This window comes from Gymnoscopelus braueri, assembly GCF_963280865.1.
Source record: "Gymnoscopelus braueri genome assembly, chromosome: 20".
Lineage (NCBI taxonomy): Eukaryota > Metazoa > Chordata > Actinopteri > Myctophiformes > Myctophidae > Gymnoscopelus > Gymnoscopelus braueri.
The window spans coordinates 11395841-11467929 of NC_137622.1; the positions used below are offsets into that span (position 1 = coordinate 11395841).

The window sequence follows — 72089 nt, forward strand, 5'->3', positions numbered from 1 at the left end:
TTTTTCACATTGCCATCTCTCACATAAACATAAACGTTCAGATTTCAAATATAAAGTGCTTACCACCGATCCACGGATGTTACAAGGCGATGCGGACCGCGATGAGTACCCGTATCTCCCGTATTGTTCAATAAAAAGCATTTTAATCCCATCGCCGGCCATTTTCTTTTTTTGTTTTTTTTTGTTTTGTAATGTATCAGAGTGCAATACACCTCCCAACCATTAGTGTCGCATGGTTGAAAGTATCGGAGACAATTTGGAGAAAATGGCCGGCGATGGGATTAAAATGCTTTTTATTGAACAATACGGGAGATACGGGTACTCATCGCGGTCCGCATCGCCTTGTAACATCCGTGGCTCGGTGGTAAGCACTTTATATTTGAAATCTGAACGTTTATGTTTATGTGAGAGATGGCAATGTGAAAAAATCGAACACAACTTTAGACCAGGGGGACTCGGCACCATGACGCTTGTATACAAGCGTCATGTGAACCATGGCTAGTTCCAGATATGTGGTGCATAAAAACTAAATGCTGCTTCCCCACATTCGTTTTGGTTTTAGGGACAGAAAGCAGACCTTTACCAGATTTTGATGCCTTTACTCAAGTACATTTTTAATCCGCACTTTTACTTGTAACAGAGTATTTCTACATTGCAGTATTGATACTTTTACATAAGTAAACAATGTGAGTACTTTTCCACCACTGCATGCTTCAGGGTAAAGTTTGATTGATTGAAATTTGTATTAGGCAAAAGAATGTAAAACAACACAGTTACATTTATAATGCTTTTGTCTAAAAGGTCCGGCCAAAAAAGTCCTTGCGGACTTGTTTCTGTTGGGGTCCTTGAATTAATTTCATAGACATATATAGTAGCAACCAAACAGTTCAAAAATCAATATGAAAATACAGATAATACAGAAAAAATACAACTATGTACCAAAAAAAAGGAGCATGAAAAAAATTAAAATAAAAAATAAATGTACAAAAAAAGGGGGGGGGGGGGTGAAGCATGGAAAAATAACGATTATATACAAAAAAATGCATGAGGAAATACAAAATATGTCCAAAAAAGAGGAGGGGGGGGGGGTCGTCTGTCTACAGGGAAACTGGTACTATCTCCTCTTTCGGCCTCCAGAAAGATGAGTTTTTAGGGCTGTTTTGAATGAGCCCAGCGAACTGCATTTTTTGAGGGATGGGGTTAGACTATTCCATTCCTTGGTGGCTGTGCTATAGAAGGAGAATTTGCCCATGTTTGTTTTATGGGTGGGTGGTACCAGATTGTTGTTTACGCTCCCTCTAGTTTCGTGGCTGTGGGTGTCACTAACTTTTTCGAGGTATTTATACAGATATGCGGGTATAGGGGGCATTTCGGGCAAATCTGCATTTACAATTTTGAAGACCAGACCCATTTTTAGTTGTTTAACCCTGTCTTCCACCCTGAGCCAGCCTAGGCTGGCAAAGTGAGTGGGAGAGAGGTGGGTCATGGGCCCCAGTCCGAGAAGTAGTCGGATCAGTTTGTTACACTTGTGTTTGTCTTAACACTATGAGCCACCATGCTCCTTGTTTTATTGCAGTTTTCCTTGTGCTTTAACTGTCGTTATGGATGTTAGTCTTCAAAACATGCTTTGCAGTTATAGAGCAGAACAACATTGGCTGGATTTAAATCCAGGACCATGGGAACCTGGAGAGAGTGTCTTAAGACAGTAAGCCACCATTCTCTCTCTTTCATCACATTTTCATTAGTGGTTTATTATTATTAAGTGTTGGTATGGATGTTAGCCTTCAAAACATGCCTAGGAGTAAAGAGAAAAACAACCATGACGTGCAGGGTTTGTAACCATGATCTTGGGAACAACTATAGAACATCTTAACACAGTGGACTTGCCATTACGTCATAGTTTTCCTAGTGCTTTAATAAGTAAGTGTTGTTCTGGATGTTTGACTTCAAAACAGCTTTTGGAGTCAAAAGAAACACAATCTTGGTGAGGTTTGAATCACTGATCTTGGGAACATCTACAGAACATCTTAAGTTAACACAGCCAAAGAGCATGCTATTCCATTGTGGTTTTATTAGTGCATCAAGCGTTGCTATGGATGTCTTCAAAACATGACGCATAGCATTGTGAGCTTGTAGATCTGCTATTTTCGGCAAAGAGGTTTGGTGTAGAGGGAAAAAAGAGCAGACCAAGTACAGAGCCAAAGATCATGTTTACAAAGTATTAAGGGTTTGGTTAAATGTCTGAAAATACACATGAATCCAACATAGATTAACAGAAAAGATAATGTGTAAACAAACAAGCAAAAACATTAAATTACACAACACTGATGATGTTGCTGTCAAACAAGTCTATAATGATGCTATCTATGAAATCTATGAACAAGTTTAATCTGCAACACAATTTTATACCATAAAATACAGCTCTCTCAGCTAAGGGGTCCTTGGCCTGAAAAAGACCCCTGAATTAATACATTGTCTTATTGATTTATGTGCTATTTCATTCACGTCAGCTCCCGCAGACAGACTATTCCACAGGTCTGCATGAAATCGTCCCCTCTCTTTCTTTCATGTCATCTCCTTTTTTCTTTCTCACATTGCCTACTCAGCTGAACAGAGTTGTATTATATTAAATCATTGCTTTTATGGCACTCCGGCTGCCTGCATCTTCATCTGTCTCCAATTCCACCACACCATTCTGTGTTCTGTGACACCCACTGGCATCAAATCATCTGCATGTGACCCCCATCAGTGACTGAATTTTTCTCCATTTAAATACGGATGAATATAATTCTCATTATCACTTAAATTATACTACTAGCATGTTTTGTGTTTTTGGTATAAGCTTTACTGCATTTATTGTTCTGGATAAGCTTTTCAAAAATGTATTTTTTAAATGCTTCATTTTACTTTGCAATAAGTTAACAATGTCCATATGCTTGTACGGTTTTGATATACAGTAGCCTAACACAGCATGCATATTATTGAAGACACGTGTCCATGTTGCAGTTAGGCAATCTCAAAGTAGCATTATTGCCTCTGAGCACTGAAGCGATACAGTTTAAAGAATATATCACTCTTTCTGCTGCCTGGCATTTACAGCACAGCCCAACATTCAAGATTCAAGAAGATATGTTTGTCACGCTCATAAGTATGTGCAGTGATATTGCTGGTATGGCATGTATCAATAACAAAAAAACATATAAAAAATATATATAATAAAAGCCAGGTATAATATGAGTAAAATCTTGGCCACAATAAGCAATATACAGTGTAAAGTGTGTGTGTCAGTGTGTAAAGTGTTTAAAATTCTGAATAATGCGCAAAAACAAATCTATACTGACAATTATACAAAGAATTGCACCTTCCCCTACTGAGATAGGGTTAGTCACATTGAAATGTGATTCTAATTTGGGGTACATCAGTGTGTTACGATGCTCTAGATGTTCCCAGGATCATTGGTTCAAACCCCACTCTTACACTTCTCTATAAGGAGAGAATGAAAAACATTCAGTGTGAGCCAAAGGGCTGGAGTCATAGTCACACAAAAGCATCAAAAGTAGCAGATCTGCAAGCTCGAAACAGTGCCAAAGATGGTCGATCTATAGTATAAGCCCACAATTGTGTATGCATTGTGATCATGATCGCTGTGCCAAGCTTTGTGAGCTTGTAGATCACCCGACAGAGACGATTGAATGGTGAAAATTGCCGATCTACAAGCTCACAGCGGCATTGTGAAATTGTTTGAAGAAATTTGCCTACACGCCCAAAATTGGGACATCAGCCTGAAAGTGACCCAAAATCCAGGCAATGCTAAGACAGAGCAATTGTTATTCAGATTTTGTCATGTGAATTGAAATAACTGTATATTATCAACCCCTATTCACAATAACAAAAGGGATGTTCATATGCAATATAATTTGAACCTTACTTTTAACGACATCAAGCTCTCTCTGGCCTGTGCTCTCACACACAGTGGCCATGAAAAATGCTTGTATGATCAATTTACTCTTAGAAAATCTGAATTTGGTCATTTAGAAAACAGAATAGGGACAATAGTCTGAAAACATACATATTTCCCCATGCTTTGTTTTAATTTTTCCATACTTTCCATAGGCTACTTGTGTAGGAACCCTGAACAACCCAAACCTCTACCATACCAACCAACACAAACACACATGTTCACAATAAACAAACGCATGCACACACACACACACACACACACACACACACACACACACACACACACACACCACACACACACCCACACACACGCACACACGCACACGCACACGCACACACGCACACACACACTTCCCCTCCCATTGCCACTGAGGTGGCTCAGAGGATCACTCAGCTGACATGCAGACAGTTTTGAAAGCAAACAGGGATTATTAACAGGATCACAGGGGTTTCCCCTGTACTCTTTAATCCTATAATTGGCTCCAGATTCAAGCCAGTGATCTCTGGGCCTCACAACACATAGAACAAATCTTTCATAACAATAGCTAGGGCTCTTGACCCTCCTTGCCATCTTGTCACTCAGTAACCCCTGGATCCCCTGCAGAATCCGTAGACTCTGAAGTCATTCTTTACAGCGAGGAGCCCGAGAACACAAAGAATGTCCCCGTTCTACTCTCCTGCCAGCACAACGCTACTTTATGTCTCCTTTTTTATCGTCTAGTTATATTTATTACTCCTCTGCTCCATGCCCTCCCTTCTAATCTGTCTGCTTCTTTCACTCCCTCATTCTCTCAGAATCCCTCTTATCATCAGGAAGTTCTTCTAAGCCGTTTTCAAGTTGTCGAATCCGTATGTTGAGACTTTATTAGTGTTGTTAAAATCAAAGTTTACTACTGTACCTCACCTGTGCCTACACTGCATTGAACTTTTCCCAAGATGTAACAGTTTCTCCCGAAACCACTCTCCGTAAAGAGAACAAGGAGAGGTGTTCATTGCGAGGTGGGGTTCGTGTCCAAGAGAGTAGTGTTTAAACTACTGAAAAAGTCCAAAGCACTCAATCTCCAGCATTCCATGTTTTTTAAAAGCCTTTATTCCTTTGGCTGGACCAGATCTTGGGAGAGTTGGCCAAGATAGGTACAGCTAAAAGAATAAAAGGTTTTTCAAAACGTGGAACCTCTCTGTGTTCACCCTGCCACTGAGGAACATCCCCCCCCCCCTGCCAACCCTCACCCTTCCTGCCGTGGGTCCCTGGATCTCCTGCAAGGCCGTGGGTAACGCACACAGGGCCTATACCGCCGCTCTGCATGATGTCATCATCTCTTTGGCAGTGTGAACTGCAGGAAGAAAGGAGGGAGGGAAAAAAGTGAAAACATAGTTAGCAGAGACGGCAACGAAGAATGCAAACTGGCTGCCTCCGATCTGAGCCATGAAGGGAGCGGACAGGAGGGAAAGGTTGTCCTGATAAACCCGGCCCCGGCACATGGCGGCAGCGCTAGAGGGTGTGTGAGGGATTACGCTATAGGATGACAGGAACCTGTCAAAATCTGTCCAAGGATCTGTAGTCTTCCATGACACCTTTAAAACATCCTGCCTTGGGGGCGCGCCGGTAGATGACCTGATATAGTACATCAACAAAGTATTCATGCTGGAGACCTGTGTTGCAATGTCTCTCTGCTCTCCAATCAAAAAGGTGGGAAAAAAGAAAACAAAGTATGACAAAATAATTCTGCGAAGTTTGTGCACAAAGCGGCACAAATCACAATGTGGTGTTCAGTGGTGAAGTTGCATTATACAGGCTGATTGCTTGTGTGCATTCCCTAGTGTGGTGATGGTACACCTCATTCCCCCCCCCCACCCCAAGCCGAGAATATGTTTTCGCCCCTGTGTGTATGTGTTCGTGTGCAGCTAAACTCACAAACTGATGTACCAATATGCGGCGCTTTTCATGCATACTGCCAGCAGGGCAGGCCAAGGAATACACTCCCTGAATACTTTTCCAATCCGTACACGACAAATATTTTCTTTGATATTTTCTGTACAAGCATCAACACTGCCCACTGTCCCTCCAGACTATGGGATGTACCCTCAAACCCACTTGAGGCATCCTGGTGGCTCAGTCAGTTAATGTACTGATATAACACAACACCACATGAACTCCTCCCTGTTTTCACCTTCCTGTCTCCCTTTCACTGTGTTTTCTACCCAAAGACGGAAGGCTTCAAAATAATCTTTCGAAAACAGAAATGAAAAGAAAACTTCCCGTTTGGCCTGGTGGAAACATAAAGATGATTGGTCAGCCAAGTCAAGTGATGAAAGTTCGCACATGATGGCAGCCTCCCTGCAAACCCAGTCCCGTTTTCCATATTAAGTCACAGAGTTATTATTATGACATTCATGAGCTTATAAATCACGCCGGGACGTTGCTACTAACATTCACAAATGTGTTTATGCTGTTAATAACTTTATTTTTTTAGTACTACTGTCTATTAGTTCTTCTTATTTAACTTATTTTATATGGTTTTAAATACCATATCCGTGCAGTGCAGTGAAGTGTGTGAAGAGGTCAGATGTCATGTCTGTATCAAACAATATCTATGGGGGAACTGTCAATTTAAACAAAATTGATCCAGAGTGGTCTTTCCTGCTCTGATAAACAGTAATACTACTACTACTAATAATAATAATACATTCGATTTGTAAAGCACTTTTTTAAAACAGAGTTACGAAGTGCTTCACAAAGCATCAAAGATTTTATTTAAAAAAGTTAACATTTGTGCAAGAAACATAATAAAAGAGCATAAACGGATAAAGAGTGTGCAGAAACTTAATGAAAGAGCATAAAAAGATAAGAACACAAAAACAGACTATAATGAGGTAGTAAAAGCAAGTCTATAAAAGAGTGTTTTGAGAAGTGATTTAAAAGAGACCAGCAGCTCTCAGCAGCTGAGAGGACACACATCAGTTATTCATCTCCCTGCCAGCAAACACCAGAGTCCCCCCGTGAGACAGAAGGACTAGAAGTACAATTTCTAACCCTTCCCGCAGTGATGGAAAATAACTAAGTGCACTTACTCAAGTACAATTTTGAGGTAATTTTACTTTACTTGAGTATTTTCCCCCCGGTAATTTATACTTCTATTCTACTTAATCTCAGAGGCAAATATGGTACTTTTTACTCCATTACAATTATTTGTCAATTTTCGTTACTATATACAGTTACTTTGCCGATTTAGATTATTACAAAACACACCAAAACCAATTGAGCCCTATTTTATACTTCATGGTTCTACAAGCTCAAAACGTGCTGCGATGTGACACTTTGTGAGCTTTTTGTGAAATGGGACATTCTGCATTATGAGTACTTTTACATTTGTATATTTTGATGCTGATACTTTTGTACTTTTAACTCAAGTAAAATGTTGAGCACTCCAGCACTCCTACATTGTGGTATTGATACTCTGAAAAATGCGTGAGTACATTTTCCACCACTGTCAATATGGGGTCCATACTGAGAAGTCATCACATGAAAAAGTCATGATTGAAATACAGAGCATGGAGGGAACAAGCTGTTTTCCATGGGAGAGACAGAGAAACGTGCCTAATTTTATAGTCCATCATGACAGTGTAGCGCACCAACAAAACAGCAGACGCTGTAGTATGAATGACATATTTTTGAATGCCATTAATTTACGGGAAAAAAACACAAATGGTTAGAGCATGGAGATAAGAGGTTTCTGCCCGACAGCAACGACACGACAAAGTATAAGTCAGACTTCAGTGGGCAGAGCAGAGGAAGTGCTCTGCTGTAAAAGACCTCAGTAAACAGTCCCTGATATTTACAGCAGACCTCCGGCTCCACATTCCTGCGTGGCTCTGACCTCACTGGAGAGATTTAATAGCGACAGGTGAGTCGTAGTCAACAACAGAGTGCTGCTGATGAGGGTTATTTAAACTCCCTCCTGTTTGAGATCCCCAGTATGTGGTGATAAGCACGTGCGTTTGAGTCCCGGTCTGAGTCATGATGTGTCCAGGCTGAACTAGTCATGCGTAGCCAGACAACTATTCCACAATCTCAGAATGCTACAGTATATACTATATAGAGTCTGGAACTACACCTCCCGAAAGCCGAGAAAGGAAGCTGTCATCATTTCCGTTGACGAAAATATATATTTAAAATATCTTTAAAACACATTTTTGAATTCCCATTTCTGATTCGTAGCAAGCTAAATATGCTTTGACTCATTTTATTTAAAGACGATATGGAAGCTGGGAGGAGGTGGGACATCTGCTGTACCCGCGGGTCATTTTCAGCACTTCCTTCGCTGTATGACGGAAGCATCTGAAAACTGTGTGAGTCAACAGTCTGGACAGAGAGACATAGGCTGAACTGGATGGGTGGGTGTGGTTGTTTTATTACTTCTCCTCCCTCAATGAACTTCAGACAGAATTCACCTGTTCTTTGCGTGCGCGTGCGTGTGCATGTGCAAGCACACACACACACACACACACACACACACACACACACACACACACACACACACACACACACACACACACACACACACACACACACACACACACACACACACACACACACACATACATTACAGGTCTCTGAGAGGCTGAGGGGACACCTGAGTCCTGACTGGAATGCTCTGGAATTTTATCGCCACGGTTTCCCAAAGGCACTCCCACGGGAACAATGACGTTGCCAGGCAACCAAGCAGCCTTGATAACAGCGACTCTGGTTGGGTCAAGTGACCAAACACTGGTGTGTGTGTTTGAGTGTATCTGTGACCCTTAGGGGTCCATTTGGTTACATTTGTGTTAAACTAACACAAATAAAATCAGACATAACCTCAGAATGGTTTCGCAGAAAAAGTGACAGCTTGAGGGCGGTAACAACATGTCCATACTTCAGAGAAACAAATTGATTTGATCAACTTGATATAACTTCAGATTTTTTTATTAATGCATTAATGTTTTAATAGTTTTTATGTACCACATATCTGGAACAAACTTCCAGAAAACTGCGCATTTGCTACAACCATTTATTTTAAATCAAAACTGAAGACCTTTCTGTATGCCACTTCCTTTTATTGAGGTTTTTGATTAATTTCTTGTGCTGCACTGTAACTTTATTCTCTTATTTGTGTCTTATTGTTAGTGTTTTATTTTAACGTTTTATTTTATTTTATATTCTCATAACTCTGTAATAACTTTTTCATCGTATTCAAGAGTCCTTTTATAAAGTCTCTCTTTCATACTTTGTCTTCATAATAATGTTTTGTGCAAAGCACTATGACTTGTCCTATTGTTGAAATGTGTTAAACAAATAGCCTTGCCTTGCCTTGAGAGCTCATCAAGAAGCTGGTGGAGCAGCGCCAGGCCAAAGTAGCCTTCACAAGCAGGCCTCCAGATGCCAGAACTCTATGATATGGTATGTTTTGATCTTCACTGTTGCATATTAAGATAATTAATGGACATCAATCACTGAGTCTCTCTTGTTAACATGACATTTCCTATGCAACTACTGCTGGCCCGGGAATAAAGAACAACTAAGCCTCTCATTTCCCGGTCAATCCAGATCTATTGACCCTCGCTTGACACGCCCTGCGATCCACAAGAAACCGATAAAACGTTCCACAGTAACAATAGATATATTATCAGTGGAGGAATGCATCTGTTGAGCTATTATTGCATTCTCGTATTGAAGCAGAGACGTTTCCAGAGCCGCTCTCCATCTGCCAGATATTCTTCACTATAGGGATTTTATGACTGTGCCGCTGCCAGGAGGACTGTTCAACTGAATGACGAGCAGTGGGAGCCAACATGGTGCATGATGGGAGGTTTTAGTGGGTTTGAAAAAGAGAAAGAGAAAACAAGTAGAAAGGAAGGGAACGTGGCTTCTTGCTGCATTCTTTCCTTCATCAGGAATTCACTGAGGTTTGGAGCGAGGTTTCTAACCGGCCCCTTCTCCTCTTCTCTTGGGAGCCGGACCGGTCGGCCAATTCCCGTCCCTGCAGGCATCAGAACAGAGGAAATGTAGAGTGTGCGCAGTTCAAAGTGAGACCCCACTCAGTGTCTAATCACAAACACCACATTATCAAACACAAACAAATAGCCCCTCACTCCTGCTGGAAGGGAACAGACCGCTTTAATGTCACTTTCCAACAAGTGCTGAAAGCATTGAGCTAGTTTTACTGAGAATAATATTCTCAATGCAGATCCAACACAGTCCAGGCTTCAGGGTATTTCATTTCTCTCTTGTGAAACCCCTGGCAGACATACTGACACAAGGATGAGGCAATGCCACTCACTAATTGGATTCCAACTGGCTGATTCCTGTTTTAAACTAATCTGTGGCTGATTGTTTCCTATAAATCCAACCAACAGGGAGATGTCTGGGAGATTTACAACTCGCAACACATTGCCACGCATACTTCTAGTGACAAAACATTCCATGTGGCAACTGTTTAATTGCAAACTGATCTATGACGGGCATGCAGCCTGAAACAAACCCGGCAGTATACCAGTGAATACCACTGGATACCAGTGCCCTGTCAGACTGGCCTGAAGTACGCGTTGCTCATACAGTATGTCTGTTTATAATATTCACCAGAATCCCAAATAGCACATAGACAGCCTAATGCTTAATTAAGAGTTCATCAAATATAGTATAAATCAGGCTTAACCCATTGAGACCTGTTGCTACCTATACGTTGTTATACCTTTCAATCCGGGAGCCACCTCTGTGTCTCATCAGTTGTTGCTATACATATAGTAACATCATTTTCTATTTTTATTTTTAGTAAGAATTTAAACGTTTTCAGAAAACTATGGTTAGGTTTCAGAAGGCGTTTTTAGAATCGGCCTCAGGTCTAAATGGGTTAAGAAAGCCTAGAGAAAACACCAGCCTCGTCTCTGACACCAGGAATCCATTTGGAGGAAGCTTAGGAAAACACAGCCAGTCATTATAGAGAGAGTTTGGGGGAGAGAGGCAGTCTCTACCAACAACAGGAGAAAACTCACAGCTTCCATGTCTCAATGAGCTCCATGCCAAATTGACCCTTATAGGTACTTCCAGAGTCAACTGAACACCCCGGATTTTGCTACTGTATGTATGTGTGTGTGTGTGTGTGTGTGTGTGTGTGTGTGTGTGTGTGTGTGTGTGTGTGTGTGTGTGTGTGTGTGTGTGTGTGTGTGTGTGTGTGTGTGTGTGTGTGTGTGTAGCCTATGTGCCAGTGCACAGTGCATTTTGGCATAATGCACAATATTATAACACCACAGCACTCCCAAATGTTAATTCTCCATCCTCTTTCTCCTCTGGTCCCCTTTTTTCCAGACAGAACGTCTTTCAGTTGGAGGAGAAAGCGGGAGGGGCGCGGGGGCTTTTTCAGTCACACAGAATTTCTTGGCGCTGCATTTTGGCCGAGCACATTCACCTCTGTTTTTCACTTTCTCCAACACCTCCTCTCCCCTTCTCCCCAACTCATACATCAGAGAGCCTGACCGCTTCAGAACTGATTCTCTAATCCTAATGAAAGAATAACGGCCCTCTGCCGCTGTGGCAAAACAACAGGTGTATGTTCAAACTGTCATCACGTTGGATCTCTCTCTCTAACATGCGGCTTCAACGTGGCAGGGGCAGATGCAATACATTACACAGATGCCTAGTTTCGCTCCCCATTTTGGTTCCCGGCCTCGTTTCCCTTCGTACAGCACATCCTAAATCTGGTGGGTTCAGTTGACGGGCGTGCAGATGGTGAGATCGGTGGCACCGCTTTGCGGCTACTACTACCACAAGGACAGGCAAGCCACCGATGGTGGAGGTCCATGGCTGAGCAGAGTTGAACTGCAGCCCAACCACAGGCTGGGCTGCAGCTGTCTAGCCCTGTGCTCAACTCCTACAAGCCCTTGGCTGATCTATGTTAACAATGCTATTATTCAACAGAGACCTGCTCCAACTGTCTCCAGGAAAGGAATACACTTGACTTGGATGTACTCAAAAGAACTCACTCTCTCTCTCTCTCTCTCTCTCTCTCTGCCTCTATTTATCTTGTCTTCTCTCTCTTCTTCTGCTCTTTAGACGGAAAGAAGGTGTCTGTGTGTTATAATATAGAAGGGAGAAACTGCATTTGTTCTTTGTGGTGTGTGACATGACATGGTCATTCCACAAAAGGTCTCTATTATCACGTTGTGGCTCTGCAGCGTAGAGTTCTCCTCCACTGTTATTAAAGCTCTTTACTCCCAAAACACTATTTGCGTGATTTTCCCTGACCTGCTGAGAACGATCAAATCACAACCAGCTGCCTTCATGCAAAACGTACTGCTTTACGTTTCAGAACAATCAATTTAGTCTCACTCATCTGTCAAACTGTTTAAGTCTTAAGCATTAAATCCTCTCACCAGCACTGGTAGATATTTCTTGGCTAACATTTTAATTTTTCTCTCTGGAACTACAGTATGTGGGCTTTTAGCCCTGCTCGCAACACGGTTCTAACGCCAAATCAGAACGCAGAAGCAGAATACCGCTGCTGTTGTGAATTCCGCGTAAGGATGGTGACGTTGATCAGTCAGACAGTCCATCCATGATTTGATACAGACCATACAACGTGTCTTGAAAACTACTGGCTGGATTGCCATGGAATTTGCTGTGCTCCTTCATGCTCTCCGAAGAATAAACTCTACTGATTTTGGTGACCCCATGGCCCTAACTCTAGCGCCACCCTATCACTTGTTTTCTGTTTTAAAATGCACTTTGTAGCGTTTTAATTATAGAACTTTATTTTATTTCACTTTCAAGATTTGGGGCTCTAAGGGTGGTAATGTCAGTGGGTTCAAACAACTCTGGGGGAGCGGAACTTTTTAGACTCTTATGTTGTATATCATTATGAGGTCATTTTCTTTCTGCCTAGCTTCTGTGCCACGTATGAATGTGTTGCTTTCTTCCTCTCTGTGCATTTCTTCATAACACTCTGGGGCCATGGAGCCACGAGGTGCTGCTGAGTTACGATTGTGCGACTTGGCAGGGTGTTGACAGACAGTCAGCTTTGAGCCCTGATTTATACTTAGTTGTACGACAGCATCGCACATCGACAATAGCCAATCGACAAGTATTTTGTGCACCCCATTTAGCCGAAAAATAATGAGTAAAATTGCCAAACTACAGTACAGAGCTTGGATTGGCCATTTTTGGTGTGACACCATCATACAGTGGAGAATAAATGAGGCATTAGAGAGCACTGGTTCACCCATACAACCACAGCAGACAGTTGAACTTCACTCTAACAGCTGGTGTCTGATGCCCCTTCATCCCCACAACAAACAGAAAACCACAAGGGACTGAACTCAAGCCACACTGTATTTTTTCTTTTTTCTTTTTTACTTGGCACAAATTGAGAGCAGAAAAAGCAGAGGTGAAGGCTTGGCTTGAGGAAATCAAAGCAATGTAGCAAGATATGTTCTGACCCAAAAATATTATGCATGCATTTTTTGTGCATTATTGTGCAAATGCGTGATATAGAAAAAACTGAAGAGTAACGTGGACTAATGTCAATGCAGGACATGATCAGAACAGTCTGCAAACTACAGAGATGAAGGCACATTTGAGAGTTCAGTGGTGTAAAAACCATAGGCACTGATCACAGACAGTAAAAAGTATGGACAACGTTGCGCCCATAGACTCTACAGACCGTAAATGAAGCCTATTTTTCAACGATTTCAAATCCACCATCTTTCTATATCCTGTGCACTCGGAAATGAATGCTATTGGTTGGGATCAGGGCGGGGGTGGGGACTGAATGCAATAAAATCAAGTGTAAAGTTCGGCAAAAACCCATCCGCTTGAATGGAGCTTATTTACTTCCGACACCAGCAGGTGTGAAACAGCGACGGGCCATTCATATGAACTGTCTCTTCCTATATAGCCTCAATTTACAACTCGGAAGCTGGCCCCTGGGCACTTATCTACAGAGATGTAGAAATAAAAGTCATATGGTCAGATGAGTCATCCTTTACCATATACATTTACACCACAAAGAGGTGTACCGGCCTGATAGCTTGACCAATTCAGTGAGGGTTTGGTGGCTGTTACGCTGTGGGGGGCATTTTGTGGATCAACTTGTCCACTTGAAGGGATTGAGAGATTAGGAAAGGGATCAACTGCAAATCAAGTCCAAAGTTATTCTCAGTGATCACCTTTATCCTGTGATGAAACATTTCCATCCTGATGGCAGTGGTCTCTTCCAGGATGACAATGACCCCCATTCAAAGGGCACAAGAGGTCACAGATGTTAAGTGAATGATGTGAATCATATCGTTGCTGTCAGGCAGAAACCTTGTATCTCCATACTTCGTAAATGAACGCCCCACTTCGTCGTAGAACAGTTTTGGACAAAAGTAGCAAAAATAGCCGATTTACAAGATCTGCCATTTCTGAAAATCTTTGAAGATGAAAGTGGTTACGTGTGTTTGTACTTTTTATAAATATTTAACCAAAGAAAAGTATTAGCAAGAGCTTGGGACTACATTGGATCCATTGGAACACATTTTCTGAACATGTACAGATTTGGACATACAAGGTGATATGCTACGGCCTTCACAGTCACCAATTGAACAACTGTGTGAGATTTTGGACTGATGTGTTAAGAGAGCACTCACCACAACCATCACTACCATCACAGACAAAAACAATCAATTATTAGCCTACTGTTTCCATTTAAAGAGTAGTTTGTATAGAACAGCCACCTCACATTGTCTGGTTTATCTCATGCGACTGTTGTTAAAGTTGTAAATAGATGAGATGAGATGGAAGCAGACATTAAACAACTGCTTTTGATGACAGGGGGACAAAACCATGATTAATAACTTAAGAAGTAAACAGGATGTGAAGTGAACAAAATGGATGTGAAGGCCTGCAGTACTGATTTCTTCTGGTCTCTTTCTAGATTGTGTCATATCTTTTTATCGTCACCATGTGAAAGACAGATGGGGCTCACACTGAGCCATGGAATAATACGTCTTGATTTACACCGACGCACACACACACACACACACACACACACACACACACACACACACACACACACACACACACACACACACACACACACACACACACACACACACACACACACATTCTTATCTTACTCAAGATTCAAGATTTATTCATCATGCCGCACATGCTCATACAAGTATGTGCGGTGAAATGTTGCTGTGGCACACTGTAACTAACACAAAAACAAGGTATTATATGAGTAAAATGTAGCAGCAATAAGTAATAAAGTGTAAAGTGTATTCAAGTGTGTGTGTGTGTGTGTGTGTGTGTGTGTGTGTGTGTGTGTGTGTGTGTGTGTGTGTGTGTGTGTGTGCGTGTGCGTGTGCGTGTGTGCGTGTGCGTGTAGAAAAAGTATCAATACACACACAATTTTTAAGTGGAAATGCATATTCCCTTGGCTACTGAGATAGGATATATAACTATTTGTTGCAACCAGAGAACAATATACAGGAAAACATATATTACAGAATATAAATGGGGGAATCGCTTAGCAGCCGGTTTATGCAGAATATATATGCAGCAGAAGAATGGCCAAAGTTTCTGCATAGTGTAAAAGCCGTAAATATTATGTGCTGAACTGTAGCAACTCTGAGCTAAATTCAGTCCTTACTTACTTACTACCTAATCCTAACCTTGACCTCAAAATATGTAACCCTAACCCTACTGTAACTCCTAAATGCCTGATCTCTAACCCCAATCTGAATTTTTAAATAACTGTAGTCCCAACACTAAAACGCACGTACGCACACACAGAGCATACTCAGTATAACAAAATAACACAAGACCATAGAACGGCACAGAGCTGAGAGGCTGTGAGTCCCTCCACTGTGTCTGTCTGTTACATCCAAATAAAAGGCAACTTTTCCTCACCACAGCCCCAAATCAGTTCTTCTCCCTTTCCTCCACTTTGGTTGTAACGCTGGGAAACCCCGGACCGGATCCAACAATGCAGTTCAGGATCTCAGTGAAGCGTGGACAATGTCAGGAACATTCAGCATAGTCCCTTTACCGTATGCTGCATCACCTGACCCTCTCACATTGACTAGTAGGGGTGTCATATTCAACTAGGTCCATGGGTGGTAGCTGTGACCTCTCTGTCTTAACACAGTAAAATCCTCTGTGTTAATTTAACTCAGAGTGTACAAATGGAACCAGATGGACGGATGGCGTAACTGTGCATTGAGAAAGAGGGTTAAAATGGAAGACCGATCAGTGGAGACACAGCTATGAGGACAGACAACCCCACTTCCATCCGTGCCTATATTTCATGGACCCCCTTCCTTTACACGGCAGCTGGGGATGTACGTACATGGCTCCTTCCACAAGTTCAGCATTTAGTCTTGGCATGCACAGTGTGTTTTGCTGTTGCCCAGATGGTACACAGCGCATGGGAGTGGGGCCAGGTATCTAAAGCCTCCATCACCCCTGGGATCCCCGCACCAAGTCATCCCATTAGAGGGGATAAAAGCTGTAACGGAGTCAGAAGGGGCAGAGCATTCTTCTGCCTACACACCCCCAGCTGCCACAAATGACCCCCATCTGATCTCTCACTTACTGGAATTTAAGCCCGGTCTCCAACAGGCGGAGAAAAGAGCACTGGACTGTGAAGTGTTTGATGTCTTAATGAACAACATGCACTCGAGCAACAACTAATCCAATAAAGGACACCAATAAATTTAAATGAAGCGCCAATATTTTAGGGTAGCGTAGGAACTCTTTCTAAACATGCTATGACATCCATGTTGGAGAGATGCTCTGTCTGCTCTACAAAACAGCCTGTTATACCGCAAAATTAACTTGTAACAGACAGGGTTTAGCTAGTTGGAAGTATGCTGCAAGATTCTATTATGGTACGTTTTGTGTTAGTGTGCGTGTGTGCGTGTGTGTGCGCACGCGCGCGTGTGTGTGTGTGTGTGTGTCGGCATGTGTGTTTCCGAGAGGGTGAGATTGAGTCTCACATGCTGATGCTTGTTTAAACCAGTGCTTATCAAACTTTTTCATGGAAAGGACCCCCAAAGTTATATTTACGTATGTGGCCACGGACCCCCATCAGAAACTATTTTGTGCCAGGGACCTCCATAAAAGATATTTAGATATAGATTCTTTACTAGTGCTTGAGGAAATTCCTTTTGCGTTAAACCTTTTACAAGATATTTTGAAAATAGCAGATCTTCAAGCTCACAATGCGTTGACACATTGCAAGCTTATAGATTGGCTATTTTCAAACAGTCAAAGTAATATACAGTTAAAGTGGTTCAACTGATTTTGTATGCCATATTAACACATTTTGCTGTGGGCCCCCTGGAAAAAAATTTGAGATGCATCTTTAGGTCAGTATCCTGTGTCAGTGAGCAATAATCACATGAGAACATGTGCAATATTTAATGTCTGGATCAGGAAACGAGCCCTAAATGAAGTCAGTCTGAATCAAATAACATGTTCAGATCATGTTCATAATGCCGAGGCAGTAATCTGAATCCCTGTGTGATGATGTAGATGAAGACATTAGATCCACAGAAACATACAGTAATTCTTCATCATGACAGCGAATACAATAATGAGAAGCACTGGCCGCACGCTCATAAACATGAACTGAATGGAGTCCATTAAAAGTCCATGATCAGAGCTGTACTGAAAATAGTAAACAACTGTGTTGATATGAGCAAAACTTCAGTGTAGCTCTTGAGTAATTACGACATATAATACATAGTATATGAACTCTGATAACATGCATGAATCAATTTGTACATGCAAGCTGTTGTGTGTTTAGTGGCGTGCAAACAAAATAGGCCATTTAATAACAACAACAACTTGTATAATGTTTCTGTTGAAGTCAATACATGGGACTGAATTATTCTGATATACTTTTTCTGAATTTTTTTTTTTTCATCATATTCTGTCAAACTTTCCAGTCCAATTTCTTTTATATGGTTTTTGTTTTGTTTCCTTTCAAGACAAACTGAAGGGAAACTTTGGATTCAAACCAGTCCCCTGAATCAAGATTCAAGAGCTTTTATGACCACACGTCCACTCAAACAATGAGGATACAGTTTGGCGAGCCAAAATTATTTGAAAGAAAAACAAACAAAAAACAATCTCTGGCAATAGAACTATATAAAACCCTGGACTGGTCATCGGTTTACACATCATCTGTGACTTATTTGCATTTAAATTGTCCATCGCATCCAGAGAAATAGAAAAACTCATGCCCAATTACTGTCCTCATGTCAATAAAACATTTCATGACACTCAAGACAGTCCCCTGGTGTGGTTGGGATACTAGAACGTAGAAAGAAAAAAAGTTTAAAAAACAGTTTTACAAAAAGGGATACTAGAACGTTCACTTATTCTAAGTGTGTGTTGACTCATAAACTCATATCATGATACCGTTAAAGTTGGGATCTGCTGGTGTCTATCCATATGAACTTTGTATAGTGTGTGTGTGTGTGTGTGTGTGTGTGTGTGTGTGTGTGTGTGTGTGTGTGTGTGTGTGTGTGTGTGTGTGTGTGTGTGTGTGTGTGTGTGTGTGTGTGTGTATTCCCTCACGGAGAGTGGTAGAAGTGTGGTGTCCCACGCGAAGACCCAGACTCAAATCCTGGGTAAGACAAGAAACATACGGATTGCAGCTTTAACTCAAGTGTATGAATGAAACCAAATGGACCCATTGGGTGCCATTTGTACACTCTTGGAGTTAAAATTGTACATTGAGGATTGTACTGTTTTGTGGGTAGAGTGGATTGTGGAGCCAGTCCCCCCTGAAGCCGACACCCTCTGATCCTGCTGCTGCTAACCTTGGAAACCCCTGAAGCAATAATTACTCACCCAACACCTCCTCTTCACCTCCTTCTTCACACACGCCTTGGTCAAAAGTCCACCTCTCCGGCCTCCCTTGATCATCCTCCTCCTTCTCTGGAGAACAGAAGCCAGATGAGCCAGTGTCATTTTTCCAATTAAGAGCAGAAAGGCTGAGTGGAGATGAGGTGATGAGGGAAGACAGAAACACTTTCTAGAGCCTGCATGAAAGCCACTCATTTGCTGGCGCCCGCTGTGTTAATTCAACCCCAACATGTGTGTATGTGTGTGCGTATGTTTTCACACTGGCCCACTGGACTCCTTTGGTGGAGGAAAAATACACATAAAGAATACAGCACTGCAGAGACATAATCAAACCCCCACACACACAGAAAGTCTCTCACACGAGGAGCGGAGGAAGAATAAGAGGAAATATAGCTGCAAGCAGCGATAAGCGGGGCCAGGGAATGCAGAAAGAAAACAGAAAGAAGCAATGATAAGTAATATGCACAATAAGCCATAGAAAACATAGAATAATGAACTTGAGAGAAAGAAGACCATGCAATTAACAAATGAGCATTTTAAACCCTCACTAACCCTAACCTCAGTAAAACAACGCCTAAGCCTATCCTCAAGAAACACTATGTGTAAACCAAGAATGCCAAATCATGATCACCTCAATACATTGTCGTGGACAGGGATCGAACCAGCGATCTACGGACTCCGAGGTTACCTCTCTTCTCAATGAGCTAGATATATGGCCTCCCTGGTAGTGTCTGTTGATATTTATAAGTATTTCCGTCCATTATGAACCAAGCCTCTGTGTCCCGAACTACTCTAGATCACTGGTTCACATACCATTTACCAATAAAGGCATTTTTGTGTCTCCTCGGAACGAAAACTAGTGAAAGTAGCCGATCTACAAGCTCACAAAACGTTGCTATCTGAAAAGTTGTGAGATTGTAGATCGGAGAGAGAGAGAGAGAGAGAGAGAGAGAGAGAGAGAGAGAGAGAGAGAGAGACATGGAAATGGAATAGATTGAAGAGATAAGGATAATTCCTTTAACAGGTCCGTTCATGAAAGTCCTTGCAGTCTTGTTTCCAATGAGGGCCTGTGAGCAATTAGGGGTTAAGAGTCTTGCTCAGGGCAAATTTCATTTGCTGGCCTGGCCTGGAATCGTACTTGGGGCAACTAGGGCCTCTGGCTCCCTAGGCTGGCTCACTAACCACTCAGCTATGGCCACCCCTCAAGAGAGAGAGAGAGAGAGAGAGAGACATGGAAACGGAATAGATTGAAGAGAGAGACATGGAAACGGAATAGATTGAAGAGAGAGAGAGAGAGAGAGAGAGAGAGAGAGAGAGAGAGAGAGAGAGAGAGAGACATGGAAACAGAATAGATTGAAGAGAGAGAGAGACATGGAAACAGAATAGATTGAAGAGAGAGAGAGAGATGGAAGCAGAATGGATTGATTGGACATCTCAACCTATTGCCATTAACAGGAATCGAACTCTCAACCTTCGGATTAACAGGCTGCAACACTACCTATAGTGCTATAGCTTTGTCCAGGCTAAGGTTGTCTGTTGAAGATAAAAGTGAACCAGTGAAAGCAGCCGATCTACAAGCTCAGAAACACGTTGCTATCTGAAAAGTTTTGAGATTGTAGATCGGCTATTTTAAGAATGAAGTATGTCATACATTGAAAAGACATACTCTCAAATAAGCATTTCAGGTTATCTTTAACAATTGCACTTGCATTAATTGACACAATCATGTTGTGTGCAATGCAACTTAAATGAAGTCTGCATCAAGTGAGACTTGAACTGGCAACCTTGAGGTTCTAAGGCACACACTTAAGCGAGAAGCCATTGGACCAACAGACCTGCCCGGGCGAATATGAGAGAGAGAGAGAGAGAGAGAGAGAGGAGAGAGAGAGAGAGAGAGAGAGAGAGAGAGAGAGATGAGAGAGAGAGAGAGAGAGAGAGATGAGAGAGAGAGAGAGAGAGATGAGATGAGAGAGAGAGAGAGAGAGAGAGAGAGAGAGAGAGAGAGAGAGACTAATGAGGAGTGAGTGAGGGCAGGTGTGATTATGGATTGAGAGGGAATTACAGCAGGTGAGGTGGGTAGATCCAATCCATGGCAAAGTTTCAAAGAAATGTGAGTCTGCATGTATGTGATAGGGGCAGATGAATAATTGTCATAAAACTGCAATATTCATTGGCTCATTAAAGCTTCATTTTTGAAAATCCGCTTGCACCGTTGAGTCGGCATAGGTCCAAAGTTCATGTGTAAAAGGTTTCGTGCAGATTGCTCCAAAATCCCAGGAGGAGATAGGTTGTAGCTGCTTTTCATATAATTCAAAATGGTGGGAGATCTAAAGGTCGGAGGTCAAAAGTCAGAGGGTAAAAGTTGTTCATCATGAGAAGACGCATGTGTGTATTGAAGTTTTATGGATGTAGGTCAAACAGGGCATGAGTTGTACCTGTTCAAAGTTGGCATTTTCAATTGAGTGCTATAGCGCCACCTTTTGACGAAAGATTGTGAGAATTATTTCTTGATCGTTTTTCATGACCATCTACCATATGGCCGAGTTTCGTAAAAAGCGACAGCACGGTTCACCCAGAACTGCGAAAAGTGGCAGAAACAGAAGAATACAGGCAACATTAAAACAGGTCCAGAGCTGAGCTCTGGCCCGTAATAATGATAATAATAATAAAGAAGAAGAAGAATCTTGAGCAAAAGCTGAGTCTAACCCATAATAGTTTTGTTCTTCTCATAGCTGGACTTTAATACAAAGAGTGAGTGAGTGAGTAAAGGCAGGTACACACTGCAGGATATTTGGTCCGATTATGCTGTCGGCGACCTTTTTTGGCACTCGCCGACAAAACCCCCCGATCTGACGCAGATCGGCCTTTGATCAGCGAGATAATGCTCGCTGTGTGTGAAAGGCTCTGCGAGACGATCTGGCCGCGATCATCCGCTCTGATGGCTTTCCGACCGTTTTCAAATAACTACCAGGTTAGTTATTCGGCTATGTCGCCGACTAGACATCTCACAATATCATACAGTATGAAAGGGATCTGCGAGGAGATCAGCGCCACAGCCAATGAGAGCACATTACAGCAGCCACCGTGGCTAGTTGGACCTGACCAAACAGCAACAAGCAGACCCTCCCCCGCAATATTACCGTCCAGTCCTGTTTTAAGTTAAACTTGATAAAACTGAATGAGAGAGAGAGAGAGAGAGAGAGAGAGAGCGTGAGCTGTGTGTATTGTGTGTATGTGTGTATGTATGTGTGTGTGTGTGTGTGTGTGTGTCTGAGTGAGTGAGTGAGTAAGAGTGTGAAAGAGAGTGAGTGTGAGTGTGTGTGTGTGTGTGTGTGTGTGTGTGTGTGTGTGTGTGTGTGTGTGTGTGTGTGTGTGTGTGTGTGTGTGTGTGTGTGTGTGTGTTTGTCTACTATCCATGTGGAGTACCCGCAAGGATAATAAGATCTGTCAAAATGTTGTTTATGGGGACATTGTTCTGGTCTCCTGTGCCTGGGGTACCAAGGGCATTTTCATGTAAATATTCAGGTCAGGGTTAGAATTAGCACACAAAAAAGGTGCAATTTTTAACTAAATGGCTTTTGAGGTTCCCACTGGGATATACAAACGTGTGTGTGCACACGCATGCATCGTGCATGCCTGCGTGTTCACAGATGGTTTTAATATAAGTGTAACTGACAGGTCAAAATAGCCAGAATCAGGAAGGGGGAAATTGATCTAGCGCAACAAAAATAATAGTGGAAAGAAAATACACATCACAAGCCCTAAAGACCAGTCCACACCAATGCAACTCCTTGCAACCATTACCTCCAAATGGCACCAGTCTGCAACTGGTCAGTCCACACTGCTCAAACGGTCTCTAAAATGGTTTTGTTGAAAAGAGTTGCATTGGTGTGAACTGGCCTTTATTCACTGCATCCATCCATCCATCTTATCAATTATTGACTATCATCTGTAATATGATATGGGTCTTTCCTGCATAGAGGTATTGTTGGTGCAAATGCATAGCCTAGATTTATTTCAAATAAGGTAACACAGGCTCGTTGACTTTACTGTTGCGCAGTCATGATGCGGTCTGATCATACTTACTGTGATGCGTAGTCACCCCCCAAAGGCCCATTCTGAGCCAGGAAAAACTCACCTATAAGGATGAGATGGTTTATTGACACAAGAGAAAGAGGATGATGTCAACTCCTCCATCATAACAGTAACCTATAGTTTTCAGTATGTTAAGAATGTTTTAAAACAAATTGCCCAAAATATATTTTATGTTCTTTTAGACAGATCTTGGCTGCTCAAAATCTAGTTTAATTAAAAATATTGAATACAACACTTTTTGAAGTGCTTTATAGTAATAAAATGATTAAAATGTATGTAACCCCAATTTTTTCTACACCTAGTCAAATTCCTCATATGTCAACATATCTGACAAATAAACAAGATGTCGATGTATATTTTGAAACACAAGAGAAGACTAGATTAAATCAGACTAGACAAGAGACACTATGGGAGTTCTTAGCTGCCAACGGAGTAGTAGGCTGAAAAGCTCACACAGCTGTGGAATTACAGCTGTGGTCTGGACCGCACGCCTGACAGGTCCATCCCCTGGTAGAGACCGGCTTAACAGCCTGCATGGGACGGACCGCGGCTCTCTGCCACACTCTCAACAAACCGTCCGCACGTGTGCCTCGAATCATGTTGACCGCAGGGAAGTAATTCATCCAGGAATGACCGAGGAGTCTGGAACAGTGGCGTGTTGCTGGAGTGAGGTAGCAATGATTTCAACAGATGTTTCCCCAGGCCCTTGTTTAAAAGTCGTTGATCATCTCCTGGGTCAGGTTAGAGGGCACCGTTTAACCATTCACCTCATTCACAGCACGGTCACGTCCCAAGCATGCCCCAACACAACGAAAAAGACACAGAGATTAGAGAGACAAGTACTTTTAACAAACACCAGACGTTTTTTTTTTGAAGGACATGAAGGGAAGCTTGACAGATATTTTCCTAGTGCACAAGGCCAGTGTCAAATGGAAACCTGGAACTGAGTGGGTACACGTCAGGACCATATCTCTCTGAGACAGATGGGAAGAGAAACACAGAGACGAGTTCAACCAAATGTTATGAGCATGCTGCACATTTCATCTGATGCTGGATAACACAGAATCTTCAGAAAATGTGTTATACTTTAGTACCACATAGCATTTCCAGAATAAACACACACATAAATACATATATATATATATATATATTTACACACACACACACACACACACACACATTAAAATAACATTAATTCAACTTTTTTCGGGGTTTTATGTGGCTCCCATTTGTCAGGTTTTTAAATCTCTGATGATTATCATTATGGATGAATTCACATTGCCAAGTTTTAATTACAGGAAAAAAGCTGGACCAGAAGTGCTAGTGTTTCAGACCCAGGGCCAGTAGATTTAATTTCACATGAAAAACAGTCAGTGGATGTTAAACCTTTAGAGCACACTGCCACCTAGAGGTGAACAAATAGTACTGAAATGTACCCTACATACAGCTGACACTTACTGTATCTTCATGTGTTATGTTTTAGACACAACAAATCAAAAACTGAACAAAGTACAAACAATTTGGCTTATTTAAAGATTTATTAATTTATAATACAAGCTTTTAGGTAGACCACATTGCATTTTAGTTTTTACATGTACGGTATTCATATTGAGCTAAAATCAGAGCAGTGACATTGGTTGACATGAACACAAACCTTAACACACTCAATGGAAGGAATAAAATATTTTCCAACTGTTTCCCAAAGAAACCGCAGCCAGTCCACACTCCCAGTGCACTGCCTCTACAAGACCTACTCCTTAGTCCCATAAAACGACGTGCACCCACACACACATTAACACACACCCATCCATACGTGCACTAGAATCAAACAAATATCTATACACAAGATAAAAATTGATATTTTTTTTTACATTTCATTATTAATGATATTACTGGATTCCACAATAAAAAGGCAAATGAAATAAACACAGCATCCGAATGATAAGGATATTTTCCTCTTGCTCTCCATGGGGAGGGGCCAATCCCTGCCTCTCCTCTCAGTGTCCAGTAGGGGGCCCTGTTCCCTCAGCATGCAACCCTGCAATCTAAATCTGCCTTCTTTAGTCTCCGTTTTAACTGGCTCATGGTGTTGAGACCCCCCCCCCCCCTCGGCCATCAGATGAGGAGTGGCAGAGGGGGAGCGCCCCCTGTGGACGGGGGGTGGGTATAAAGTCTAGTCTGTGGGCACGGTCGGAGGTTCACACCGCAGATCCCGATGGCACTCTAAGCGTGGCCACTCGGACGTGATCCACAGGCTCCTTTTACACTCTGTCCTCACAAGCAGAAGATACCTGCAAGAGTGTTTCTGTTCCTTTTCATTTCCAATCATCCTTCATCTTGGAGCTGAACACACCATAGGACAACGCCACACACACACACACACACGCATGCGTGCAAAAAGCAGGTGTACTGTATACACAGCTGCACTCATAAAATCTTTGCAGTCTTTCTCCATTGGTCCGATGCCAGAGACATCACCAGGCGGTGGACTACCATGAGTGTTCAGTTGGTCTGAGGCATGACAGGATGGCACCAGTTCTAAAAAGTCCCCCTCGGTCAAATATAACATTAAAACGAAAACGCCATTGGGGCAAGGTGACAGGAGGGCAACACACACAAAATAATCACGCCTCCTAAATAAACGATCCAAGTTAATTGCAGCAAAAGGACTATATCACTATCCTGTAAGACCCATGGAGACATTGATATGACTGGTAGCCATTGTTAGCCCATCCATCCTTGACAGAAATGGTAATATGTCCATGAAAAGAGGGGGTGGGGGTGGGAGAGCAGTCCCAGGTATGCGTTTTTATCTCAGTGTTGAATGGAGCTTTAAAACCTGTCCATTCAGTAATCCATGTTTGCTGGGGAGCGAAGGTAGGAATTCACAATCTCCAAGCAAAACAAACGACAAAAACAAGAAGGCAGAATTTGTTAAATGAAAACAAAGAGGGAAAAACATAAAAACAACATAAAAGGCCAGTCGGGAGGGGGCGGGGGGGGGGGGGGGGGTGATTAGAATATATTGGCACAAAGAATTTCAAATAACGAAAGCCTCCGAATGAACGAAAGTGCAACCAACATGGCTGGCAACCTTCGAGAGCCCTCCGTTAGACTTCCTGGGATTCCCTCCAAAATCACAGCTGACAAGCGGGAGGAAGGGGGAGAATGTGGTGAAGATGATGATATTGGGGGGGGGCAGCCTTCTCTCTCAGTTGTTTTACAGCAGCAGACAACAGTTGCTCTCTGTGGTTTTCTCTCTGTTCCTCTGACCTGTAGACAGAAACAAACATCATACCACAGTCCTAGTCACCGATTACACGAGCCTGACCAATGCCCGATCTTAGGATCCGATTCTAATCCCGATTTTGGAGAGTCCTAGACCACCGATTGCTGAAGTTTTTACCGATCTTTTGTCAAAAAGTGCAAAATCAATTTGAAAAACTAACATTTAACTTATAAGCACTACATAGAAATAAACACAAATAATATTTATATTTAAATTTAAAAAATATATCAAATATGAAAATAACTTTTGACTTTAATTATACAATGAACAAGAAAACAAGTAAATAGAAAAGAATACACACAAAATGAACTTTATTTTAATTAGCCACTAAAGCCCTATTCAAAAATGTTTAAAAAAAAGTATCTACAGGCAATCTAAAACGCGTTGCGAGCTTGTAGATCTGCAATTTGTGAAAATGTTTGAAAACCTTTGGAAATGTTATCTATATAACTATCTATATAGCTTACAGCCAGGTTGAAAGTGGTTAAAATTGGCAATATGTGAGACAGTTGCATCTTGACCAGCAGCAGTTGACCTATTCTTCAACTCCAAAAAGAGTTGGGTGAAAAAAGATGGGGGAAATGGTTAGACCATTTAGATAGCGACGCAGATCGCTTGTGAATATTGGTTACATCATCTCTACTGTATCTCAATTCCTGTGAACAAGTTTCTGTTAATGGTACTGAATGTCCCATGACCTCTTTTGTTTGATTGTCTGTTTGTTTTTATTTTTTGCCTTTTTCTTTATTTTATTTTTTGTCCTTTTTTAGTTTTCCTGTACTATTTGTTTGTATGTCTTACACAATTTTGAAATTCAAAAATAAAGAGTTAAGCAAAAGAAAAAAGTGGTTAAAATTGGGACATGCATAATAAAATTAAAATAATGTCCGATATATCGTTTGGGCTGAAATGGTGACAGCAAATAAAATACCCAAACACGTGAGAGTCCAGAGTAGAAGGGAACTGAACAGAAGAAGGAAAGGTTCTCACCATGAGAGTTGGGCTCGGGAAGTGTCTCTCTGGCCACCAAGTGCATGACAGTGGTCCGGCCTGGAGGCAGCTTTAGAGCTTTAAAAAGCAATAAAAACAAAATCATTCATACATTGCATCCATCATATAGGGTGAATTGAACCAACTTTTCTTGTTGGTAAAATATTGTTGCACCAAAACTCAAGCGCGGTTCAAAACTAAGCAGGATGCGGTTGCAATGCGTTGTGAGCCTGTAGATCTGCTATTTTCGGCTAACGTTTGCTAACGTTTGCCCCCAGAATAGGGATGCTACATTTCATCCTATACTGAAATTGCCTTGACAGTGGACGGTGGGTGTCACAGACATAACATGCTCATATATAGAGAGGTGGTCATCACAAACCTCACGGATCGACTTCAAATTCTGGTTACGTACTACGTATCACCGAGGTGATCCGAGGGAGTGCGGTGATGGGTTTGAAGCTGGTCGGATCGGCAGGCATGTATGGAAAGACTTGGCTTTTTCCTTTATGGAGGTGCTTTATTTATTTATCTTCTAAGGCAGAACTAAACAATAACCAAGCTCAAGTTACAGACTTTTCTCTAGAGTACAGAAATTGCTGCCTCTGTGTGTGTGGGACAAGCTGGATTTCAATATGGTGGCACAGCTGGGCCAAGTAGTGGTTATGGGTTTCAATAACGTTAAATTAAATTCTTACCCAAAACATGCCATGCTCTATGGCGTCATATGGTCTATGGTGTTAATCTGTGTTTAAGTGGTGCACTGTAAATCCAGATTTACTAGTTTTAAACCTAGATTTAATAGAAAATGTATTATCGCTAAACCTAGAGTAGATTAATTTGGTGCAACCCATTCTCAATCTATTATAATACTGCTAAATAAGAATCACCTGTTATGGGAAAATCATAACCTTTGAGTGTAAACATAACTCGACACAACCTTAATTATACGGCACATTTAATAGATGTAATATAAGTCTTGAATCCAAAACAGAAACACAGCAGTGACATGAAGTCGTATAAAAAGTGTATACATGGGTGGGTGAATTTAAATTAATTAAGTCTTCCCAGTGTCTGTCCAGAGTCTCTCTCAATATCTCTGGGCAGCATGCTCTATATTTTAGGAGCATAAAATGCGAAGGCACTCATGAATTCTTTGATGAATAATTCACATTGCTGGGCGTAGGCTAAGATTTCAGATGAGACGCCATAATTAAATCTGGGTGGGCTTCACATGTGGTGTGTGAGTGAGACAGAAGTAGTCGTACTGTGGTATCATGTTTGTTCATTTAAAGCCTTGAACACATGGTCACAACAGCCTGGGTTTGTTTCAGGTACACAAAATGTGTGTATCATGTCTTATATTTTTATTACAGTATGTCCACTGTCAAATCTCATTAAAGCAGACATTTCCTTAAATAATATCCAGCTAATTTCCAAGATGGATATTGTATTAAAAATGTATGTTTTGGGGAGATGTATGCTCATCCACAGATGCAAGTATGCTATGAGATGAATGTCTACCTGACATCCTAGTTACTTAGTACTAGCACTTATTTGTTTTCTTGGCACTAGATTTACTTGAATGACTTGACTATCCTGTTGTTGACACGATGCCACACTGTTTACTCTGATCATCTCTCTCGATAAGAGTCTGCTAAATGTCAAAATTGCAATTGTAAACAGATATCCTACACATTCAAGAAACCACTTGTTTTCTTTGCGATTTCATCAAATGAAGGAACCCAACTACGATCGATGCTATTCTTCCCAATATAATGTGACAGTCCTAAGCTGCCAAATAGGAAGCTTCCTTGGAAAGGTGACAAAGCCCACTTAGAAAAACTGTTTGTTTTGTCTTCTTACCACCCAGGGTGACGTTGCCGTGAAGGAAGCGTCCCTGAAAGATGAGGCGCAGGATGCTGGCTGAGCTCACCTGCTCCTCTTCCCACCCTAGGAGAAACAAGAGACACTGTGACTGACAACTTTACCCTAATAGATACACACACTGCCCCCTCTGAGTCTGCACACAACTACACACTTAATGTGAACATTGAGTGTATGGAAATTCAATCAATACTTGTCATTAATTTATCACTTGTTCTTGTAGAATACTGGCTTGGTAACAATAAATATCCACCGACAAGCTCATTTTGGGAGGCAGATAAAATGGACAGGTAATTTGCAATAGCTTTTCCACCATACAGTACATTTAAAGAAGTATTTTGGCCTGGCAGCTGTCATGTTTTTTAAGATGGAGTCTTTCCAGGGTTGAACTCTTGTTGTATTGGGTCACACTGAGTGCTGTGTCTGTGTGTGATTCATGTGTGTGTATTCTATTGTGACTATTGTCACAAAAGTATGTGTTTTATGGTGTTGTTGCTGTGCATTGGCTAATTAAGTTTCCCTCTCAGGGGATTAATCAAGTAATACATCAATAAAATCAATACATTTTTCTTCTGACTTAATTAAAGCATAGTCCATCCTGTTTTCCTTAATTAAATCAGTTTTAGTGGGCAACATGAAAAAGATTGGTGGAAAATTGCAAAACATTACATTTCCCCCAATAAAGACAAGAATGAAGCAAATGTTTAATGATTGAACTGTTACAAGTTTCACTACAACTGAATGATCCTCTACATCTACTTTAAAACAGGTGATCAAGAAATACATTTGTAAAAAGCTCGAACAACATTTTATATAAGCTGTGATCGTTACTAGACTCACCCGTGGGCCAGTTGTCAAAAACATGTTTGGCGATGTCAGTGGCCGAGTCATTTGGGGAGAATATGAAGTCTTGTGTTTTCCCACTGACCAGGATAAGACGGAGGTTCACCTAAAATAGAACAAGAAAACCAAATACTCATGAACTCAAGAGAGCAAAGAAATACCACAGAAAAACAGCATCAAGCTCCATTCACATTCTGGTCAATTAGTGGAGATCGAACCCTTCCATTTCCCCTAACCTCAGCAGACATGAGATGACCTTCAGATGGTTGTGGCGAGATGGGCATTCCAGTCTAATTAGATTTATCCACAGCAGATCTCAGCCCTTTGACTGGTGCTGCTTCATTCACTGAGGGCTTCCTACACTGAAGTGAGCCCCTGTACCAGAGAGCAGCAGATAAGGGTGGGGCCGGGAGAGAGAACACTAGCCCTTCAGTTCCAGAGGTCTGGGGAGCTCCTCTCCAGGCTGTTGGTCTAATGCGATAACCCCAGGTGTCCCAGACACCATGCTATTAAAATTACATGGCCAATCATGTGTGTGAGTGAGAGACATGCTCTTTAATGGAAGGGGCTTCCTTCCTATTCCCCAAAGCGGCTTTACAAACCCGTCTCTTTAAAGGGACACTATCACAATTAATTTTTTACATTATCTCTATATATGTATAGAGCTAATGATACATTAGCAGCCAGAAGAACACCTGAGTGTCTAAAACGCCACTGAAGTTGTGCTGGGACGCTTACTCCTTGATGTAAAAATTTGCCTTGGTGGCTTTGACATTATCCTTTTTTGCTGTGTTTAAAAAAAATAGCACAGAAAATATTTATCAGATTGACCATAGCCCTTATGGACATGCCAAGATGCATCATGGGAATTGTAGGAACAAATAGAAGGGCTGAAACAGACAGGAGGAAGAATTTTCTGTCAATATGGATTGTATTGTAAATATTGTTCATTCTGTAGTCTTTGATAACCACTGACAATGAATTGAAATGCAGAACAAAAACACCCCTTTAAGATATGAAACATAAATCGCTAAAGACATCTTATACACTGTGTATGTTTGCATAATTCTTAAAAGCAACACCTGAAACTCATCAGGGTCACTGCTCACTTGTTCTGCTCCTCAAAGCAAACATTAAGGACTTAAAAGTCAACTCAATTTCTTTCCCAAAAAAAAACAAACTGTGTTGCACTTCACTTTTCCCTTTCTTGGATTTCAGTTGTTCCTTGATACAGAGATGACATCATCACCCATTTGCAGTGTGCAGGATTTGGCCGCAAATAAATGCATTCATTGAAAACGGAATGGAGGGAAGAGAAAGAAAAAGTGAAGGAGGTACAGTATGTCCGGGAACAACAGATGGAAATCCAAAGTACAATCACACACACACACAATGCCCTTATACAGTGTTTAAAAATGACAAAACGTTACCACCCACAAAATGATGAAGTTAAAATGAGGTAGTGAAAGTAGTAGGTCAGCAACAAACTGTGCTTAGTTTGCAGGGTGTCACTGAGCTAATTTAATCAGAATCTGACAGGAAGCCATCATGGAATCTTGCTTCAGAACAGCCAGTCCCAAACGTGAACCATTACTATAGTTGGAATATTGTCAATCATTTTCATATGTTATGTTTGCTAATTTATGAGGAATTTAGAGGAACAACTGCTCCTTATTAACCCATCATCTCTAATAAATCAATATTTATATTGATATTTGTTTGGTATTTCAAACACCAGCCCTACTAGACGGATACATGTAACTGTTGGCTCAATGTTTGTATGGGCAGAATTCTCCTAAAGCTTTGTTTCCATTTCACAGGTGGAACGTGGACTTTGCGGTTGATAAACGGCAGCGAGGAGAACAAAAGGTCTGATGATGAGCGATGAGGTGACGTCACATCAGGACACACTCTGATCTGTTTACAAACACACGCGCAGCCCGCCCCCACCCCCAACACACATGCAGACACACCACCCCCCAAACTCCCCTCCCCCAAACTCAACTGAATAACCTCCATGAGGGGGTTACATACCCATGTCATCATTAAAACAAGGACACACACACGCGCACACTTCCCTTTCATCCTCACCAAAACAAAGTCAGATTTGCTCTGCAGCCTTGGAAACATCCTGCATCAGAACATCCTCTTCTCTTCTCCAATGAGAAGAAAGGCAACAAACCCGTCCAACTCTCTGCTGTGAATTACTGGCTTTGTTTTCATACCAGTGCCAAACCGGCCAAACAGAGGCTTATTTATTATTCACAACATTGATGAAAATGTACTCAAGCTGAATTTTCTCCCTCTCTAGCTGACAGCTGAACAAAGAATTGTTTTACTTGTATGCACCTGTACACAAGATGCCACAATAAAGACTACCTTTAACCATCCAGCTGACAGTGGTAATAATCTGATTATCTGACTGAATATGTTCATATAACATTAATTCTAGGCGACATATTGAATCCTACACTATCGAAGATAGATTTGAATGAATATAACATTTTCACTATTGAGAAATCCTTCTTTCATAGTTTCACTTTCAACAGTACAGGACATAACAATTCAACAAAATGGTCTCCTCTTTTTGTCGTTGTTGCTTCTCGTTTAACTTGCGTTACCCAGAAGTCTGATTTCAGTCACAAACACAAAACATGGTGCTACATTGTTGAAAGGTGGTATAAAAGGATATTTCGAGAAATGTGCCAATATATCGAGACATAAACTTACATTATCACTTAAGTCAGATGATCCAAGAATCCCTAGCCGTGATAATATATTGCAGAGGAACACCAGTGAATGTGTGCATTGTACCTCACATCATCATAGTTTTCCTAACCCTATTACCAAAAATCTAACAGGGATGTTAAGGTGCTATAGATGTAGACCATTTATATGATCTCCACCACAACGAGGGTTCTAAGATCTACATATCATGATATTTAACAGCTGTCCAAAAAAGATTGAAATGATGTTATTCAGTAGTTTATAAAAAAAAACACCCACACCCTTAATGGCCCCTCCCACTGGTCCTGTAGGAATGGTAAGCAATAGGGTGCAAATCAATTTGTATGGAAAGTAGGGCAATGTTATAAACTCAGATTAGACAGATGGCGTTCAAGTGTGTATGTATGTTAGCTAATCCACCACCGTCCACCCCCCTGCCCCAAATTCAATCCGACAAAGAAACCGTCACATCCCCATGTAATGATATCACATTGCTTTGTGACATTAAATGTTGGCACCATAATGTAGTCTCCCGCGGTGACAGAGAAGCCATGCCAGGTGAGACAGACCTCTCTGCAGGTACACAGGAAGCACACAAATCAACCTCATCACTTTACAGCTCCATTTACTGGCAGTCGCACAGGAAACACACAAATCGACCACTTTACAGCCCCATTACAGTTGAGACTTAATGACATTTAATGACTAAACATCAATATATCTTAGTTAATGTTATCACAACCCCATTTGTCAAGTGTTCTCTAACCGTGTTCATGTCTTTAAATGTATTTTATTAGCCCATCGAAGTAACAGGTTAATGGAACATGTTAAGGGGGATTTCCCTTACACTGTTGAAAGATACAATGAAAGTAATAGATCAATCTTTTCCCCCAAGAAAATGGTCTTCTTGTCGTTTTTGCCCTGATTTTGTTATTTTTGTGCCTTTTGATTTAACCCTGTAGCCACTTTGTGATTTCCAAAAATGTAAAATGCGTTATAAATAAAATGTGTTATTATTAATACTTTGGAAATGTCCACGTTGACATTGAAACAAATCTACCATAGTGACTGCCCAGCCTTAACATTGCACTGTGCAATCTATTCAGGTCACAGGAGGACGTAGAGTGGACGCTGCGGTCAGAACTTACCACATCTTGATCCCTTTGGGTGGTCATGGTCATGGACGAGTAGCTGGTCAACGCTGAGCAGACGACAGTGGTGAATTTCAGCGAATAGGGATTGGGCCAGAGCCCTGGGGACGACACAACAACAACAACAACAATACACTGTGAGACTGCTGCCCACAGACCTGCCACCATGTACATAACTGCAGGACATTTAAGACCAGGAAAGCATCTGTGTCCTTTTAGATTTTTAGCGTTGGCTATTCAAAAATGGCAGATATACAAGATCACAGCACATCACTGCAAGCTTGTACATCTGCTATTTTTTTTATACTTAATTTTTTTTTAAAATATTTTTTAATTAGGAAAAAGTTTTAGTACCGATTTAGAAGGCATTTGTAGAACGGGCCTCAGGTCTTAATGGGTTAAGACATTTAAGAGGTGGGGGAACCCTCTTTGTAAAATATTGGGGCATTTTTCATAAAATGTAGGGGCTCTTTAATAAAGTGTGGTACTTATGTATTATGTTCCATAAGGAATGTAATACATGTTTTCCTCAATGACCATATTAATCTGTACTAGTTATTAGCTTTTGAAGAAAAATATAGCCGTTTCCAGACAAGGGAACCTTTTTCCTTTTGCACCTTCCAAATATATTAGGGTTTTTAAGTATTAACTATAACGTGTAGTTCAACAACTAGCAGCTGGCTAGCCAGGAGACTAATATCAGGTTAGGGTTGGATTCTTGGGAGAAAAGAAAAAATAAGTATAATTCAAAACAATAAAAACGAAGCCAGTTCAGTTCAGAGCAAACTTAAACTGAAAATAAACAGATTTGATGTTAATTTTTTAGTTTGGGTTAAGACTAGTCCCAAAACCAGATGTGTAAAACTGCATCTTAAATGCAATCAGACAGAGAATATGCCATTACCATCCGGTCCAACTGGTAAATTAAATACCCCTCAGGTCACTGGAGGATTCAGTCTCTGGGGGTTTAACTGCATCAATGCATTGATGATGCATCAGTGCATTATCAACAGGAATGAATGCATTAACTGAAGCCTGATAGTAGTAATGCCTTTATGACACATGCATTTAGTCCCAAACAGAGGGTACAATATAAAAGCTATTACTAAAAAAAATCTGTCTCCTGTTCGTGTTTTTTCCTTTCTCTTTCGTTGTCGTCTTTTAGGGCGAAGAAAACAAAACAAGGAAACGTTTTTTAAGATGGAGATTTAAAAATCAAAACACCATCCAGTATATATATAACAGTAGAAGTCTCCCCCAGTGAGCTTCTACCATTCCTTTTGGTTAAGTTAGATCGGATGGTAAACATTAATGGCAGTGGTGTAAAGTGTCTAAGTACATTTACTCAAGTGCAGTACTTATAAGTACAATTTTGAGGCATTTTTACTTTACTGTAGTATTTCCAATTTTCAGCATTTTTACCTCTACTCCACTACATCTCAAAGACAAATATTTTTTTTGTATTTGTACTTTTACTACACTACAATTATTTTAAAACTTTAGTTACTAGTTACTTCGTAGATTTTGATTATTACTACAAAACATACATTACCCACTTCAGCCCTATATTCATTTCAGCCATTTGAAAATAGCAGCTCTACAAGCTCACAACGCGTCGCGAGCTTGTAGATCTGCTATTTTCAAAAGATTTGTATACATTTGAAAGCTTGTGAAATGGGACATTCTGCATAACGAGTAGTACTTTCTACTTTTGGTATTTTGATACCAATAATTTTGTACTTTTTCTAAGACAAATGTTCTACATCACAGTACTGATCCTTTTCCCTAAGTAAAAAAATGTCAGTACTTTTTCCACCCCTGGTTAAATGGACATCTGGTATCAGTGCCACTCACACACATCATATCATAATAATACAATACCAGCCAACTGGATCATTTACTCGAACTGTAACACAAATATAAGGAGAGAAACAACAAACCGTGTGGTTTTCAGGTCATTAATTATATCTGACTAACATTGATCATTTGGAAACAGAGACTCGTGAAAGAGGAGAAGGCTCTGTGTGTAACGTTAGCCAGATGCTAACGACGAACCAGCTAACGTTATACATCTGCGAAAAATGTAATTGTGGTTTTATAAATACGTGTATCTTACCGGTGTCTGATACATATGAATGTATGTAGCATTCAGTGCTGGCGGCTGGTCGGCGAACGATGGTTCCTTCGTTGAGAAAAGATCGAATCTTTTTAGGTGTATAAATCTATCTGACTGAACGAGATGGACGAGAAAGACGACGGAAGTCAGCTGGCTGTAAACACGGAAAAATGACCGCAGCGCTGCTTGTGGGAGTTGTAGTCCAAAACAAGTCATACAAATTGAGCTGTAGTCCAAAACAAGTAATACAAATTTAGTTGTAGCCTATAGACCCCTTAACAGACGACGTCACACTGATAAGAATCAGTATGCGTTTAACCAGTATGCGCGCAATGAAACCCATTCTGTCAGGTCTCGCTAGGACGCGCCTCACTAGCCAACACACAAGAGGGGGTTGGGGTGTGCTGAAACCAGCGCACCCCGAAACAACAGGTTGAGAATTGATTGCATGAAACAATCACCTGTGCATCCAGTCTCAATGTTGGTAAACAAATAATTGGTCTATAAGAAGTCATACAAATTGAGTTGTAGTCTATAACAAGTAATACAAATTGAGTTGTAGTCTATAACAAGTCATACAAATTGAGTTGTAGTCTATAACAAGTAATACAAATTGAGTTGTAGTCTATAACAAGTCATACAAATTGAGTTGTAGTCCAAAACAAGTAATACAAATTGAGTTGTAGTCCAAAACAAGTAATACAAATTGAGTTGGTCAAAAACAAGTAATACAGATTTAACCAAAAGTTCAGATAAGTCACCTTTCGTGGGAAACAAACAATGGTGTAAACTGTAAAGTAACTAAGTACATGTACTTAAGTACAATTTTGAGGTATTTTTTTACTTTACTGGAGTATTTCCAATTTTCAATACTTTTACTTCAACTCCACTACATTTCAGAGGCAAATATTGTACTTTTACTCCACTACAATAGTTTGAAAACTTTAGTTACTAGTTATGTAGATTTTGATTATTAATACAAAACATACATTACCCACTTCAGCCCTATATACATTTCGGCCATTTGAAAATAGCCGATCTACAAGCTTATGAACTTGTGAATTGCTATTTTCAAAAGATTTTAATACATTTTATACATTTCAAAACTTGGGAAATGGGACATTTTGCCTAATGAGCACTTTCAACTTTTGGTACTTTAAGTACATTTTGATACCAATACTTTTGTACTTTCACTCAAGTAAATTCTGAATTCCAGACTTTTACTTGTAACAGAGTATTTCTACATTGCAGTACTGATACTTTTACTTAAGTAAAAAAAAAAAAATCTTTTTCCACCACTGGAAATAAATATAAATAAGTCACATTTAATGCAATGCAGAGGGAAAACAAAGGGGAAGCAATGCCTCCCTTACACCAAGGAACTTCTCATGGATGACCCCCAAAAAAAATGGCAAAATTATGACAAAACAAATGTAGAAATATTGAGATTCATACAAACATAAACAAGAATACGGTCTAAAGTATTTACAATGAGATCATGAGATATGCAATATACAATACAATTTATCTCCAAATATTTAGGCTACACATTTTGGAATATGACAAGACATAATAAATAGTACAAATTAAATTAAATACGCAGGACCCCAATGGAAACAAGCCATAGTGCTTTCTTGGGTTATCCTTTTAGCATCCTTTTGTATGAATCTGTACCTCTGAACTTATTTTGAAACGGCTAATTAAGTAGGGTTACAGAAGAGTACAGAAAAGCATAAATATTAGAGGAGAACAATTAAACTAGTTAAATTCATGAATGAACAGCTCTTCTTTATGGATTCCTCATCTCTTCTTTGGGGTCTCCAGTTGAAAGGGATGCGAGGTTCTGTGACTGAGAGATGGACCCAGCGGTTCCACAATTAATAGAGCTGTTCCTGATTCCATAGCTGAAATAGATAATAAAACCTTGCAGACACCAAGGAATTCAAGAATAAGAAAGAGAAGAAAAGTATTAAATGTAAACACTTGTTAAACTGTCATTGATATATTGTAGATTAATATAGAAAAACACAAGAGCACTTTATTCATAACCCTTAGGCCTTTACTGCGTTATCGTTTTTATTGATAGATTCACATGGACAACATTCTCTGCCAGCGACGAGGCCGGACCTGAAATGACTGCTGGACTGAACATGTGAAAACTTCCTATGGGAACAGTCGATGTTTGGGAAGCACAAACGTATGGGGCACACAATTGACAGGTGTGTTGCGATTGGTGCAGGGTAATTAATCACACCACCTGGCAAATGTGTGCCCCATACATGTGTGCTTCCCAAAGGAAGTTTTGATATGTTCAGTCCTGCTCTCATTTCGGGGGCCCTTGCCCGGACGGAAAGTCGTACGTGTTAAGCTCGCGGAAAAGTGGAGATATTTCACTAAACACACATTTTCTTGCAGAACTTTCAAATGGATTTGAAACTAGAGGACAATATCTGACTCCAAGTCTTAGGAATTAGGCTAACCGGGCGAGGATACAACCGATCTATGGCTGTGTATTTGGAATACATGAAATGTATGTAAGATCACAGACATTCTAGGGCTAAGTTTTCCCCACACTCACGTTACTGCTAACTCCTACAGTTGGTCATGTGGGAAGGTGTAAACAAGTACATCTCCTTTCCTGCAATACCCGTGACATCGCCAGCTGCTTCTTTTGACCTGATCTGGTGTTTCACCGGGAGGGCATAGCGAGTGCAGAGGAAACATGCAATCCAACACAATTCCAAAAGGCCAAACAGGCCCGGACCAACCTGTAGAAGTCATTAGCGCAGTGACACCGTTCACCCTTGCTGCCCCGCTTCCCACCCTTGAACACGGCCAATTGTGTGTGTTGGAGCACCCAGCTGAGCCGGAGGCACCCCTGCTCTAGGGTGGACGCAGGAACTTTAGCCCTCTGCTATCCGAGCGCCCGAGAAAGTTGTTTTTAATGAAATGGGCAAATAAAATCAATCAATTATTTTATTGGTAAATAACAAGTTTTTTTTTTTTTTTTTAATCCCACATTTTGTAACCCTATTTTTTACACCCAGTGCCAATTGTCTATGTAATCCTGGGCACTACCTTCCCTCTGCCAACCTAGGGAGGCCAGGGCCGAGCTCATGCCTCCTTCAATGCATGAGAGCCAACTGACCTTCTTGTCACCTGACAGGGGGAACAAGAGTAACAAGGGTAGGACTAGATACGTTTTAAACTTCATCCTATGCCCTTTTCGAGCACTCTAGCACTAATTGTATTTGTTTTCATATTCTATGACTTATGACTTATTAAGTTTATTATGTTTATTTCATGTTTTAACAGTCTCCAAAATCAATCAATCAAAAACGACAACAATAAAGCTATATCTAATATCATTATCTTACTAACCTATGATCGTCCAAACAGCCAGGTGAATCCACGTGGTTCCACGGAGCTGCATCATGAGGCATATGTTAATGAAGATACTGACCAATGGCAGCACAGGGAGCATTGGTACCTGTGAATATATTCAAAGATGTGGTCTGAGTAAAGTGAAAAAACAAAATCATTTAGAGAATGTTCAACCATCTCCAGAATTCCTAGTGTATAACCTAATTAATTAAAGACTAACTTACAGTTCAAGGAGTCACGTCTGAAATTGTATCGTTTACAACACATGCCCATTATGCCCTGAGGCCAAAATGACTGAAATCAATCAGGACGAGACTGGTGCATCCTGATTGGTTATTCACTACTAGGCATGGTGATCTTTTTGGAAGGTGGGCTGAGGGCACTGGAGCAGTCACAGAGAATGGATTTTTATTTTTAAGGATTTAATTCATTTGTTAACTATAAATAATGAAGAATCTAATAGTTTTAACACACAAGAAAAATTACCAAGTGCAACGTTTAGTAAGTCGACCCACCTTAAATGTGAGAGCGTCTGTTCTCTGAGGCTGTCGCCATATGATGGCTGTACACAGGAAGCACAGCAGGGTCAGAGTAGCACAGTTAACAACTACTGAAGTCTTTGCCATGATCAGCTCATCCCAGTACCGGGTCAGAACCAGGCACAGCACAGTGACAACTCCCACTATACAGAGAGGGAGAACATGGAGGGTCTTACAGTACTTAGTAACACGGGTTGAGGATTGCGCCCCATTAATGACTGCCTATGCTAAACAGTAAAAATGTTCTGTCATTTTGTTCCTACTCAATACCATTACTTTCAGTTGCATTAGGATTATATCGCCAACATTAGGATTATATCGGCAGCAAAAACAAAACTTATTCCAGTTTACATTCTATTCTATAATTATTTACATAGCTTTTATCATCATCAAATATCACAAATGATATTTGTGTATTTTCCCCATTGGTTTGAAGTATTCTAATATATAACGGTCTGGTTCTTTTAAAGTATCAATGTATTCTAATTGTGCTTGGCTTTGGTGTATGTTCTATGTCAGTGGTTCTAAAACCAGGGTCCAGGGACCCCCAGGTGTCAATGTGAGGGTTCCAGTGGGTCCCCTGCTAAATGACCAATGAACCCTTACGGGTCTATAACTCTGAAAGTGTGCAAATGGAACCAAATGGACCCTTCAGGTTCATTTGGTTCATTTTCTATGCGGCCCAGTCCGTGGCTTAATGCATAGCCGACCAAACTGGAGATCCTTGAAATTAAAAAGTTTGAGAACCATTGTTCTATCTATGTGATGTGACCCTTGAAATGTCTTAATCTACAGCATGTCATTACTAATAGGGCATGTCAAACAACTGAGGAACTCACAGAAGACAGCAGTGGTGCCGAGGATGATTGTCCCCGAGTTGTTGGTAGGAACGTCAGAGCAAGGTAGAAGCAAAAGTTTGGGAGTAAATTCCTCTGCTGGCTGATGCCTAGGGTCCGTCTCCTTCCGGGTGTCATTATGACTACTAGGGTCGCCCTGGTCCTGGGTGTCATTATGACTACTAGAGTCGCCCTGGTCCTGGGTGTCATTATGACCACTGGATACCTCTGTCATCCTTGCTTTTGGTAGACAGTCATTTGGATGAGCCGGCTGGTATCTAGAGCGACACGTGCATAGAAAGAACAGAATCAAAAGAAATACAGAATCACACATACACACACAATGTTTGTTGCGAACGCAGCGGAAGGAGGCGCGCCAAAGGCGCGCCTCCGCGCAAGTGGAGCTTACTATGAAACCGTGCTCAGGTTGTGTCTCTGTGTCTCTGTGTGCACTGCCTGTGTGCACTGCCTGTGTGCAGCTCCTCTGAGATAAGTAAATGTCCAATTTAGACGTACCATACATCAAATGAAAGGTCTTTGAAAACTGAACACACTTGTATATGTATGCGTGTATGTATATATATGTGTGTATGTATGTATGTATGTATGTATGTATGTATGTATGTATGTATGTATGTATGTATGTGTGTGTGTGTGTGTGTGTGTGTGTGTGTGTGTGTGTGTGTGTGTGTGTGTGTATGCGTGTATGTGTATGTGTGTGTGTATGCGTATGTATGTATGTATGTATGCATGTATGCGGTGTGTGTATATATATATATATATATATATATATATATATATATATATATATATATATATATATATATAGTACACAGTACATATGTCTTAGATTTTTCTTTATTCTAACTTATCTACTGTAGTATGTGTGGTATGGTATTATCGTCACTCCTGGCTGTGTGTGTCTGTGCATCTCTGTGAACAAAATAACTCCAGAACAGATTTTCATGAAATGTGGTAGGAATGATCAGTATGCTGTTCAAATTCAATTTGGCATTAAAAAGGTCAGGTCAAGATTTGCATTTCTGTTTTTGTCTGAACATTGAAAGAATGTACTGTACAGTAAACTGATTCTGAAAAACCCATCGGCATGCACTAAAAATAAACAGGCGTACGAATAGTGGACCAAAAAATATTGCAAAATAATAACATTGATTGTTTATGATAGATATTACATATTGCTGTTGTAAGGCATGGACTGACCTGAGGATAAGCACACAAACGGACACAATTGTATAGGCCAGAAGTGTCCCTATTGACATCAGGTCTACCAAGACATCCAGATCAAACAGCAATGCCATTGGAGCTGCAGAAACATATGTTATTGTTATTAAAGTTAATTTGATTACCGTGAAATTCTGTTTTTGTTTCACATTTGGGCACAATCACAGATTGTGAACTGCAGTCAGTCAGTCAGTCATGGAATCATCTCATGGAGTCTCATTGGCAGACACGCTCTCAACATTTAAGAGTAGGCTTAAAACTTTCCTTTTTGTTAATCTTATAGATAGGGCTGGCTCAGGCTTCTCTCCTCCTCTCCATCTCTACACATCATGTCCCATCAATGCATGTTACTAACTTGACTTCTTCCTAAGAGTTTTTGTGCTTTCTCGTCTCAGAGGCTTCAATGGATCGTGATTGTAGACCGCTCAGCTGCGTGAGGGTGAGGGCTAGTGAGGGTTTCCATGGACTATAGCTTCAGACAGTTATTATTGTTGTTCTCTCAAACAAGGCCGATGGTTGCCAGGTTCTGTTCAAGGTTTCTTACAGCTAAAGGAGAGTTCTTACTTTCCCAGTGCTCGCTCATGGGGGAATTGTTGGATCTCTGCAAACTAAAGAGTGTGGCTTTGACCTGCTCTTTGTGCAATGTGTCATGAGAATCTTGTTGAGATTTTTGCACTATACTGCGCTATTCTGTAAAACTGCCTTGACTATCTCACCTGCCATGGCACCAGATACAACTGTGGCCCGCAGAGGGATCTTTGTTCTGTCATTTATCTGTGATAGGAAGTTGAAGATCAGACCATCCTCTGCCATGGCGTGGATCAACCGAGGCAAGGGGAACATGCTGCCAAGCAAACTACAGAAAGGAGTTAAAGCAGGAACGCTTGTCAATATGAACGTTATTGTTGAGTTCCAGAGTGGAAAGGATAGAAATGGTCCAGGAGACATCATCACATGCATATGAAAATGGTAGATGGTCGGGGATTCAAGGGCTGTGGTCAAACGGACAAATCACAAAGGACAGTGGTTCCCAAATAGTGTCCCGAGGCACACTGTGACACCAGTCCAGGTGTGCCTTGGGATTTAGAGTGTATTTATTGACCATTGGACTTGAACAAAGGAAAATGAAAATAACAAATTTTCAGTAGATAATCTTAATCTGATAAAAAAAAATCTTCGTAAAAATCAATGTACACACACACACACACACACACACACACCCACACACACCCCCACACACACACACACACACACACACACACACACACACACACACACACACACACACACACACACACACACACACACACACACACACACACACACACACACACACACACACACACAGTGAGTCATTCAGGAGCTCAACTATTTAGAGCTGTATAAGATTCACCCACTACATTCGACTCTCATACCTGGTGGAAAGTGCACAGAGAGAACCCAGTGCCACAACATGGCGGCCATGACCCCAACCAACAAACTGGAAGGCCTCAGGCAGTGGGGTCTCTTCGTTCAGCAGGAAATACGGCATCATCACTGTCAGCGCTGTCGAAACTCCAAAGTAGGTGACAAAACAGCAGAGCAGAGAGACCACAATACTGATTGGAATGGAACGCATGGGGTTCACTGCCTCCTCACCTACATGAACAATACACCCAGAGTTGGATTTGTAAAACATGGTGGACATTTTCTCAACTACTTAATCCCTATATACGTACGTCTTCGTACCACAAATAGTGAAAAAAGACGATCAAAATGTTCACAGCATGTCGCATCACGTCACGTTGTGAGCTTGTAGATCTAATATTACAACTATTTTTTAATAAAAGAAAAAATAAATTCTGACAAATTTGCCCAAAATAGGAACGCCACGGTTAATGTGGTTAACATACAATTTTAATTAATTTGTGATATTATCAAACATAAATCAAACATATCAGACAGTCTACATTTCCCAAAGGAACTGCATGTATTTAATTCAGTCTGACCAGAAGCAGGGATAAAACATATCTTCACCGGCCATACAATTTAATGACCAGAGGGAAATATCAAAAGTAGAGCCATTGATCGCCCTATTGTTTAAATATATTGAACCATACATTAAAGTTAACTATACAGTAAAGGTTCCCAATAACAACATAAACAATAATAGGCCTATAACATAAAAAAGATATATCCTGCACATGCCTGTAGCTGCAATGCAGTCGAAGCCCACAAAAGCGTAGAAACATGTTGCTGCCCCTGAAAGGATTCCTCTGATTCCAAATGGAGCAAACCCTCCAAAGCCAAACCTTCTCTTGATGAGCCTGGATACGTATGGAGTATGATACAAATATAAGAAATATGGTATAAACTTAAGAGAACACAATGGAGCAGCTCTGACACATGTTTGGCTGAGGCAGGCGCAGCAGTACTCCCTTTCTTCATCATAAATATGGTTTCTGCCATATGGATTGTCCTCCATTATAGAGCTACATTAACACACAACAAACATAGGCAACTGTACATGGTGTCTGAACCAATAGAATAGTTCTCTCTGTGAAGATAAATGGAGGTGCTCATTTCATACACCACAGGCAATTCAAATTACATAAGGCATAAAAAGGCATTCAAAGAAATAAAAGGCATTTAGGTCAGGGTGTAATTACAGTTCGACCTTTTCTCACACCATCAGATTCTTCAGGAGTATTGTGTAATAGTGTTTTATACTCAGATAACACGTGGGACTTTAACTCATGCACAAAAAGGGACTCTAACCTCCAGAGGCATGCGTTTACACATAAATTAATCAATGCTACTGCCCACGACAAGGTACAAACCTCTGTCGCTCAGTACAGGTACTAACCTCTATACGTATAATTAAGTTCATTATTTTGTGTGTCCTTTCTGCCTAAAACTCTGTGCTGTCCTTAATTGTGTCATGACTTTGTGGAACTGGTGACTCACTCTGGGTCTGTGATGTTGGTCGTATTGATGAAGTGGTCAACATTGAGGCTCCAGTTTGTCCAGTCACTCTTCACCATGCCGGAGATGAAGATGAAACCCAACACGGACAAGTTGATCACGGTAAAGATCTTCCCCACTAACACTGACTCGCTCACACCAACGGACAGCAGGGCTGTGTGTTAAAAGTCAGATTGACAGACACACAGATTAAGGCATACAGACACTTCTGGGATTTGCTGTGTACCTTCACAGTCTCTGCACCAGAGGATGAACCCCACTGATATTTTGGTTGCCACATGGCCTTTCCTCGCCCTGGAGGATAAACCCTACTGATTTTTGGTGACCACATGGCCTTTCCTCTGGCCCCACCCAGGCCAATTTTCACTTGCATGCACACAAGATTTCAAAATCTAATGCCTTGAAACAAAAAGGTATGGGCCATCATAGACTCAAGTAGGATGCCCATTGTTTCTTTATCTGCTTTTATTCTCTGTCTTCTGCACCACAGTGGATGTCTATTCTCTCCTTCTGCTAGTGAGGGCATGGGTGTCTAAGGATGAGAATATGGGTCAGTCTGTTCAAACCCCTTTAGTCCTAGTCCTTGCCTGTTATACTTGAAATAATAGCCGGCGGAGACTCTTATATGCTGGCTGCAGGATTGGGGGAAGCAAGGTTGTATTAGCACCACTGCTAGTAAGAGCTTGTGGCTCTAATGAAATGTCAGCCACTCATTCAGGCGGTTGGTCAGTTGAACCACTTCCGGTTGGAGTAAAGTCAAATGTATACTTTGTGTGTCAAAGTATACATTTACAGTAGGAGCAACATGGTGTCTAGGGCCGAGCTAGTGGAGTTTGTAGACTTTGTCTGGTTTTGAACATAATACCAATATCAATAGAGTGAGCGACATAGTATCTCACCTGTGAGGAGGACAACTAGCAGAACAGCAAATAGGTCGGGGTATTCGGACAGCATATTCCCAGGGACTTTGACGGACACATAGCTTTTGATGAACTGTGATATTGCCTGCCCAACCAGGTTATCAAATGTCAAACTCCAGGCTCGAGCAACGCTGGCTGTGGCTGTGAGGTTAGTGACAAAAGAAAGGAGGGAATTAGATGGTGAGAGGCAGGAGTGATACTGGAGCGCTCTGTCTCTCCATGTGTCACTTTTCCGCTAGAGAAGGTCTAGCAATTGACTGAATTAGACTCGTGGCTCCCAAGCTGTGGAATGACACGAGTAAAACTCATCTTTTAACCCATTCAATCCGGGAACCCATCTGGGTCATTTTAGATTTGAGCTATAACCATTATTTTATACTTTGGCTATTAAAAAATAGCAGATTTACAAGCTCATAGCGCGGCACCGTGTTCAAGATAAAAATCTTGAACATTTGTGCAAATCTTTGAATACATATATTTTTTGAAACAACATTTTTAACTCAAATCTTTGCTTCTGGAGTTTCCAGGAACTAAATATTTTACAAATGTTCGCTTTAAAAAATATATATATTCAAAGATTTGCACACATTTTCAAGATTTTTCAAGAATAGCAGATCTACAAGCTCATAGCATGGCACCGAGCTTGTATATCTGCTATTTGTTGATAGCAAAAGACATCTAAAATGACAGAGATGCGTTCCCGGATTGAATGGGTTAAGTCACAACATCCAAATCTAATAAATTATATTTTGGCTCACCGATTACATAAGACAAGATGAGATTCCAGCCAGTGATGAAGGCCCATATCTCTCCTACAGTGGTGTAGCAGTACACATAGGCCGTCCCTGCCTTAGGAACTCTGGCTCCAAACTCGGCATAACACAGGCCAGCCAAGATGGAAGAGACTGCGGCGATGAGGAAGCACAGCACAATGGCAGGTCCAGCCTTCTCCCTGGCCACCTCTCCAGACAGCACATAGACCCCAGCTCCTAAGGTGGAACCCACCCCCAGGAGAACAAGGTCCACTGTGGTCAGGCACCTGGCGAACTCGGTCGACGGCGCCTGCTCCTGCTCCATTGGAAGCCGCCGGAACAGCTTTGTACCCAAGGAAGCCAGCCTCCTCTCTGTCATGATGACTGGGCTTATTTAGACCAGAAGGAGAATCCAGTATGAATGGTATGTTCTGGGTTAGAAGGAATGTAATATCGCATCACAGGGAGAGATTGGAGCATTAGACAATAATAAGAATCAATACACACAAGGTATTGAATGTTTTGAGAAAGGCAGGGGATATTCAGCCGTCAGACTACTGACAAAGGAAAAGTTATTCAGGCGTTTGACACTGATTGGTGAACACCCTCCCAGATCCTTACCACCAGTGTCTTGCATTGAAAATAGCAGATCTACAAGTTCACGTCATGCTGCGACAAGTTGTGAACCTGTAGGTCTTCTATTTTCGGTGGGAGACCCCATGCGCAATTTAGTATAAATCAGGCTGACTTACACTGATCTTAACGACACGCAGCACACCATGGCTGTGACAGTGGCTCAGAATGTAAGGAGCCTGACAGCTTGTACCGACCAGCCAGAAAGCCAGACAGGTGCTCGGGTGGCGCAGTGGTAAAGTGCCTGCCCACCACCGCGGCGGTTGTGGGTTCGAATCCACCGTGGTGCATCCGGCTTTGTCGAGCAATACGAATTGCATGTCCTCCTACGGGGTGGGGTGGCACGTGTCAACAGGGAGTGTTGGGGCGGGAGGAGTAGCTGCTCTCAGGGCCGGATACAGGAATTTCTAATTGGGGGGGGCAATAGGAAATACTGAGGGGGCGTGGACTCAGCCGCCGGCCGAAGCACGGCAGCGAATTTTTTCCCCCCGTTTTTTCCGCCTACTTTGCTTCTTTTGGGCTTGTTTTCCTAGGCTTCTTTCTCTCGCAATATCTGGCAACACTGTCCATGGCAAATCAGGGCGGAGAATTATTTGAATTGTGCAATGATGCATGATGGAATATGATTACTTTGATTATGGTAAGCTCACATTTCATATCACACACACACCATAAATGTAACTTTCACAAGCCCCCCCAAAAAATATATTTTCTTGTGGGGGGGGGGGGGCAGTCAGGGCCCCTTGCCTATGCCTAGATCCGGCCCTCAGTCCTCCCGGTGGGGGCTCTTCACTGGCTGGTGAGTCAGTAGCATGTTTTCCTGGAGAATTTGTGCACACACCCGACTAAAATATCTGAAGTTATCCATCAATCAGTGACACCATCATGCAATGGAGTAGCCTATAAACTGATCATAATGGAGTTGTATACTGTGTGGTAAAATGTTCTCTTTATTACTGTGTGTGAGTCATCACATCAGCCACATGGAGGCTAAATCATATAGCCCACATAACCCCATAAAATGAAACGTGACTCAAATCATTGACACTGAACTCACTCAGTGAATCCATCATCTAGTGCCTAGTGGAATGAATGAATGAACAACCTTTGCTGAGGAGAAGGCGAGCTCAATTTTGAGGCTTTGGAATGTAGTAGTGGTGTCTCCATGGTTACCTTGAATCAGCATCTAAAATGCTGTCATCTGACGCACGCTGCATTCTCTATTCATCACGTTCCTGGCACCAAGGGCCAGGGTGATTATGGACTGCCTGCCCTGGGCAACAGCAGACCCAAAGATCTTATTCCCATCAAACTTGTAATTCTCTAAAAACACAGTATTAGTGTCATGTATGATAATAGTATCATGGATAGATTACAGTATCAGCCATTTATTCACTTAACATAACATTTACTGTAAATGCAGTAGGCTACCGTAAAACTGTCATTTGTTCTGTTGTATTTCCATCTATACAAGGATGCTTGTGTCTTACTCTCAAACTTTCAAAATGATAAGGCAGTTAACTAGCATAATGGCTGATTTATAAAAGTGTGTGTGTGTATATATATATATGTAAAAAGGAAACAATATATATATATATATATATATATATATATATATATATACACACACATATACATACATATATAGTTGACCTTTTGGTAAATGACTGAGCTGATTGCCTATCCTCTATCATAATTTTTCTGTAATGTAATATGGTCTTTCTCCCACAAAACCATGTATTCTACAATGTACAGCACATGAACTCAAAGAGGCTAATTCTGAGGGGTCCACTCTTACATTAAAATGTTATACTCCATTACACCCAGGCATGAAAGACTTAAAAGCAACACACATTTACATTCCATTATGAGCAAATCAAAATAACACTGAAATGATGAATGACATACCCTGACTGTCGGATGTATGTCGCCTTCGCAGGCAACGTGGAGAATGATGTTGCAAGTGAACATCTACTGGGGTTCTGGCAGACGATGTTGTCAAGCGTCACAGAGACATGATTACGTGAAGGCACTCCCCTTTTACAAGAGGTACGTTTACAGACAGCAGAGGAAACATGGTTGCAGTGGCATTCTTTACAACATAAATCTGAACCCCAATAACATGTTTATAAGAACACATCAAAAAGTTATTAAAGTAGACAAACTTAACAGTAAACCAATTGTACTGTTCACAGGATTTTACTCTGTAGGAGCCGACAGAATTACGAAGTCTTAACTGAGAATGAGTGAATGAATTTTGTGACTGACCAACACATTGTCTCATTCTCCTTTGTGAGTGTATTATGCCATATACCTACGTACTTTGTTCCAGGTTCCCATAACACCACAGTCCTTATTGTTAATTCAACTCAGAAGACTGAACAAATGGAACATTACAGCCATCTCCAGTTGGTTCCATTTGTACACTCTACTGAGTTAAATTAACACTAAGGATTTTGCTGTGTAGGACTGTTAGGTCCTCTCTCTGCTGTAAGGAACCTGGAACAAAAAGATGCTTTGGACTCAACCCAGCACTAAACAACATTAAACAATCTTATACTTACAAAGATTGAAGTGTCTCTGACTTCTTTTGCATCGAGGTTGTTATACATTTGTATTAAGCACGTTTTTTTTAAATAACAGTAGACATAGATCATTGGATTCTTTTAATCAAGTACAATGAATTATAAATCAATATACAGTTACACACATATATATATATATATATATATATATATATATGAAATGCATTAAATGTTTAGAAATTCTCAGTAGCATATGTGATCTTATAGCGTAGGTATAGCGGCTATGTTTTGTAAAAAATGTAATAAAAGAAAGAAAGAAAGAAAATGTTAATACAAATTTAAACCATTAAAAAAGAATTTTCTAAAAAGAATTTGAGCAGCAATATATTTGAAAATAATAAAAAATAAAAATAAAAAGATGTATATAAGTAGAAGCCAAAGCTGAGGTGATCAACAGCTAAGTCAGTTAGACGTAAAATATTTAACTCTTTGGTTGAGTATGAAGCTGATGATCAACATTTCCAGAAATATCATAATTGAAATGATACAAAACATTATCATCTGACTGCCATCTGCAAAACTATTAACTAAGTAATAAGAATAATAAAATACAACATAACTAAATGACTGGCCATGTTCCAATGTTTCATGTTAGTACTAATAAGTGTCCCAATGACTTGTGATTCAGGTGTAAACTCTAAAAACAAAACAAGATTTTTGGACAAAAAACGAATTATCGATGGTTCAATGATAGATTCCAATCAACAGTTAAGCCTGTTAAATTCTAGACTTACTTCTACCAGCTTCTATTACTGTGTTATCTGAGGAAATTTCTCTCAACATCTTCTGATCACTCCCTTTCCATAAGCAGTGGAAAATACTTAATACGGTATACTGTACACCTAAGAGTGTGTGCGTGTGTGTGTGTGTGTGTGTGTGCGTGTGTGTGTGTGTGTTTGAGATTTCAGAAATACAGTACGTTTACATTCTCGATTGATTGTTATTGCCATTTCTTTCTCAAATGTATTTTGAATGTCTGGCCAAAGTTAAAAAAGCTTCCACAGATCTTACACTTGGAGGGCCAAATAAGGTTATGTTAGCTAATTACACTGCAAATTATCTGGTGATGTAATGCTTTAAATTATTAAACGCCCATACAGGAATTCTTCTGCAAGGTTTACTGTATAAAAACAATGGATGTTTAATTAATAATCCTCACAGAGATCAGACATGCAGTTGTGTTATAACTGACAGCTGTAGGTGGGTGGAGAGAAAAGTTGTCATGAGATGAAAAAGGGCTAAATACACCTCATTGCCCATCTCTAGACCTATATTAACTACTTAAACTATATACTTAGTTGACTGGAGTCCCCCGGGAGTCTATACTATACTACTTATTTTTTCCTGTACACCAATTATCTTTGGTGAAAATATCCAATCTACAAGCTCACATGTTGCACGTGTTGTGAGCTTGTACATCGGCTATTGTAGCCGAATGTTTGCCCCATAGTGACGCTGGGGTTCATGAGGTTAATAACTGAAACACATGGACACATATGAGCCCTCGCATGTCACTCTAATGCTTAATTTATACTTCATGTGTCGTCGACACATTGTGAGCTTGTAGATCTGAATTTTAGATCTGCAACCTCTTTATTATGTTGGACCGGATGGATGAAATAAAAAAACGAGATCACATGACCTCTGGCTACTGAATTACTGTTTTGGCATCTACTTGTGCATACGTTACATTTAGAGCCTGACCCATGGCCGATTTTTGGCTCTGATGCCCATGTTCCGAGTCCTAGACCAACGATTACCGATGTTATGACCAATATTTTGTCAAAAAGTGCAACATTTTCGATTTGAAAACATTTAACTAATAAGCACATTAACAGAACTTTATTTCAAAATGTAAAAGAAATTGCCTATCCAAGTAACAAGCTTGTAGATCTCAATACTTTTGAAAATGTTTGCCTATAATGAGCTTCCCTGGTTAAAAATCATTAATCAGCTGCATAATTGCCGATACCAATGTTGTGAAAACAAGTAAAATAATGGCTCTAGTCACATCATCATTGTCTGTTTGACAGATACATGTAAGGAATGTGTACAGTACAGGTTATGCATAATGTCATAGGAAGTAACAAACAATTTGGGCATAAGAGTCACAAAATGAAAATTGGAATCAAACATGCTCAAATTTCCTTTAGTGTAAATATGGGCAACCAACCTAACTGCCTAAAGCCTACAACACAAAGTGACAACAAATGGAAAATCAATACCTGACAGGCAAATGTTTAGAACCTATCGGGGTTGAACAAGGAGCTATTATAACATTATCGGTTTGTAGTCCTAACTACTTGACATTGAAGTGTTCTGTAACACACTGGTTCCCAAAGTGGGGTTCGGGGGCCCCCAGGAGTCCTTGGGTGGATTCCACAGGGTCCCCAGCAAAAAATGAGGAACAGTTTAAACAATTGTGCCCTATTTTTCTTTTTAGCTATTAAAAAATAGATGATCTACAAGCTCACAACACGTCCCTGGTACAATATTTGTCAAATAGCGGTCCACTGCCAAATTTAAATACACATCAATTTGGGGGTCCTTGACATGAACATTGTTGAGAACCACTGCTGTAACGTATGTTCTGCAATGCAGGTTTCGCAATATCCTGTTGCACTGCTAGCGTGCAGCATATGCAAGTCCTGTGTGTCCGTACATGATGTAGGCAGTCCTGTGTTAATGGATGGATTGATGGCACACAGTAAAAGCCTCTGTGTTAAGTTAAAGAAAAGCTTCTTCTTTTTTTCAACCTAAATACCACTGTTCTGATGTGAGAATAATAATAAATTAAGTGACAAAAAAATACCCTATGGGTCTTCAACGGGGGTCCGTGATCCCTAGGGGGTCTTCAGAGTTACTACAGGGGGGCGGCCATATTTCTGTGCAATAAGGTTTTGGGTAGCCCCACAAAATGTGTCTGAAAATATACATCAACATGAAGATTATGTATAAACCAACAAACAGCCATGAAAGCTGCACTTAAAAAGAAAAACCGGTGGAACACTTCCAAGCTAGTCTCAAATCTCTCAACAGTCAAGACAATTAGGAGGCAATCAGCTAAATATGGTGAGCTAGCTTTGAAAGCCTCTTATCAAGTTCCATGGAAGGCTTTTTCAAAAAAGAAAAGAAAGAAAATGGTTAATACGCAACACCATTTTATATATGTAGTGGGAGTCCCTGCTATGTCTTTCTCTCAGCCAAGGGGTCGTTGGCCAGCAAAACGTTGAAGACCCCTGTCTTCCGAGTACTTCAAAATGAAATGATGACTTTATACGTGTCGTTTCACATCATCGGATGATGATTCTGGTTAAAAGTATGTATTTATTTAATTTTCTCATTTTGTTGCGATACACAGAAGACATGGGGTATTATTGCCACACACCATTATTGGTCTCCTCACATCAGAACAATGGGACTTTGGTTGAAAATCATGGAACCATTCCATTTGTACAACCTCTAACTTAACACTAAGGATTTTACTGTGTCCCAAGTACCAAAGGAAATCCCATCTCTGAACCTCCTATACTTGACAATAAGGGTGTTTGTGAATCCTGAGCTTTATGAGCTGGAGGTACAATATAGCCAAGGACATGACAACGGTAACTCTTTCACCATTCAAGCACCACCCTTGTTCCTCCTACTGACTTTGTTTCCCTGGGATGTAGTTACGGTCAACGTCCTCCTCCAAGAGGAACATGTGTAGGCAACGTTCATTCTGAGCCAGGGGATGACCTGCAATTCTGGTAAAGAATATGACAATGCACAGAGATTTTTAGTTCCCTATTTTAAGTACAGGAAGAAGAGTGGTTAGCTTATAAAATATCAGGGTATCTGTAGCAGAGCTATTCAAGGAGAGTTGCGTCATCTCCGTTCACTTCGTCGGGCCATGTCTTCTACATAGCATTCTATTGGCGAATAGTGACAAAGGCCTAAACCGGGTCTATGAGCATTTGTAACTATTTCCAGTTTACATGAACCAAGTGACCGGTGCCGTTTCTGCCCCCTCATTGGCGGAACTCTCTAATACAAGGCTCTGATCTGTAGGTATATCAGGAAGTAAAATTGTTGTGTTTAAGACATTTGTAATAATGTCACCTAGAATTACATTTAAGACCAAACTTGCAACGACAATAAACATATTTGGTATGGTTTTGGAAACTTAATGGCATTATTACTTTATTATCACTTGGCAAAACTCAGTTGCACCACAGATTGAGAATACATTAATGAACATTAAAATTAAAACATTTCAATTTAAACTATAGGTGATCTTCATTAGTTCAGGAACCTTTTGAGGAATCCATCCTCTCAGATTTTCCTAATCGATGCTTACCTTGCAGCATTGTAAATGAAAATCTGTATATAAATTAAAGACAAAATCTATAATAATGAAAAATTGTGTGCACCTGTTGATAAACTGCTCCAGACCTGCCCTTCGCTCTTCAATGAAGGTGTCTTCAAATATCCCTTCATCTCCGCGGAAAGGTAGCTGTCTCGTCAGAGCTTTACCAGGGAGGGATGGGACCACAATCTGTAGAAAACAGAAAAAATTTAACAATTTCGTCTTACATTTAACTGTTTATCTCCCACTGAATAATAGGCCCGATTCACTAAGCAGGTTTACGCACATATTTTGAACGTAAAGGTCTTTTTCTGTCTGTGAATTTCACGGGAGGTCCGCTCGTTCTGCTCCGAGGCTGACTTACATGGGACCAAAGCTTGCGGATGTCATTAGAATGCCTTATTCTTCATGCAAAATCAATTACAATAGTGCCAAACCTCAAATAAAATATTTATGTGCCCAACATTTGTCAACACATATAAAAAAAAAGAAAAAATATGTCAAACGATGTATTGCTTGTAGCCTATGCATATATAGACATGATGCAAATTCCACCGATTTCTATTTATTTTGTAGGTTATGAGTTGCATTTAGAGCTGAATTACCTGTCCCTTAGCGTGTTTGCCAGAGTCGGCCGACACAGCCAAAGTTTCACGTAATGTTGAAAATAGACTATCATGCCTTAATGTCACTGGAGACACAGACACGCCTCCATTGTGTTGCGGTATTCATTTATAATACTGTACTGTACTGTACTGTACTGCTATTAATCCAAAAGACTAATTCCCCCTCAGTAATCAATAAAGATCTGGTCCATAATCTATCCGATAGCAGTGTGCCAGTATGCCCTACTGGATTCTAGCAACATCTTTTTACCTTGGTAAAGGTGAGCAATGTTCAGTAGAAAAGGCTTATAATATCCTTTCCATGTGTATTAGCCTATTATTTGGTTGTGGGGTTAAATGTTGTAAACTTCTTTATTCTCATTACACATGAGAGCATTACGTTCAGCAGCTGATCCATCATGCAATTGCGGGACTCGCTTCCAGAGAGAACAGATGTAGGCTACAAGTTGTCAAGGCGTTGCCGACGAGATCAGTATTTTTTGACAAAGTTGAACTTCTTCAGCACGGTGAAGTTGAAGTTGGATATAAATTTCCTTTTGCCTTTTATGGTGTGAAATGGGGCGTGGTATAATGCAACGCACTTTTTACGATCAGCTGGCAGCCGTCCGGATTCATCATGACATACACCTGTGATCCGCACATTTGAGGGATTTACACACACCCCTTTGCGAATTGCAAGTCTGTTTTTGCTTAGAGAAAATACACCCTCCTTTAATCACTTTAATAACACGTTATTTACGACCAGCTTAGTGAATCAGGCCCAATATCTATCAAACATAACATGTACATTTTGACTTTAACCAATTTGTGTTTATGAACTATTTTATAAATCTACAGTGGCCTATCTATCTATCGCTTATTGTATGATGTATTTTTATTTTTACATTTCTAATACAATAATTTTTTTAATATAATGATATCCTGTGCTTTTAATTTATTCCTAAATCTGTTTTCTGTCTTATACTTTTGTTTAGAAAAAATTGAAGTGAGGGTCATTCCTCAATGGTTGCTGAAGGTGAAATACATTTTGATGATGATGATGATCCCATAACACAATAAAACGGTATTAATATCTTTATGCATGATGTCATACCTTGCTATCTCTTTCCAGCTCATTCTTCAGCCACTCAAAGTCACTGTACCTTCTGTGCACAGTGGACTCTTTCAGTTTGAAAACGGGTAGGTTTGTCTAAAACATGGAAAAGAAGGAAACGCATTTCAGTTAATGCACTGCATGTGTAAATTGCAAGCAAATCGCCCTGGTGAATGTCTACCATACAAAATTAATTATGCCATGATGTAAGGGAACCATGGTGCAAATTACTCAGTTCATTGACGGTATGAACGAAGGACATCAAGGATGTAGATGTTGATCAATGTGCTAAATAAAACAATAACAGTTTACAATGCAAACAACGTGTAAACTCCTGATGCACCCCAAGTGCTTCCCTCCAAACAGGATGCCTGTCAATGGAGTCTTATCCTGAAGATCACTCTCTACTGGCAGCTTGATTATGGCTAAACTGGGTCATTCACACATGCCATAATTAAATTAGCCTTGGAGCCAAAACATACAGTAGGCTAAACATACGGGACTCATCCCCATGACTAGAAACCAAACATGGGACATTTTCATTTTAATTCTCAGACATGTTGTGGGCAAACATTCGCTACATGTTCTTAATCTGTTATCGTTTCAAATTGAATTCAAGAACACTCGCCCCAAAACACGCTCGCCCCAGGTCAAATCCGGCAACCTCGGAACCAGGTATTCCTAAACGTAACCTCAATAAAATTATGCCTAAACCTAACCTTATTTCTAAACGTAACCTCAGTAAAACTATGCCTAACCCTCACCTTATTCCTAAACGTAACCTGAGTAAATATTATGCCTTAACCGAACCTTATTTCTCAATGTAACCTCAGTAAAGCTATTCCTAACCCTCACCTTATTCCTAAACGTAACCTCAGTAAAACTATGCCTAAACCTAGCCTTATTCTTAACCTAAACCTCAGTAAAACTATGCCTAAACGTAACCTCAGTAAAACTAAGCCTAACCCTCACCTTATTCCTAAACGTGACCTCAGTAAAACTATGCCTAAACCTAGCCTTATTCTTAACCTAAACCTCAGTAAAACTATGCCTAAACCTAGCCTTATTCCTAAACTTAACCTCAGTAAAACTATGCCTAAACCTAACCTTATTCCTAAACTTAACCTCAGTAAAACTATGCCTAAACCTAACCTTATTCCTAAACTTAACCTCAGTAAAAATATGCCTAAACAAACCTAACCTTATTCCTAAACTTAACCTCAGTAAAACTATGCCTAAACCTAGCCTTATTCCTAACCTTAACCTCAGTAAAGCTATGCCTAAACCTATCCTTATTCCTAACCTTAACCTCAGTAAAGCTATGCCTAAACCTAACCTTATTCCTGACCTTAACCTCAGTAAAGCTATGCCTAAACCTAACCTTATTCCTAACCTTAACCTCAGTAAAGCTATGCCTAAACCTAACCTTATTCCTGACCTTAACCTCAGTAAAGCTATGCCTAAACCTAACCTTACTCCTAAACTTAACCTCAGTAAAACCATGCCTAAACAAACCTAACCTTATTCCTAAACTTAACCTCAGTAAAGCTATGCCTAAACCTAACCTTACTCCTAAACTTAACCTCAGTAAAACCATGCCTAAACAAACCTAACCTTATTCCTAAACGTAACCTCAGTAAAGCTATGCCTAAACCTATCCTTATTCCTAACCTTAACCTCAGTAAAGCTATGCCTAAACCTAACCTTATTCCTGACCAAGGCTTAACCTCAGTAAACTAACCCTAAACGTATTCATAACCTAAACCTCAGTAATTACGAATACAAGAACCGCTGGGGGGCGAGCGGTCCGCGAAGAAAACGGGGGCGAGTGTGTTTGGGGTTAGGGTTCCGGGTTACCTTCAAAGTATGTTAATGTTTCAGCATAAAAAGTAAATTTACCTGACATTAACACATAAACCGTCCAGAATACCAAAAATAATTCCGGGTATTACTTATCAGAAAGATCATGTCCTTGAAATACCCCTCAACTTTCATAATAACCGCAACAACTTGTGCCCGACAGACAGGCGGCGGACTGAACAGAACTCACCCGCATTCTCACGTCATACGTGGTGTATCTGCCGCGACCCACGCCTACAGTCTGTGGATTAGAAACATCTATTTCGAGAAAGTTGCTCGGAGCTCCATAAGCGTCTGCGAGATCCTGTTGTTTGGAGTTTAATCGGCGAGTGTCTACAAACGTAGGGTCAGACATGATGTTTTCTCTTCTGGTCTCAAGTCAGCTGCTTTTTCTCTGCTAGAAAAGAGTTCCTGCTTTGCAGCCAATGGAAATGCAGCAGAGGAGGCGGTGCGTGTTGAAACGAAATGCAACGAATTCCTTTCAGTTCTGAATTCACCCCAGTGGTGTAAAGTAACTAAGTACAGTTACTCAAGTACTGTACTTAAGTACACATTTGAGGTATTTTTTTTTAATTTACTAGAGTGTTTACATGTTCTATACCTTTGCTTCTACTCCATTACATCTCAGAGACAAATATTGTACTTTTACTCCACTATAATTATTTAAAAACTTTAGTTACTATCGACTTTGTAGATTTTGATTATTATTACAAAACATACATGAGCCACTTCAGCCCTACATTTCGGCCATTTGAAAATAACTGATCTACAAGCTCACAATGCATTGCATCGCGACGCATTTTCAAAATATTTGTATACATTTTCAATTTGTAAAAAAAAAAAAAAAACGTTTACTTTTAGTATTTTAAGTATATTTTTATGCCGATACTTTTGTACTTTTACTCAAGTACATTTTTAATATGGGACTTCTATACTTGTAACAAAGTATATCTACATATTGATACTTTTACTTAATAAGTAAAGAAATGTAGAAAAAATTTAGAACAACACTGCAGAATGCAACGAATTCCTTTCTGTTCTGAATTCCGATAAACCAACTTTACCACGGTTACCAGTGGTTGTCCTACCCGACACCAATGCCTACCTTATGATAAGGGGTGCGTTCGGAAATTACGCACCGGAGCACACTCGCCTATTAGTTTGTATTGGCCAGTGCGCTCAGTGCTGTATTTTCGAACGCACCCTATGTGTGGAGGCTATGCAGTAGCTAGGTAGAATTTGTCAAATAGCTATTATTCTTCTAAGCACATTTTATTAGGTGCATAGTAATTTATTTTGTACATAATAGTATATTAGTTCGTTGTAGCCTTGGATCAAGACTATCATGTGTTTTGTCGAGTCTGACTTTTACTTTCATATCTATGATAGTCTTGGGCTTCACCGCCCAATTGTCACTGGACATCCGCTCGGAAAGCCCGTACTTCTCCGTACATGTACAAATAACACATAGTGCTGGCCCTGTAGCCCCGGGTGTTAACTCGACATTCGAAAACGGTATGCACTGTATTAGCCCGTATTTTTCAATAGATGAGTTTTAATCTGTCTGTGTCGGATTCTGTTGGAAGTTCCCTGTATTCCTCAATCGGTAGTGTGACGGGCGCATCCGGTGAAAGACGGTATTACACTCAATGTTAACAGGAAGTACACGAGGGGGGAAATGGCGTTCAGGCACAGACGGGATTAAAACACATACAAAGAAAATACAGACTAAAACATTGCACAAAGACTCCGAATGCCAAGTTAACATTTGGGGTAGCCAGGTAAGCACCTTATATTTTGCATTTGTACATGTTTGGAGAAATACGGGATTTACTGGTGAAAGTCCAGGACACCCTGGGGTGTACAGCCCAAGACTATCATAGATATTCAAATGTCAAAATCGATCAAATACATCTATGATAGATTAGTTGCATATTATGCTAAATTACTTTGGGCAAAACTACTATGGGCCAAGAAACTTCAGCGATACATAATTAAAATATAACTTTTTTATCATTATTATTAAACTGTTAAACACACATCATATAACTGAGTTGTTGGTCTTTCTATTGTGGCATAGGCCTACTTTGAACGTTTCTTTTAATTTGAAAACATACGGTATTAGAAATAAGGAAAGAAAGAATTTATCAACATTTTAAAGTAGGCCCCAAAAAAAAGCCTTCTGGTGAACTATCCTCAAAAACTTAATGTCTCAGATAATCCACACATCAGTTATGTAATTCATCCATATGCCGCATTATATGTATGAGAAAAACTTAGAAATGAGATAATATCAACTAAATTATTACTTCGAAATCGAAAATCCATCTGACTGTTATTCAATGATATTGTATAGCCCACTCTTGAAAAAGTATAGTAGTAATTTTAGTTACTTATAGGCTATTAAAATTGCCTAGAGGGTGGGTGGACGGTGATCGGACGGTGGACCAACAGTGGACATCACAAAGTAACTTGCGAGGGGCACTGTTGCTCCGATCCGCACCACACTAAGTTGGCACAAACCCCTGAACAAACTGTTCAGGGGTATAGCCATGAGAATAGTCACACCAGGGGCCACATGTGCCCCCCCCCCCCGGGGCCACAGGCACACTGTGCTCCAATCCGCACCAAACTTGGCACAAACACTGTTCAGGGGTCTGCCATCCCCATGACAATAGTCACACCAGGGGCAACGCGTTTAAACTTGGCCCCAGTAAAAAGGAACATCTCAGGTGCAGTATAGTAAATGGGCATAATGTGGTTTCAAATGTTTAGCAAACTCAACCAGAAGGAGAGGGAACCAGAGCAGAACAAGGCCTGTTGGTTGGTCGATCAGGGACCAATCAGAAGGCTGACAATGGGTAACTTGCACACATATGGGACACTACAGTAGTGTCACAGCAGTTTTACTTTACACTTCAAATGGCCATAACTCGTGACCATTGCTCTGATCAGCGCATTGTAGGACTAGATTTGAAGGCCACGTTGCAGCCTGGAAATCCAAAAGTAATTAAAGTAATTTTAATGTAATTACCGTAATAAGTAATTCATTATTTGGTACATAAATGTTTTTATGTAGACTATATGGAAGTACCGTAGTCTAGAACAGGGTTTCTCAAAGTGGGTGCCATGGCACCACAGTGACACAAATCCAGGGGTGCCGCAGAATACTTTGATAATATTTGGAATTGATCAATATCACTTCAATTTAACCACTTGAACCATAACCCTCTATACATGATTTGCTTGGTGCACTCTTTTTCCATTACACCAAATCTCTTCGCCAAAAATAGCAGATCTACAAGCTCACAACGCATCACAAGGTGACACATTGTGAGCTTATAGATTGGCTATTTTTGTTGAACGTTACCACAAGATTAGAGATGCAGGGGTTCAAGTGGATATTTTCAATCTGTCCTAATGCAAACTGACATACTCTCAAGTTTTCCTTGTGACATACTATCTTATTTTTACATCACGTAATATGACATAAATGTAAGGTGCCATAAAGTAACAAACAATGTCATTCAGGGGTGCTGTGGATGAAAAAGAATATATTTAGAGGGGTGCCCTGAGCCAAAAAAGCTTGACAACCACTGGTCTAAGTAGGCTAGTTTTTACATCAAAATGAATGAAATAAATGAGCTAAATAAATATCTGTGTTCTAGAATGCGAGGATTATTTTGATTCAGAATACTGACAATTTGACAATGTAGTCGTCTTTGTATTGCTGGTTTTACTGCCATTGGGTAACTCATTGGTCATATTAGCTTTGTATGGACAGGTGTACACGTTACATAACGTGTTATCGCTCAGGTAAACCGAGGGTTGGTTGGTCCCCTCCTTCTTGTTTACGTCCCAACTGCTGTCACATGACTGACTCCAATTCCCGGCATACCCCCTCGGCGCGCAAGCGCAGAACGCGTCGTCTGACAGTGGTAAACAGACGTCAGAAGGGAGTCTTCGCCTCGAGTCAAAACACACACATACACACACACATACACAGAGGGAAAAAAAACCCAAACAAAAACAAAACAAAAAGATACAACACGAGCGGATATTCGGACGCGTCCAACGGTGCAGAAGTCGAACAAAACTCTCCGGGTGACCGAAACGGAGCCACCAAAGTACCAACCCGCCCGGAGTTCTGCTTTTGTGGACTTTTTTTTTTCCTTCCCGAGGATTTCAAACAAACTGTGTAGTAGCCGCAGGACAGGGAGCTGCTAGCTAGGCGGCTACTATCGTGGTTGGTGGGTGAGTTCGGACGGAGACGCTCTCTCGGGACGGTTTTAAACTTTGAGAAGTTCGCCTCGTCAGTGCTTCGTTTGACCGACCACTTCGGTGTGCGAGACCACCGGGGTCCGGCCCAGCGGCCCGACCTCCCCCCGGTCTCGGTTTACCAGGCGGAGGGAGGCTTTTCTTTTTGGCCGTCCGAGCATCGTGTCGAGCGGAGGAGAGAGAAACATGGCAGTCCTCCTCGGTGACACGCGCCTGCCCACAATGTGGCTGAACGGCCAGACCTGAACGACACAAAAACAACCCGCTTTTACTTTGGGTTTTCTTTGTTTTTACCCCCACACACACGTAGCTTGACATTTGTCTGTATCACCCTTTTTGTCTTTTTTTTTTATTATTATTATTTAACGTTAACTTAACAACCAGAAGGCTTTGTTTAACTTTTATTGCGTTTATTATTAAGGGCCACCGGACAGTTGGATAATAATAAGTCCTCATTGGTTTGGTTTTTTCCCCCAGCCCCACACACACGTTAGCTTGACATTTGTCTTTATCCCCTTTTTGTATTTTTTTCATTATTATTATTTAACGTTAACTTAACAACCAAGAAGGCTTCTTAAAGATTCGTTTGTTTAACTTTTATTGCGTTTATTATTAAGGGCCAACACCAGAGACAGTTGGATAATAATAAGTCCTCATTGGTTTGGGTTTGACTGAGACTTTTAGGCTCACAAAAGGAAGTTCATGTGCAATTTAGCGAAAACACGGACAGTTATATACATTTACCCCCCTTTCTTGGTTACGCCGGCGAACAAAATCATTTTGCTCAGATAATCAAGTGCATCGGATTGATTTTTGGTGTTTGTTTTAGGTCGATTGTCGGATTAGTATGATTTAAAGTAGAGGTTTTGCTGTAGTGTTTTAGACCCATGTGGAGGATCTAAACAGACATCACGTTGTTTACAAGTGGAGACTGAGCGGCTCCGTTAAGAAGCTCTTTTGTAACAGTGACCCACTGTGGCTGGATTTAATCCTTATTTGCCTTCATAGGTTTAGACTAAAAAAAATGTACGTTCGCTCGTTTGTAAATGACAGAAAGTGATATGAGCTAATATATTTGACGAGAATGGTACAAAGATTTTTTTTTTTAACTGTTTGGTTTAAAATTGACTACTTTTTAGTAGCATTCTTCCCCCAGTATTTCCCCCAGCGAACAGATTTTACAGAAATTAATTAAAACGCATGACATTGGTTTATATTTGTGTAATTTTACTGTACATTTCTGTCATAATTTTTTTTATGACAAAATTATATATATATATTTGACACCCAAGTGTATTAACATTCATTCCCACCACGTTCCTTTTGTTCTTTTATCCAAACAAAGGAATCCCCATCCAAGCCCTCCGTTATGTAAATCGGAAGGTTTATGATAGTTACTATTAAGGAGATTATTTAGGTTCCCCTAATCTCCAATCTCAGGATTAACTGAAGCTGTTGGTGTATTCAGATTATTGACTTTTTTCTAGGGCTCTTATTCACCCCCTAGTGGAGAAAACATAATGTGTCAGAAAATATAAACTCACAATATTTTTTTTAATACTAAATCGACCAGAATCAAACTATTTATTTTGTTCAGCTTTTCATGTTTTGATCAATACCTCTCTGGTCAGTGTTGTGGACTTGTTTGTGGCATAACTACTTCATCTCAGTGGGTTTAAAGTGACCCAACAAACCTTTCACTATGGCGGACTCATCGATGCCCCCGATAGACCCGGATTTTGAGCCTCAGAGCCGACCCAGGTCGTGCACATGGCCGCTGCCGAGACCTGACATCTCGGCTGTCAAACCGGAGGGCCCGGAGTCTGCAGCTGGGACCCCACCTGCCGACGAAGACAAGCAGGACGTCCAGCCAATCACGCCCGAGCCTGAGAAAGTCACCGTGTCCGAGGGAGGAGTCGTCGTCGCCGGAGGAGCCGCGACGCCTCGGAAGGGCTCTTCCAGACGCAACGCCTGGGGGAACCAGTCGTACGCTGACCTCATCAGCACGGCCATCGAGGGCGCCCCGGATAAGCGCCTCACTCTTGCCCAGATATACGACTGGATGGTGAAAACTGTGCCTTACTTCAAAGACAAAGGGGACAGCAACAGCTCTGCAGGGTGGAAGGTAAAGATAAAGCATTGTTTCTCAACCTGTGGGTCGGGACCCCCAGGGGGGTCCCCTACAAGATTTTTTGGGGGGTCTCCAGATGACAGTGAAGCGACAATTTAAGGACTTTTAAGACTTTAAATAAAACGGGGACAAAAGACTATCAAGAGTAATCAACAAACTATAGTACTATAAAAACTGGTCAAACATCGGCCAAATTGTCAAATAATATAAGACATAGGCAACAATTGTGAAAATAGCGTTGCGAGGCGTTGTGAGCTTGTAGATCGGCTATTTTCACAACATTTATCTGTGGAACCGAGTCAAACTAAATGCAATGCCTCAACTCCTACAATTCCAAGCGCTTGTCAGGGCAGGGGGTCCCCAGTTAAAATATGATTTTGGGGGCTCGCGGCCTGAAAAGGTTGTGAACCACTGATATAAAGGATCTAATCAATAAATAATAAAAATACATATATCCCTCCACACCACAAAAAATATCTATGCTGAACTGACCACATTGGTTTAGTTTGTATGATAGTGTTATTGATTGAGGTTTTGACAAAATCCCCTCTCCAGACTAGTGTCAGGACTGAAAAATGTCAAATGTATATCTCATATGCATGAGAAAACATACATTTACTTTACCAAAGCAAGTGTCAAAAGCATAAAAAGACAATTTAAGAAAAAATGGGGAAAGTATGCACAAACACCAGCACAGTATATAACCACAATGATTTGGTAAACAATGAACTCCAACACAGTAACCACATTGACTTAGATTACAATTTACTTCAACACAGTATAACCGTCTCATTTTTCTACTTTGTAAAGGTATTGAGTAAAAGAAAACCCTTCAGCATTCTTTGAGTTGCAGGTTTTTAATTTTTGTTAATTAATTTGTAAAATAAACAAGCTGCTAAGTAAAATAACAAAGCTGATTGCATTTAGCTGCACATGACTTCCTTTGTAATGACCCCCCCCCCTCTTTCTTTTTTTTCTTCTCAGAATTCAATCCGCCACAATTTATCACTCCACAGTAGGTTCTTGAGGGTTCATAATGAGTCAACAGGGAAGAGCTCCTGGTGGATGCTGAATCCAGAAGGAGGGAAGACAGGGAAGGCCCCCCGTCGCCGCGCAGCCTCCATGGACAACAGCAGCAAGCTACTGAAGAGCCGCATGAAGGCCAAACAGACCAAAAAACAGGCTGTAGCCGCGGGCCTGGCAGTGGCCGGTGGATCGCAGCAGGGGGATGGCGGTACCGGCTCAGGTGGAGCGGACAGCCCCAACTCCTCCCAGCAGTTCCCCAAATGGGGAATCAACAGCAGCAGTCCTTCGTCTCGTGGCAGCCTCGATGACCCTGACATGTGGACTAGCTTCCGGTCCCGTACCGGCTCCAACGCCAGCACGCTGAGCGGCCGCCTGTCACCCATTGGTCCCGGTCAGGAAGAGGAGGACGATCTGCCAGAGGAAGGCTTGATGGGGAGCTACTCAACTCCCACCCTCACAGAGACCCTCATGGAGGAGCTAGACCTGATCGATAACCTGACGCTGATGACAGGCCAGCAGGGTGGGGCTAGCCCCAGCACTGCTCCTCCAGCCCCCCCCACTCCATTGCCCTCTGCCTCCACCCTGCTGCCTCGAGGCTCTAGTTTCCCCACTTTCCGTCCACTGCAACCATCCAACCTCCCACAGACCTCCACACAGACCGGGGGACAATCGTCCGCCTCACCATGTGGAGCCAACAGCGCCAAGCTATCAAACTTTGGCAACTCCCTGTTCAACCCCCTGCCTGGCCCGGGCTCTCGTGGGAGTGGTCACTATGGCGGCCATGTTCCCTCCAGCCTGGAGGCTCTGCTGACCTCAGACTCCCCTCCACCCACTGATGTCTTGATGACCCAGGTGGACCCTCTTATGCCTAACCCAGGAGGGATGGGTTTGATGGGACTGGGCGCCATGGTGGGTGGAAGGCCCAAACCCAATCAGCTGCTGTTGGGTAAGGGCCTGGAGCTCAACACAGTGGCACCCCTGGTGCTCCAGTCTCAGCTACAGTCCCAACAACACCATCTACACCACCATCAGCACCTCCACCAGCACCATTCTCAGATGGGGCTGGGGATGATCCTCCCAGGCGTGGTCCAGGACCCCTCCCAACTCTCCGCCCTCAAAGCCCAGCATGCCCAGCTGCCAGTTATGGGTCTCCATCATGGAGGGGCCATCTCCATAGCCAATGCCAGCGGGAATATGCAAGGCATGGGTCAGTTTGGAACGCCACCCTGCTTCCTGCCCAGTCAGGACCGACTGCCCACAGACTTGGACATAGATATGTTCACAGAGAACTTGGATTGTGACGTGGACTACATCATCAACAGTGACCTCATGGATGGAGATGGCATTGATTTCAACTTTGACCCCATACTTCCTGGAGGTCAGGGTTACCCGGGGCCAGCCACCACGCAGAGCTCCACCCACAACTGGGTTCCCAGCTAACTTCTCATTGAACCACACAATGTTAGCCAGGTAACTTCTCAATGAACCACACAATGTTAGCCAGGTAAATTCACAATGAACCACACAATGTTAGCCAGGTAACTTCACAATGAACCACACAATGTTAGCCAGGTAACTTCTCAATGAACCACACAATGTTAGCCAGGTAAATTCACAATGAACCACACAATGTTAGCCAGGTAAATTCACAATGAACCACACAATGTTAGCCAGGTAAATTCACAATGAACCGCACAATGTTATCCAGAAATTAACCACACACTGTTAACCCGGAAAGTCAAGAATGTTAAAGATTTCATAATTTAACCACATGAACCCGAGCGTGACGTCCTCATTCTGGTCATGTCATAGTAGGGGAACATTTTGCAAAATTGGCAAACATTCAGCGAAAATGTATTTGACGTACAACAAAGTATATAGTGTTTGAGTGGAATACTGTAAAATACTGTAAAACTGTAAAAAAAAAAAAAAAAGTCCTCCTATCCTTGAAAAATGTAAACAAAATAAGCACTACCCCTTTTACATTAAAACCTATGAGAAATGACCAAAAGGCCTTTTAAAGGGCACTGGTCTGGAGCTTTATAAAAAAAAATATTACAGAAGTTCGGAATAGTTTTAACTTCTTTCAGATATGCAAATATAACATTGACCATATTTTATCAGCTGCTTAGCCTGAAGTAAGCTTTAGGCAGCACTTTTTCTTCACAACAGGCAGTGTGAAGTTGTGAACACACCCTAAGCTAGCTCCTAAGCTCTCCTAGCTCAAAATGGGTTAAAACACTTCCAAATGCACCATATTGACAGAACCTCCAGCTGTTAATTACTATGAATTATAACAATGTTTTATCATGTTGTCTTGGCAGGTGGTGATCCCCCGAACAAGATAACCTCATGAAAAGATACAACAAAGAATATAACACTCTGTTTAGGACTCAAAGACAAAACCGGACCTCATGTGCCAAGACATGCCGCGGACAGGAAGAGGGTTTTGGTTACTATGCACAACTTTTCCCTCCCATTTTAACACTTAAAACGTAGTTCGGCTGCTAGGCTTTGTTTTTTTTGTTTTTTTCTTCAATCTTAACCGATATTTTTGAGAGATGTGTGACACGAAAGGTTTCAGAGTGAAAAGACAGATCACAACTAACAGCTCCCGTCTGCTTGGAGTTAAAATTGCAATTATTCAAAACCAAAATAGCTTTAGGGTGGATGTGGTACCCATAACCTCCATGGCTTTGGTATTGACGAATTGGTGCGGTTCGGAAGAACAGTGTGTGAGTTTTTGGTGAAATGGCCAGTTTTCCATAGAACTGTAGTTTCGTGAACTCTTTTCTAGCATGAAATGCCAGACCTTCAGTATGCTGTGTGGATATCCACGTCAAGAAAGCAAAGCTCTACTCTACTGTGCTTTCCTCGGTAGGAATGTAGAGAGACGAAGCAACTGTCAAATCTGAGGCGTCCGCTTGTGGCCTCGTGGCGACGGTTGGAAGATTAAAGTCACGGACGACACTGGGGTTTCAGATGCATGATGAGACACTAGCTACACAGTCTGACCATGTGTACTGCTAAATGGTCACAAGGTGGTACGATAATGTATGATTCTGTTTCTTTCTCATTTAAGAGAGAGATGAGAAAAAAGCTGATTGTTATTTTCAATGAAATCTGGTGATTTTAACAGTTAGAGGTTATGTATTTGCAGTTTGGCATTGGTGACTTCAACCCAGTGTGCTAAAGTGATGGCTAGAATATCACTTGGAGGGAGTTTTTAATCCCTGGTGTGCAGTTAAACTAACAAAATGAAGAAATGTGATTTGTGAATTCATACAAGGGGGCATTCAAGGGTAAATTTAGATTTGCCAACAAGCAATTGGTTGGTCAAGTGTTATATTGTCTTGGGACAGCAGCATGTCTCCTCTGCTGAATGGACTACCTGAATCATATTTCTTTTCTGTCCCCATCCTGCGAGCCTGTGCATTTTCAAAGCACTTAGCTTTTCCTGTCATGTGATACACATGGGCACCGAAATTGGGAGACTACAGGCCTCCCATGTTAGGTTGTATCATTTCAGCAGAGAATTTAAATAATGTTATGTACACATTTTACATAAACATAACAGCTATGCAGATGTTATCAGGAGAACTAAATGAAATCTTTTGAAGGACATTTTAGAGATCACTTCTTGAAGGGTTTTGCTATTTAATGTTTTCCTGGTAATATTGTCGTATATCCCTTTGAATCAGGGACACTGGGGCTTCATGTGAGAATAAACTCACACATTACACTTTGTTATACAAATACTAACAGACCTTTTCAAGAAATTATCACAATGTGTGTGAGTTTTAAAAAAAAGAATATATTTGACTATAGTTTTAATATACAGTTTAGATGGAGGTAATAAATGAAATATTAATACATATGAATATATTACTAATCAAGAAGCAAAGTGGGTTTTTTTTACATTGGAGAAAACAATTTCATTTTTAACGGTAATTTTCTATACTTTTATTTTTGTAAAGGATGTTATGCATGTAGATTTTTTTTTATATAACCAAAGGAACACTACAGATTGCATGGCAGTTAGGGTTAGGGCGCTTTGTATTTAAGTGTAGATACGCTTGCGAGATACGCCTATTTTCACAAAACCTGACGCTGAAAGACAAAGGCGTACAAGGCGACCACGTCAGCTTCACTTCCCAACAATTTGTCACTTAGCTTCTGGTTGTCGATTGTGAATCTGAAATTGAAAAGATTTGTGCTTGAAAGTGTGGTGAGGCTAATAACATGTCAATGTCATTGAAGCTGAATCCTCATCTCAAAAAATTGATATGATGCAACAATCAGCTCTCAGGGCGAATAACGATAGAATATCAACTCTGTACAAGAGGAATCAGATGATCGCAAAAATAGTAATATATGTATATATATATATATATATACACACAATATTTTCTCTGACCGAACAACAGCCCATTTTTTTATTCTGTATTCCAGAGGATGATATATTTTACATTTAGTTAATTGAAATTTAATCTTGGGAGCATCTCTAGTCACACATACTGTATATCAGTACTAGCCTTTCCTTAGGTAATTTTGACTGCCAATATTGAACACACTTGGTAGCATCACATGGACTTTGTGATCTTTGTTTTTCCCCTTTTTACTTAAGAATTTATGTTTTGTGTTAGCCTAAGTTTGTATTTAATTACTTGTTCATAACTGGAGAAGTCTGTTTGATGTCTTTCTTTTTATCAGAACATTTTCTCCAGGAATGCATCCCTGCAGTTAAGCCTCTGTTAACCCATTTCACTGTAGCCATGTGGATGTCAGCATATAACCGTGTATAATTTAAAACACTCTTGACTGGTGCTAGATGTCATTTATGGCATAACTTGTGTATGCCATGATACGACGGGTGCATTTCTATGTAGATTTCAGGGCCTTCAAATGACCTGTATACCACACAGCGATGTTGAAATGGTATTAAGCTAGTATATTAGTATACAGTCGATAACCTCATGTCCCATTCTCTTTTTTAAACGTCCCAAAACCCATGTCAATTAACCATTCAAGACCTATTTTCTTTTGTTTTCCTAAAATAGCTGATCTGCTAAGCGGCAGCATTAAAGTGGTTAAAAAGAACTGATTCAGGTCAAATGATCATTTTGTGTAAAATGAACCAAATGGGACATTTGATTTTTCATATCTTGTGAAATCACGGCAAAATGGTTGTAGTTTTTATATACAACAAACCCAGTTATTTTTCTATTTTTTTTTACTGCGAAGCTTGAGCAGGGCTTTAGACATGCCATTTGGTTAGCGGTGTGAGTGGATGTGAATGAAGCCCGATATACTTGTGTCACGCACCAGATCTACAAGCTCACAACACCACAGATGTGATGCATTGTGAGATTGTAGATCAGCTATTCTCTGCGTAAAACGGAGGATAAATTAAAGGAGTACTTCAACCATTTTCAACCTTCTCTTCATATAATTGGTCCTCGTTAATGCTCATAAGATGGCACCATTTCTGTCTACTCGCTCTGTGTCTCAGAGGTGGGCTGTGGACAGTTCTGAAACCTTACCTCAATAACATTGTTGCGGATTACAATCTATTGGAAACTAGGGCCTTCCTCTTCCTGGAAAGTTAGCACACTGAAATTGTACTTGCATCAATAAGGTTTAAATGACCACTGATGATGTCATGGGAGGAAACCGATATTGTAATTAGAGTAAAGTTTCTGAACTGTCCACAGCCCACCTCAGACGCAAAGCAAGTAGACAGAAATGGTACCATCTTATACTGAACTTAAAGGGATACTTCACTCTCCCGACGGGGACACATTTAAAAAAATTATTAAAAATAAATGAAAAAAGTTATGGAAAATTCATGGCCCCCTCACACATTAGTAGGACACTGCGTGTCGTGAGGGGGCCATGAATTTTCCATAACTTTTTTCATTTATTTTTAATTTTTTTTTTAAATGTGTCCCCGGCCCGAGAGTGAAGTATCCCTTTAAGTGAGGGTGCCCAATTATATGACGATACAGTTGCAAATGGGTGAAGTGCTCCTTTGACATCTCTGCAGAGCTGAACGCATGGCTGAAGTCTCCCCTCTATGTACTTACTGCTTACTTGTCTTCATTATTTTCTTCAGTTTTGATAAAAGTAGTACTTAGTTACTGTTTTCTTTTGAAATTAAAATTTCCCCATTTGATACAGTATTTTAAAGGGGTTTTCTATGATTTTCAGTAGGGGGAGGGGGGTTGTGCATAAGCCAATATGTTTATTACTTTGAATTACATTGATAGCTTTTCCTTTTCTTCTCCCCAATCTTTTCTTTACAAATTGTAAAGTCAGTCAGAGATGACAGTAAACACAATTCTGAACAGTGGAAATAAAGTTAATCTGTTTAACCCATTTGGCCAAAGCCATTGATTTGAGTTCATGTGTACAGTTCAGTTCAACACGTTCATACATAGTGTATACCTTTGAATATAACCATAGCTTGGACAGTTACCTTAGAGCCACTAGAGGGCACTGTTATTTAAAGAACAGACATACTGTGTTGACCTAGTTCTACTGTATATCAGTGCTCAAAGTAATGACACCCCATCCCATGGAAAGAAAACCATTGTCATGTAAGTATCAGACTTGTGGAAACATAATCCTCATTTCAATTACAATTTACCGTTAACGATGATCTAATTCAATAAATTACAGTGGAAAGTCGAGTATCCTCATGCTGAAAAGAAAAATGAACTCCACAGTTCAATAGCTGGAGTTGCCCATTTTGGCAGAAAGAGTATGTTCTTGTAATGTTTTTGTATCAGTCTCCTACTTTGACTAGGAGGAATTCTGTCCTCTGTACAGAACTCCTTCAACTGTATGATGTTCGAGGGCTTTCTTGTGCTGCCTAATTTAAGTCCACCCATAGCATTTCTTTTGGATTAACCACTT

General features: G+C 40.8%; 4 protein-coding genes across 4 annotated transcripts; 1 reads left to right on the plus strand and 3 right to left on the minus strand.

Moving 5' to 3' along the window:
• Nucleotides 1-24470: 24470 nt before the first annotated feature.
• ubl3b (ubiquitin-like 3b) lies at nt 24471-36111 on the minus strand. Its single transcript, XM_080416088.1, has 6 exons — nt 35955-36111; nt 33836-33939; nt 29958-30066; nt 29097-29183; nt 27231-27308; nt 24471-26224 (listed from the first exon to the last, which is right to left on the minus strand). The coding sequence occupies exons 2-6, from the start codon at nt 33866-33868 to the stop codon at nt 26172-26174; spliced, it is 360 nt and encodes a 119-aa protein (XP_080272214.1). The 5' UTR covers nt 33869-33939; nt 35955-36111; the 3' UTR covers nt 24471-26171.
• A 1600-nt stretch (nt 36112-37711) lies between these two features.
• On the minus strand, nt 37712-46970 carry slc7a3b (solute carrier family 7 member 3b; the record flags this gene model as incomplete). Its single annotated transcript, XM_080415493.1, has 11 exons — nt 37712-37877; nt 39336-39444; nt 39854-40020; nt 40717-40991; nt 41935-42037; nt 42672-42811; nt 43371-43593; nt 44143-44261; nt 44902-45073; nt 45819-45980; nt 46598-46970. The coding sequence occupies 11 exons, from the start codon at nt 46968-46970 to the stop codon at nt 37744-37746; spliced, it is 1977 nt and encodes a 658-aa protein (XP_080271619.1). The 3' UTR covers nt 37712-37743.
• A 4666-nt stretch (nt 46971-51636) lies between these two features.
• LOC308076430 (sorting nexin-12-like) lies at nt 51637-58123 on the minus strand. The gene is made up of 4 exons (XM_080416662.1): nt 57927-58123; nt 55877-55972; nt 54222-54346; nt 51637-53555 (listed from the first exon to the last, which is right to left on the minus strand). Exons 1-4 carry the CDS (start codon nt 58089-58091, stop codon nt 53453-53455), a joined length of 489 nt encoding a protein of 162 aa, XP_080272788.1. The 5' UTR covers nt 58092-58123; the 3' UTR covers nt 51637-53452.
• A 3575-nt stretch (nt 58124-61698) lies between these two features.
• Nucleotides 61699-70271, plus strand: foxo4 (forkhead box O4). Its single transcript, XM_080416685.1, has 3 exons — nt 61699-64139; nt 65130-66641; nt 67496-70271. The coding sequence occupies exons 1-2, from the start codon at nt 63717-63719 to the stop codon at nt 66609-66611; spliced, it is 1905 nt and encodes a 634-aa protein (XP_080272811.1). The 5' UTR covers nt 61699-63716; the 3' UTR covers nt 66612-66641; nt 67496-70271.
• Nucleotides 70272-72089: the final 1818 nt, after the last annotated feature.

What these genes read in the sequence shown, in the direction of transcription:
- ubl3b (XM_080416088.1), bottom strand. Translation starts at nt 33,868, where the DNA reads ATGACCATGACCACCCAAAGGGATCAAGATGTG. An exon ending in TTTTGACAACTGGCCCACGG is followed by an intron (nt 29,184 to 29,957) that starts GTGAGTCTAGTA and finishes TGTTTCTCCTAG; the next exon opens with GGTGGGAAGAGGAGCAGGTG. An exon ending in CGGCAACGTCACCCTGGGTG is followed by an intron (nt 27,309 to 29,096) that starts GTAAGAAGACAA and finishes TGCTTTTTAAAG; the next exon opens with CTCTAAAGCTGCCTCCAGGC.
- LOC308076430 (XM_080416662.1), bottom strand. Translation starts at nt 58,091, where the DNA reads ATGTCTGACCCTACGTTTGTAGACACTCGCCGATTAAACTCCAAACAA. An exon ending in CGTATGACGTGAGAATGCGG is followed by an intron (nt 55,973 to 57,926) that starts GTGAGTTCTGTT and finishes TCCATGTTTTAG; the next exon opens with ACAAACCTACCCGTTTTCAA. An exon ending in CTGGAGCAGTTTATCAACAG is followed by an intron (nt 53,556 to 54,221) that starts GTGCACACAATT and finishes ATTCTTTACCAG; the next exon opens with AATTGCAGGTCATCCCCTGG.
- foxo4 (XM_080416685.1), top strand. Translation starts at nt 63,717, where the DNA reads ATGGCGGACTCATCGATGCCCCCGATAGACCCGGATTTTGAGCCTCAG. An exon ending in ACAGCTCTGCAGGGTGGAAG is followed by an intron (nt 64,140 to 65,129) that starts GTAAAGATAAAG and finishes TTTTCTTCTCAG; the next exon opens with AATTCAATCCGCCACAATTT.